The sequence below is a fragment of the Schistocerca gregaria genome, chromosome 1 (genome assembly GCF_023897955.1).
Source record: "Schistocerca gregaria isolate iqSchGreg1 chromosome 1, iqSchGreg1.2, whole genome shotgun sequence".
In the NCBI taxonomy this organism is placed as follows: domain Eukaryota; kingdom Metazoa; phylum Arthropoda; class Insecta; order Orthoptera; family Acrididae; genus Schistocerca; species Schistocerca gregaria.
The window spans coordinates 903382682-903454770 of NC_064920.1; positions in this window are offsets into that span (position 1 = coordinate 903382682).

Genomic DNA, 72089 nt, shown 5'->3' on the forward strand with positions numbered 1-72089 from the left:
GAGGTCAAAAAACATTACACGATTTGGAATCACAAGATGTGAAGTTGTGCAGGCTTCTCTCTGTGCATCATAATTAGTAATTTTGCATAAAACTTCCGGAAAGTTGAGACTTCAAAGCAACAGTGAATCAACAACTTTTCGTTTACCCCGCCCGGAAGATCTTTTTGACAAACTTTGCCCGGGTAAATATTTTTCGAAGTTGGACCTAGCAGATGCGTACTAGCAAATACCGGTGGCCGAAGAATCCCAGCGCGTTTTGGTGGTTAACAAGCATCTTGGGTTTTATAAATTCAAACGACTGAAATTCGGGTGTGCATCCGCCTCTGCATTGTTTCAGCAATATCTACAAACTGTTTGTGCGTCGGTCCCTACTGCAGCAAATTATCTGGACGATATTGTGATCTCCGGAAAGACGGAAGAAAAACATTTGATCAATCTTCGAACATTATTTCAGGTCTTGCTACAAAATGGTCTTCGCTTGCGGAAGGACAAATGTGTGTTTTTTACTCGGGACTTGCCATACTTGGGACATGTACTCAATGCCCAAGGCGTATATCCCAGTCCCAAGCACCTTCGTGCCATACAAGACTTGCCGTCGCCGCAGAATTTGAAGCAGCTACAGAGTGTCTAAACGTTCATGATGGTGTCTATTTGTTCTATTTGTTCTATATCGTGCCTCCCTACCACTTTCACGCAACGACGCTCTGAGCGTGTTTTTTAGGGAATTGATTAGTTGGAACCTGGGACCTGTTGCTGGTAAGGAGACGCCAGACCACACATGACATGTAGAATTCAGAAGAGTTCAGTGAGACTAGCAATGATATAACCAAATACTAAATGATCTCAGCGTCAGCTCCACTGCACTCCCTGTAAAAGAATCTTAATACTAACTAAATTTAGTGGAAGGGGTTCAAGGCTTTCCTGTTTTTAGTTAACTGGTAAAGTAACGTCGAGAAAGCAGTTAAGTTTACCATTGGAAATTTTATTCTACTCACAAAACATTGTTTATAAATCGCACTATTGATAAAAGGAAGTGTTTTAATACATGATGGTAAAAACCAACCGCGTCAACAAAAATGTGAACGAATATTCCCTGAATGGGTTTCCAAGTTCTACAATGGATCGAAGGATGACCTATGCCATATCACATCTATAATCTAGGTTTAAAGAGAAAACTATCAAAATGGTCTACAGTGACCCTCAATTATCTTTAATAACTTATCTAACTTGTCGTAAATTACTGTGGCTGATGTGGCTTCTCAATAACTATATAACAGAAAAATCATCGCGTTTCAGATTTTTACTTCAAGTGGCAAATGTGAACACCATGAGCTTTAATTGACGATCGACACTAGTATTACGAAAAAAGGAGGTGTAACAGATGAGACTTCTGCAGTTCTGAGTGAAGCTTTATGCGCTGTTATGCGGCATCGCGTGCATTCATTACCTTGTCGGTGTTCGTCAGGGGGGCGGCGGCCGGCGCAGCACCGTCCAGCTCGCCCTCTCGGAAACAACTCTTCTCCTGACTACAATTTACCGAAGTTGGTTTAAAAAAATCTATCTGGTTGTGTTTTCATCTAACCACTCAGGGTCTCAATGTTAATAAGCTCCACCTACAAAAATTCTGTCCATCCAATGAGAAACGTTATACTTTTCGTGTTGGGGCAATGTTTTTAAAATTTGCAACGTAATAGAGACGCGAAAAAGTCTCACGCTAAAACCTGCAACTGGTGTGGCCCTTTTAGCGTTATCGTAAGATCTATACTGTTCTTCTGGAGGGCTCTAGCTTTTAACATGGGCTGGGGGGTGGTTCTTGACGTAACAGAGACGCGAAAATGTCTCACGCTAAAACTTGCGGGTGGTAGTGGCCCTTTTTGTGTTATCGTAAGATCTATACTGTTTTTCTGGAGGGCTCTATGCTAAAACGTGCGGGTGGTGTGGCCCTAGTGGTTAGCTCGCGACGTGGGTGTCCAGCCCGTCCCTTATCGTATGGCCTTCTAGCTTAACACGGTTCTGCTCTCGGCTTCTGTCCTCGTTTCTCCCCTCGGAACTGCGTCTGTCTCACGGTTGGAAGGTACGACATGCATTTAGGCATTCTTATGCTAGTCTGTGGTATTCCATTTGCTCACTCGTTACTCGTATTACTTCGGTTAATTTAATGTCACGATTTATTCGGAGCTATGTGACATACTACTGGATTTGCTTATCATGTCAGAGTTTTCATGGAAGGTGTTGGATTTGCCTGACACCTTACATATCACCACCCTTCGAACTTAATTTTTGCACTGAATTTAGGCAATGTTTGAATCGTTGTCTAAGTCAGTCAAAAATTTTCTAATTTATCTAAATTTTTTTGCGTACTGTTCAGCCACGTTATTCTGTTCCATGCTAGTTTGTATTACTAATTTATATTTTTATATTCATCCACATTATAATTAAAAATGACAAGAGAAGATTATTTTTATGCTATTATTAATTTTTAATTATTTTCTTTCTTTGTTTAAGTGTGAAGTTTGTTTTTTTTAAGAAGTTTGTTATCTTAGAAATATTGTTTGTATAAATGTAATAATTAAGTAAAATCTATTCCTAACACATTTTCTTAATATCATGTACAAGTAAAATGTTTTTGTTTCTAGACACTCATTTCAACATTGTTACAGTAACAAATAAGAATTATTTCCAAGAATTCCTTTGACAAAGATATATACATACTCAAGTATTGAGATATTGTCCTAATAAATGGTACAAATGTTAAAAGAAGGGAAAACATCCAACAAGATAATTTTTTATTCTTTGTTTTTATAAGGAGAAAATAAGTAAATATAGTTATTCTTTTATTTTAATGAGTAGAAAATAAGTGGCATATTGTTTCTTTATATACTGTCCATTTCAGAACTAATGAGTTACTTTTATCGATAGTCTATTTTTTACTTAAGTCCATAGTCAGTGACTGTTATTTTGTAGTTTATTAGCTGTCTGGTGTGCTTAACTTATTTATATTTTCACACATTTCTTTTGCACAATTCCTACATCCGATAATTTGATTTCACACATTCACACAATCCTATGAATGTTGAAGCATGAGGTTGGCGAATGTTTTTGCATGAAGGTGATGGACTTGAGCGAGATGAATGTGGGCAAGTATTTGATGTACAGCTTCGTTCGTCGTTCCTTGTTAGCTTTGCAAGTGTGTGTTGCTGTTGTGGAGGTCCCATACTGGAATGGAGCTGTGAGTGCAGAATCTCGTGGGTTACTGGCTTTGTATGCGTGAAAGTCATCGTTATGTGTCGCTGAAAGCGTTCGTTTTTCGTTGTAATACTTCGCAGACGACTATTTTACAATAGGATAGAGATTTGGGAATCTATTCTTCATCCATCTTCTTTCTTGGTCTCAGTCTTGCGAATCTTCAACTTCTGTTCTTTCTGCTTTTTCTCTGCTTCTTACTTGCTTTTTGGTTCTTCTCTGGGCATGATATGGAAATATTTATTGATAACTAGTAGCTTTGAAGTTCTTCTCCTAGTAACAGTTTGACAAATCGTTTGGGCGCGTCATTTTTTTATTTGTGGAAGTTTTTCTTCAGTTTTGTGCATCAGCGTGCTGTTTAATAGCAGTAGTGTGACTTTTACACATATTTTTTGCCAGCGGTGGCTTGCCGAAGCGGTCTTCTCGTCGGGCCGTTTTTTGCTCGCTCCACTGATTGGGGGGCGCCCCGGTGTTTACGAGCGGCAAAAGTCGGGTATCTGCTTGTCTGTCGGTGCACCAGTCACTACTGACATTCGGCGTCCCGTCGTTCGGCGTCCTGTCGCTGCAGGGTTCCGGCACTCTATGGTTCCGCTTACCAGATATACAGCAGCCCATTTCAGCTACAAGGGCCTTCTGTTGGTCTCGCTGTCATCGTGTCTTGCTAATTACATCCTTTTCTTTCTTGATATTTCTCGTGTTGCAACTTGTGGATCGTTGCATCTCTTCCTTGCTGGAGTTTTTACAATGGTTCTTACAAAAAGTTTTTACTCATAATCATCTAACATAGGTCTAGTACATACATTCTTTTGTGCCTTCTTAAAAAGCTTTACAAATTTCGGCGCCCCTTCCATGTTACAATTCTAAGATATTTGGAGTCTTAACGTCTACTCAAGAATCCTCAAATTCGTTTTTTATTTTTGTGTAGTGTCGTGGTGTATAGCATTTTAGTATTTCATGCTCTTAGACTATCTACGCTTTATCCGTTCACCTTCATCTATGGTACTATTGCTGTTATTATTGAAATTACTTTCTTTTTCCCACCTTCCTCTCTCTTCATTCTTCTTTCTCCTGACGATCTTATCTGCAACATAATCTTGAAATATTGTGCTGATTATTTACCAGTAATAAAATTAATCTTCAAACTTTTTGATATGGCTCACATGGTGAAGTCCTAAGGTTTTGCCTGTTTTTGGGTTAATTAGTTCCACAGCATTATCATGAGCAATTTGGCTAATTATGACAGGTCCTTTCATGCAGTGTATAACTTATGTATTTTGTGTTTTTGTTTGCTGGAGAGATGGTGTGTTTTTACAAATACTTTCTGGCCTACTGAGAATGTTCTTTTAATTGCTGTTCTATCTTCTCTTTCTTTTCTTTTAATGGCTGCGTTTCTGATGTTGGAGAGTGCTGTTGCTATGACTTGTTTGTGCTGTCTACGTGGTACAATAGGAAATCTAACATTTTCTCTGGTTATGTTTGGGGGGTTCAATATTTTTAAGTACAGTAACTCGAGGTAGTAGTGTAGTGCTATGTGGCATTTCATTTATTACTTCTTGAAAATCTTTAAGGTATATATCCAAAGTGTTGTGTCTTTTGCCTGCATATAATCGGCATAAAGTGCCTATGTCCTTCAGAGATCGTTCTGCTGGATTTTCTCCAAGTTTGTACTTAGATATATAGATGGGTTTTATTTTGTGTTGTTTTAACGTGTCCTGCCATTGCACTGATTTTATTGTGGGCCATTATCAGAAGTTATTCGTTCAACTCGACCTACTTGTCTGAGAAAATCTTGTCTAAATGCTTTACTTATAGCAAGGCCTGTTGCCCGTTTTCATGGTGTCAAGGTAACATATTTAGAAGTAAGTTCCAAAACGACAAATATGAAAATATATCCATTTTTTGTGCGTGGGAGGGGCCCCATCAAATCTGTTGCAGCTATTTGTTTTAATCTTTTAGGGATTATTGGAAACATAGGTGGTTTGGTTTGGAGAGTGACGTGTTTAGCCCTCATACATTTTTTGCATTTGACTAATACTGTTCTAATTCGTCTTTCCATACAAGGAAAATGGCTAGTTTATTTTATTTTTAAAAAGCATTTCTTTGGTTCAAAGTGGCCATTACTTAAATGTGTATACCATATGTACTTATTAATTAGTTCATCTGGGATATAAATTAACCATTCATTCGTAACAACATTTCGTCTAAAAAATTAAACATTTTTTTTTTTACGAGATAGTGCTGTCGAATGTCTGGAAAATCCTTACTTCTCCACTTGTGTTTGATTCCTAGTATTTCGGGATTCTTTCCCGTTCTTTGCCTATGTTTTTCAATGCTGTCGTAATGTAGTTTTCTAAAGGTACTTGTTTCATATAGTACATTGTAAACTGGTCTTCTGGTGCTTCCAAACCTATGTTAATGGATGCACCCTGTGGACATCGTGATAAAGCATCTGCTAATACATTTGCTGGTCCTGGTATGTGTGTAATAGTGAAGTCAAATTCTTGTAGTATTAACATCCATCTGGCTAACCTTCCATGAGTTAGTTTGGCGGATAACAGAAATTCTAATGCTTTGTGGTCAGTATATACTTTTGTTTTCCTTCCGAATAGGAAGTATCCAAAACGTTGGAAGCCCCATACAATGGCCAATGCTTCCAGCTCCGTGACTGAATTGTTTTTCTCGCTTTTTGTGAGTACCCGACTGGCAAAGGCAATTGTCCTATATGATCTTAGCCCTGCCTGTTCGTATTCTTGGAATAAAACAACTCCTAAACCTGTTTTCGAGCTATCAGTGGCCATACAAAAATTTTGTGTTCGATCAGGATGTGCTAAAATCGGTGCTGTTGTTAGTGCGTTTTTCACTTTTAAAAATTCTTCATTGGCTTGTTGATCCCATACCCATGGCGTGTTTTTTCCAGCCAATGCACATCGGCGTGGTGTTGCGAGAGAGTCGATCCAAATAAATTTTTTATAGAATCCAGTGAGACCTAGAAATCCTCTGAGAGTTTTCTTATTATATGGAGTACAGAATTCTTTGATTGCCGTTAGTTTTTCTGGGTCGGGCATTACCTCTTTCTCGGAAATTATGTGTCCTAGAAATTTGACCTCCCGCCTTCCAAATTTGGATTTTGTTATATTTACTGTGACCCCATGCTCTTTCATGATCTGTAAAAACCGAATTTTGTGTCGTTGTGATGTTCCCAAGAGGGTTCTTCTATAATCACATCATCAACGGGACTGAGTATAGTCTTAAATCCCCTAATAAACGCTGCTGATGATATGTTTAAACCAAATGGCAATCGTTTAAACTGGTAACATCTACCGAATACGATAAATGCTGTAAATTTTCTACATTCTGGGGCCAATTCTGTTTGCCAGAAACTACTCCGTAAATCAGCTGATGAAAATATCTTAGCACCGTGGAAGTTTTGTATCAATTCCTCTAATTTTTCTGTAGCTTAATGGGATTGTATAGGGTGGCACTCTAAATGGTTTGTGCTGTTTTACTTCAACTTGTACTGAAAGTGTTTAATACTGCCAGTCTTAGGTAAAAATACCTCTGCTTTATCTCGTAAAATACCCTCTAATTCTCTTTTACTGTGTTCCGAAATACCTTTAACTTCTTAGTTTTTCGTCGATTTCTTTATGGACTTCTAACATGAGTTGAGGCGATTCCCCCTTTTGTGCATACCATTCTAATTCTTCATCCTCTTTATCTCGTATCATTCTTAATTGTTTGTTTATAACTGGTATTTCTTCTAATTTTTAGCTTTTGCTCAAAGAGAAGTGTGACATTCCCGAATGTTACGCTATCTTTCCCCATATCTATTATCGCTCGTCTCTCATTTAAAACATCTGCACCTATAATCAAATCTACAGTTAGTTTATGTACACTCCTGGAAATTGAAATAAGAACACCGTGAATTCATTGTCCCAGGAAGGGGAAACTTTATTGACACATTCCTGGGGTCAGATACATCACATGATCACACTGACAGAACCACAGGCACATAGGCACAGGCAACAGAGCGTGCACAATGTCGGCACTAGTACAGTGTATATCCACCTTTCGCAGCAATGCAGGCTGCTATTCTCCTATGGAGACGATCGTAGAGATGATGGATGTAGTCCTGTGGAACGGCTTGCCATGCCATTTCCACCTGGCGCCTCAGTTGGACCAGCGTTCGTGATGGACGTGCAGACCGCGTGAGACGACGCTTCATCCAGTCCCAAACATGCTCAATGGGGGACAGATACGGAGATCTTGCTGGCCAGGGTAGTTGACTTACACCTTCTAGAGCACGTTGGGTGGCACGGGATACATGCGGACGTGCATTGTCCTGTTGGAACAGCAAGTTCCCTTGCCGGTCTAGGAATGGTAGAACGATGGGTTCGATGACGGTTGAGATGTACCGTGCACTATTCAGTGTCCCCTCGACGATCACCAGAGGTGTACGGCCAGTGTAGGAGATCGCTCCCCACACCATGATGCCGGGTGTTGGCCCTGTGTGCCTCGGTCGTATGCAGTCCTGATTGTGGCGCTCAACTGCACGGCGCCAAACACGCATACGACCATCATTGGCACCAAGGCAGAAGCGACTCTCATCGCTGAAGACGACACGTCTCCATTCGTCCCTCCATTCACGCCTGTCGCGACACCACTGGAGGCGGGCTGCACGATGTTGGGGCGTGAGCGGAAGACGGCCTAACGGTGTGCGGGACCGTAGCCCAGCTTCATGGAGACGGTTGCGAATGGTCCTCGCCGATACCCCAGGAGCAACAGTGTCCCTAATTTGCTGGGAAGTGGCGGTGCGGTCCCCTACGGCACTGCGTACGATCCTACGGTCTTGGCGTGCATCCGTGCGTCGCTGCGGTCCGGTCCCAGGTCGACGGGCACGTGCACCTTCCGCCGACCACTGGCGAAAACATCGATGTACTGTGGAGACCTCATGCCCCTCGTGTTGAGCAATTCGGCGGTACATCCACCCGGCCTCCCGCATGCCCACTATACGCCCTCGCTCAAAGTCCGTCAACTGCACATACGGTTCACGTCCACGCTCTCGCGGCATGCTACCAGTGTTAAAGACTGCGATGGAGCTCCGTATGCCACGGCAAACTGGCTGACACTGACGGCGGCGGTGCACAAATGCTGCGCATCTAGCGCCATTCGACGGCCAACACCGCGGTTCCTGGTGTGTCCGCTGTGCCGTGCATGTGATCATTGCTTGTACAGCCCTCTCGCAGTGTCCGGAGCAAGTATGGTGGGTCTGACACACCGGTGTCAATGTGTTCTTTTTTTCATTTCCAGGAGTGTATAATCACGTAGTAGGCTTCGATCTTTTGACCTTGCCACGAAAGAGTTAAGCTTGTTTGTCTCGTAACTTCCGCAGCATTGTTTGTAATAGGACCTCTTACTTTAATCTTACGTGTTTTCAGAACTGGCAATTCCTCATTGGCATTACACTGCATGAATAAATTTTCTGAGATCGTAGTCAGTTCACTTCCGCTATCAATTATAATATTTACTGGGATATGCTTTACCATGACCTTCACAATTGGTTGAATTTGATTGGGTTGGTTCTGTTCTTCTTCTTCTTGCATCAACGAATCCTCCACTGAATCATACATGAGTCTTTTTAGGAATTTCCCTTGTGAATTCGAACTTTCTGTAGGATAAGCTTCGACTGCTACTTCTCTCTTTTATTTCCTCTTCTCTATTTCTTCCTTCATTTACGCTTTCTTCTACATCCTCTACTTCTTTCTCATCCTCATCTATCTTCTCCTTCTTCGTCGCTACTTCCACATAATCGCATCTAAATGCTCTAATTAGCGCTTCATAACTTCCTTCATTATATACGTTGGGTTGTGTGCCCACTCGTAACTTATTTTCAACTTCTGTCGACTGCCCATTATCCTCATTGAATTCGCTTTTCCTGGTTTCCATCTCAAATAGCTCTGCAATACTCATTACTTCGTCCTTTCCTCCTACATTCGTTGTGCATGCCTCTGGTAATTCATCTTCCTCGTCAGTATTCTCCCAATTAATTTCGTCCCAACACGATATTGTTATTTTCTTGTCTTCGTTTTCATCTGGTCCCTGCGGATTTGTTTCTTCCTTCTTCTCTTCTTGCGATACGATTTTTACTTCTCTGTTCAAGGTGCTGCAATTGTCCTGGGTCGGTGAATCATTTTCTTTGGCATGGGCGCTTAGCTGTCAACTCGAACGTTTATTGGGGTTTGGTGGTCTTACCTCCACGTCTTCTATCTGTATTCGCTTTTCTTGTTTAGCTTGTTGATAGTGGTTCCTTTGTTGATAATTTGTCGGTCTATTGGTTCTCCAGTACCCGTTCCGGTTGTCGTTATTCCCTCTGTAATAGTTGTTGCCATTCTTGGATGAATTATAATTATTGCCATATTCTCTTCTAAATCCATAACCGGTACTTGGTTGAAATCTATTGTCGTTTCTTGGTGCGAAGTTATCGCGTGGTTCGTAATTATTGTTTCTTCGTACTGTGTCTTGTGGATTCCACTGCTTTTTGCTTTCATTTTCACGTGCGCTTCGTCTTTTTCTTGCGTCATCTTCCGAAAATATGAACTCTAGTTCCCTTAGAATACCTTTAAATACTTCGACGTCATTGCCTCCGCGACCTACTAATGATTTCTGGTATTTCAGTGGTAGCTTCATCGCGCATAATTTAATCAACTCTCCGTCACTGTATGGTACATCTAAGCAGTGATTTTTCTTTGCCATTACTTCGAAAAATTTCACGGGACTCTTCTCTCCTGAATTTTCAAAATATGGGTTCTGTAATAATTCGTACTTCTCTGTTCTGTGCTTCGCTGGACCAATATCGTGAGAGAAACTTCTCTCTGAAGTCTTCGTACGATCGGCATGTCGCTGCAGTATTCTGCATGATTTCTGCGACTGTTCCTGACATGTGTGTACATATAAAGTCTAATTTGTGTGCTAGCGTCCAGTGTTCTGGTAATCGTACTCGGAATTGATCAATAAACGTTCGTGGATGTAATGAGTTTCCTTCTCGAAAGTGTTGATATTTTCTGACTGGGAGGAAATGATCGTTGTCGTACTTCGTCATACTACCATATGAAATTCGCGATTCTTCGCCACTTTTATTTCTGATCATTTCTCCCGTCGTTCTTTCCGGTTGTGGTAGATCCATTGGATATTGTCCACTGTAACTTTCGCCTACCCTTGCGTAGTATCGTTGGAGTGGTACGCAATAATTTTCTTTCATCGGTTGTGAACGTGTAGCTGAATGCATTGCACTGTACTCTTCGCGACCTGGCTTTCCATTGTCACGCATTGGTTGGGTATCTAGTCTGTCTAACCTTGCTGCTTCATTGCACGATACAGACTGTCTTGAAACATACATTTGTGGTTCCGCATGTCTTTGTGATGACGTTTGTTCATCAAGAATTTCGAAACGTGTTTGTTGCTCTGCAGGCTGTCTGATTTCACGTATGTTACTTTTCGCCTGTGATTGGAATCGCAAATGCGTAATATCTTCGTTCATTGTTTGTTTTTCCGGTGCTGTTACAGATACCGATGTGGTTGTAGACTCTGTGCTTGTTCGATCCTGTTCACTACGCTCTTAAATGGTTTGCAACAACTCTGTTCGCAATTTCTGAAATTGTCGCTTCGTTTGCGCTTCTATTTTGACTATGCGGTTATCATATCTTTTCAGCGCTGCTTTTGTGATACGTTTGTATAACACACTGCTTTCAACAATTTCACGCGCTGTACCTGCTGCATATCTAGTAATTACGTTTATCTGTTTCTTTAGTTTCTTGACTTCTCGGTGGGTGTTGTTACGTAATGTTTTGATCTCGTCCTGAATGTCATTACGCAATGTTTGAACGTCCACTTGTACCTTGTCAATGTCTGTTCTCAATTGATTGTAACCTGTTATTAAGTTTCCTATCACTTCTCGAGATTCCTTTGCCTCGTCTTCAATATGGCTTACATGTAACTGAATTTTTTTTGTTTTGTTTTTTAATCTCACGCATTTGTCTTGTGGTTTCTGAATTCTGATTTTGAATTTGGTTCGCTATGTCTTTATTTTGCCTTGTCATGACTTCCGTAATTTGTTGTAATAATTCTGCCAGATTGGTGGGTCCTATTGCGTTTTCTTCCGACGTCCTACGCTCTGTGTTTTCGCCCAAGTGTTGGTTTGCAACTGATTGCATTGAACTGTACTGTGACACTTTTCTTCTCGCATTCTTTGTACTCTGTGGTGAGGGAGCTCTGATTACTTGTACTATGGGTTCTACGTATTCAAGACGCAAGTTAGAATCCTCATCGCCTGTCTCACTACTTTCCTGCTCCTCTGTCGTATGCTGACCTAGGTTTTCTGTGCCTTGGCGTACATTATCCTCGTTATTGTGCGTTATATGTCCTAGTTCTCGCGATACTGCATCGTCTGTTGTACTGTCCTCTATTCTCTGTCCATTTTCATGCTGAGTCTCTACCTCAATTCGGTAAAGGTCTCGATCTGCCATTACTAATCTTTCTGAATCCCTTATTTTCTGTTTTAAAAGCAATTCACGCGCCCTACTTCGCGTCAAAATGCGCTCATTCGATCTCACGCGTTTCATAAACTTTTTGTTCACACGACTTAACAAACCATTCACTTACTCGTTGGGTCAGAACCAAATTGTCTACGATGTGCGCTTGCATTGGAGAGAAAATTTAATTTTAACAATATTAAAATTCATAACTCAATTCTGCTACTGTCTCTGCCAGACTCATTTCTATTGAATACTTTTACTATCTATTGCTGCAACTACTGTTTTCGACTATGTATAACTTTAGAAAAATTTTTTTTTTACTACGAAAATTTTTCAGCATGTATTTTTCTGACCTAGTTAGGCATGTGGTTGACCTTCAATCATGATATTTTACCATCCTGGCAGGGTCGCCATTTTCTAAACGTTCATGGTTGTGTCTGTTTGTTCTATATCATGTCTCCGTACCACTTTCGCGCAACGACGCTCTGAGCGTGTTTTTTAGGGAATTGATTAGTTGGAACCTGGGACCTGTTGCTGGTAAGGAGACGCCAGACCACACATGACATGTAGAATTCAGAAGAGTTCAGTGAGACTAGCAATGATATAACCAAATACTAAATGATCTCAGCGTCAGCTCCACTGCACTCCCTGTAAAAGAATCTTAATACTAACTAAATTTAGTGGAAGGGGTTCAAGGCTTTCCTGTTTTTAGTTAACTGGTAAAGTAACGTCGAGAAAGCAGTTAAGTTTACCATTGGAAATTTTATTCTACTCACAAAACATTGTTTATAAATCGCACTATTGATAAAAGGAAGTGTTTTAATACAGGATGGTAAAAACCAACCGCGTCAACAAAAATGTGAACGAATATTCCCTGAATGGGTTTCCAAGTTCTACAATGGATCGAAGGATGACCTATGCCATATCACATCTATAATCTAGGTTTAAAGAGAAAACTATCAAAATGGTCTACAGTGACCCTCAATTATCTTTAATAACTTATCTAACTTGTCGTAAATTACTGTGGCTGATGTGGCTTCTCAATAACTATATAACAGAAAAATCATCGCGTTTCAGATTTTTACTTCAAGTGGCAAATGTGAACACCATGAGCTTTAATTGACGATCGACACTAGTATTACGAAAAAAGGAGGTGTAACAGATGAGACTTCTGCAGTTCTGAGTGAAGCTTTATGCGCTGTTATGCGGCATCGCGTGCATTCATTACCTTGTCGGTGTTCGTCAGGGGGGCGGCGGCCGGCGCAGCACCGTCCAGCTCGCCCTCTCGGAAACAACTCTTCTCCTGACTACAATTTACCGAAGTTGGTTTAAAAAAATCTATCTGGTTGTGTTTTCATCTAACCACTCAGGGTCTCAATGTTAATAAGCTCCACCTACAAAAATTCTGTCCATCCAATGAGAAACGTTATACTTTTCGTGTTGGGGCAATGTTTTTAAAGTTTGCAACGTAATAGAGACGCGAAAAAGTCTCACGCTAAAACCTGCAACTGGTGTGGCCCTTTTAGCGTTATCGTAAGATCTATACTGTTCTTCTGGAGGGCTCTAGCTTTTAACATGGGCTGGGGGGTGGTTCTTGACGTAACAGAGACGCGAAAAAGTCTATGCTAAAATTTGCGGGTGGTGTGGCCCTAGTGGTTAGCTGGTAACGTGGGTGTCCAGCCTGTCCCTTATCGTATGGCCTTCTAGCATAACACTGTTCTGCTCTCAGCTTCTGTCCTCGTTTCTCCCCTCGGAACTGCGTCTGTCTCACGGTGGGAAGGTACGACATGCATTTAGGCATTCTTGTGTTAGTCTGTGGTATTCCATTTGCTCACTCGTTACTCGTATTACTTCGGTTAATTTAATGTCACGATTCATTCGGAGCTATGTGACATATTACTGGATTTGCCTGTCACCTTACAAGTGTGCTGGGAAAAATCAACTGTTGTCATAAATATGTGCCGCATGCCTCCTCCATTTCAGCTCCGCTTCATCGCTTACGCCGTAAGGGTGTTCCGTTCGTCTGGACGACGGAATGCGAACGCGCCTTTCGCCAGATGAAATCGGCGTTGCTTTCCAATACTTGCCTTCGCCATTCGATCCCAGAAGCACCTCTTGTTGATGGTGGATGCATCGGATTTCGGGATCGGTGCTGTGCTTGCGCACACAGAGGGATCGCACGATCGCCCTATTGCCTTTGCGTCCTAATTGCTGTCGTCTGCTCAAAGAAATTATTCACAGATCGAGAAAGAAGCATTGGCTCTCGTATTTGGTGGTACAAAGTTTCAGGATTTCTTGTATGGTCGTCACTTTACCATAATCACAGACCACAAACCTTTGACATCGCTTTTTCATCCGACCAAGCCTGTACCTCCACGTACAGCGCAGAAATTCATTCGCTTGTCTATTTTCCTCTCGCAGTACCACTACGATATCTTGCATTTGTCCACTGCTAAGCACGGAAACGCCGATGCGTTGTCCCGCTTGCCTGTTGCTGAGGATAGGGCATTCTATTCCTCCGAACTTGCTTGCATGTTCATTGATGCGGAAACCGATGACGTGGTCGAATCGTTTCCGATTGATTTTCGTCGTGAAGCTACAGCCACAGCTGCCGACCCTGTCCTTGCTCCCGTTCTGCGTTTTGTTGCGACGCAATGGCCCTTGTCAAAGTCACGGATCGGGGACCCGTTGGTTCGCCGATTTTTTTGCTCACAAGAAGAGACTTTTTTTTTCGACGTGGTGTTTTGCTGTTGCGTTCTGATAATGATCAGTCCAGGGTGGTGGTACTACGTTCGTTACAGTCCTCTGTCTTGCAGCTTCTCCACCAAGGACATTGGGTTATAGTGAGAACGAAACAACTTGCTCATCAGCACTGTACTTGGTTCGGAATCGATGCCTCGATTACGAATATGTGCTCTTCTTGCATGGTGTGTGCCGAACAACAATCAGCACCACCGCGGAAATTCTTTGCATGGCCAAAAGCCACTTCCCCTTGGCAACGCTTACACATCGATTTTGCTGGTCCATTCTGGAATACTGGTTCTGGTAGATTCATTCAGTAATTTCCCTTTTGTTGTCCGGATGTCTTCTACGACGTCATCTGCCACCATCAAAGCGTTATCCGCTGTCTTTTGCATTGAAGGTCTTCCACAGACTATTGTTTCCGACAATGGCCCACAATTCATGTCCGCAGAATTTCAGTCACTCTGCAAGGCCAATGGTATTTAACATCTGACGTCCGCGCCGATTTCGCCACAGTCAAACGCTGCCGCTGAATGATTGGTCAGGACTTTCAAGTCAAAGACGTTGAAGTTGAGAGTCGCATTCTCGGGACTACTAGTTATTGGTCTTTTTGTCTTCATATCGCTCTCAGCCCCGAGATGGTCGCTCACCGGCTGAGTTGCTCCACGGTCGTCGTCATCGCACCTTGATGTCTTTGCTACATCCGCCGCATCAGGTTCCTGTGCAGCGGCAGACACTTGCTTTTGCTCCAGGCGACGTTGTCTACTATCGCCACTCTCGAGGTTCACGGCGTTGGCTCGAAGGGCGCATTCTTCGCTGCCGCGGCAGCGCTATGTATCTGGTTTTGGGGGCCTCTGGTGAGGTGCGTCGGCATCTCTATCAACTGCGCCTCTGTCGTCGCACAGGATCTGCCGCTCGCCGTCTGCTTTCAACGACGGTGCCGTCCGGTCAGCGCCCCGGGGATCCATCTGCTGGTTCGCCTCAGCCCCAGGTGTTACCGACGCTGCATTCAATTTAGCCCCATGGCGACGCGCCGCCGCCGCTACCGCCGCCGCCGCCTGTTCTCCCGCCGGCGACGCCCGCAGTGGACACGTCAATGCAACTACCGGGCGCCTCCCTGGGTTACGCGCCGCCGATCGCTTCCCGTGACCAGTTGTCCTCCGACATGGAACTCTTTCCCGCTCCGGACCATATGTCGTCTTCGCCCGTCGGGTGCCCCGGCCCGATGGAGGTCGACCCTTCGGCCCCTCTTGTCTCTCTACGGGCGCATACACCGCATGTTGGCGTGCACCCTGGAGCAGATTTTCAGGCGTTTCCTAGCTCCCCGCGGTCCGAATGGCAGGGTGCGGGTGGCACAGCCTCGCCTGTTGTTAGGCTCCCCACCTCGTCGCGTACGCCAACATGGGGTCCTCCCCACGGCGGGCGGAAGCCTTATGCCACAACCGTACGCCGATTTGCGGGGGAGGAATATGGTGACACCGCCAGACACCACACTTGCTAGGTGCTAGCCTTTAAATCGGCCGCGGTCCGGTAGTATACATCGGACCCGCGTGTCGCCACTATCAGTGATTTCAGACAGAGCGCCGCCACACGGCAGGTCTAGAGAGACTTACTAGCACTCGCCCCAGTTGTACAGCCGACTTAGCTAGCGATGGTTCACTGACTTCTACGCTCTCATTTGTCGAGACGATAGTTAGCATAGCCTTCAGCTACGTTATTTGCTACGACCTAGCAAGGCGCCATTATCAGTTACTACTGATATGGTGAACTTTGTACCGTCAAAACCGATGTTCGTCATTAAAACGCGTGCCTTTCGGCCTCCTCTAGTAAGACGGTGTTCGCTCTCCTGCCAACCACAACACGGCTCACCAAGAATGATAGTGGCCTCCCGCTCTCAACTGTCGTCCCACCATCAGCAATATTAGCGCTTAACTGAACTCTTTTTCTTTGAACACTTTTATTTTTAACACGGCGAAGGATAAATGATATCAAGTTCCTATAATGTTTCATACAACCAGAGCCGTAAATCAGTGACTCATTCGGTACAGCTTATTTCTAAATATTTCATAGGATGACTAAGCAGTTGTCAGTGCATCTCGAGTGCTACCTACAACTACTTCTCAGAAAAGTAAGCTAACTGTCCACATTGATGATATGCCTCATTATACAACATGCTTCCTCTGCACCATACCTCTTCCTATCGACACTTCATTCACCCACACCCTGCACCCTCATTTCAAATAATCGAAATTAAATTACTGTTTGCAAAACGATTCACTGCTGGAATCCTTGCATCTGAAATGGCAGATAGGTGAACATTTCAAGTTACCAGAGCCACTGGTACTATAGTAATAATAATATTGTGTAGACCCGACAGCAGTGTTGCTATTATTACATCGCTACTACCGTGTTGCATTGTCAGTCAGTTCATTCATCATTGCCATTTGTGGTCTGTTGCGGAATGGATCTATAACTTGGGGAAAGTATTTACGTGAGATATTTAAGTGTATGTGACGCAGATACCACAGTTTTACTGTCATAGATGCATGGTACAAGGTACAAAATATGTGTGTATTGGGTAGATTATGTGATGCAGATGAGGTTCATACATTCGTTTCACAAGCTGTAAACTCCCTCACATAGGAACACGCATTAATCCTAGTATTTGAAAAAATATAAATATTGGTAACTTATGCAAACAATATTACAAACTAATCGCAACAGTAAAGATCTTTCAAGAATAATTTAGTTTCGTGACGGAAACACAACTGAAATCTTTAAGTTTTACCTCTCAGAAAATTTAATTTTACCCCTGAAGACATTAATTACCTACAAGTTGTGAGCGACTGCTCTAGTAACTTGGTTGTAGTGACAGACATGATAATGAGTAAACAGACTATCCTTAAGCAATGTGATTCCGTAATTGTTTCTCATGTGTCGTCCGAACAAGACACAACCAGGGCAAAAACACCACAGGCGCAAAGATGCGAGCTGATGCCAGTTCCATAGAGATTCGCCTCTTCTACATCTACATCTACATACATACTCCGCAATCCACCATCAGGTGGTACCTCGTACCACAACTAGCATCTTCTCTCCCTGTTCCACTCCCAAACAGAACGAGGGAAAACTGACTGCCTATATGCCTCTGTACAAGCCCTAATCTCTCTTATCTTATCTTTGTGGTCTTTCCGCGAAATATACGTTGGCGGCAGTAAAATTGTAGTGCAGTCAGCCTCAAATGCTGGCTCTGTAAATTTCCTCAGTAGCGATTCACGAAAAGGACGCCTCCTTTCCTCCAGAGACTCCCACCCGAGTTCCTGAAGCGTTTCCGTAATACTCGCGTGATGATCAAACTTACCACTAACAAATCTAGCAGCCGGCCTCTGAATTGCTTCTATGTCCTCTCTCAATCCGACTCGATAGCGATCCCAAACTCTCGAGCAGTACTCAAGAATAGGTGGTATTAGTATTTTATAAGCGGTCACCTTTACAGATGAACCACATCTTCCCAAAATTCCAACAGCGCCACGGGCGGCGCTGAGGATGAAGATATGGACTTCGCCTCGGAAAACTGCCGGCAGAGTACAATTCGTCAATGATCGGACAACGGACGGAAGCCTACTCGAAAGATAGAAGAGCAGCTCTCGCCCACTTGGTTATAGATGATCGTCCGGGGCTGACTTGGAACAGACAGTTGTAAAATTGCATTTGCTATATATTGTGAAGTTTACCTACGATTATTTGCACATAGCCATTGAGGGCCTTTTTTTGTTGTGTTACAAGCAGTATTGCAGAGTTCATTGTCCAACCAGTCACAAAGATAAGTAAGCCTTTTAACTCAATTGTATGACTTTATTACTGATTTTCTGGAGTGTTGTAGAACCTTCGTTATCCTATCTTGTTACCTGACCCTGGGGCATAGCTGTCTAATAGTTGTTGTTGTTGTGGTCTTCAGTCCTGAGATTGGTTTGATGCAGCTCTGCATGCTACTCTATCCTGTGCAAGCTTCTTCATCTCCCAGTACCCATTGCAGCCTACATTCCTCTGAATCGGCTTAGTGTATTCATCTCTCGGTCTCCCTCTACGATTTTTACCTTCCACGTTGCCCTCCAACACTAAATAGATGATCCCTCGATGTCTCAGAACATGTCCTACCAACCGACCCCTTCTTCTAGTCAAGTTGTGCCACAAGCTCCTCTTCTCCCCAATTCTATTCAATACCTTCTCATTAGTTATGTGATCTACACGTCTAATCTTCAGCATTCTTCTGTAGCACCACATTTAGAAAGCTTCTATTCTCTTCTTGTTCAAACTATTTATCATTCATGTTTCACTTACATACATGGCTACACTCCATAGAAATACTTTCAGAAATGACTTCCTAACACTTAAATCTATACTCCATGCTAACTAATTTCTCTTCTTCAGAAACGCTTTCCTTGCCATTGCCAGTCAATATTTTATATCCTCTCTACTTCGACCATCATCAGTTCTTTTGCTCCCCAAATAGCAAAACGCATCTACTACTTTAAGTGTCACATTTCCTAATGTAATTCCCTCAGCATCAACCGACTTAATTCGACTACATTCCATTATCCTCGTTTTGCTTTTGATGTTCATCTTATACCCTCCTTTCAAGACACTGTCCATTCCTTTCAACTGCTCTTCCAAGTCCTTTGCTATCTCTGACAGAATTACAATGTCATCGGCGAACCTCAAAGTTTTAATTTCTTCTCAATGGATTATAATACCTACTCCGAACTTTTATTTTGTTTCCTTTAATTGTTTCCTCTAATAGTGGCAGGGAGAAAATTATCTTAGCCGTGTGTTGTACCAGAAGCCTTTTCACTAACTCACAAACTCGGCCTACTGTAACATTGGCATCTCGGTCTCCACAGCAGCAGCGACGAGGCCTTAACAAAACTGGCGACGAGGCTTATAAAAGTTTCGACCACTGAAGGTAGAAGAGGTCGTCTCTTACTCCAACAGCTGGTTTAACTGCGCCCTCCGCCGGGGTGGATGGTACGAAAGCCTCCAAAAGCGCAGCGCTGAATCGCTTTCAGTGTGTGCTTCCGCTGCTGACAGGCGCCGCAGCTGTACGTGTCGGCAGCATTTAAACGCGTTACGGGGGTCGGCGCCGCCCACCCTACCGCCCAGCCACCGGATCCCCGCCGCGCGGTCCCATCGATCAGAGAGACGGATGATAAATCCATTGTTGTTAGGGCGCGCGGTGCGTAAGCGATCGCGACGGGCGCCCGCTCGTTCGATGGCTGATTAATTACACCTTAGCACGCGGGCCGGAGGAGCGGGCCGAGATTTGTTGCGAGTCGCCGCGGCCCAGATGGGATTCCGCGGCGGGAGGTCCGGATTTATCGGCCCGCCGACAGCCCCGCGACAAAGGGATGAAGAATTGCCGCCGCCGCCGCCGATGCTATAGGCCGCTCTCCGCGCGATACGTATGCATTTATGCGTCGCGATGCTCGCACAAACTTCATACATATGCAAACGGGGTCTACGCGGAATCATTTCACGCACGCCATTGTTGACGCACATCAATATTTTGATCGAATGTTTGTTATTAATTACATCGGAGTTCAAAAGGTCTTCTGCTGTTCTCATAGAACTGCCCTCCTTCTCAACCCACCCCACTCCTGTTTTCCTTTCAGAATTCCTAAGAAAATAGTATTTTCTTTAAACGATGAGCTCAATGCTCTTATTATACTTTTGTGATTAAAACTATGTGCCGGAACGATACTCGAACTAGGGACCTTTGCATGTCGCGGGCAAGTCCTCTACTCACGTCCCGTCCTCACAGCTTTACTTCTGCCAGTACCTCAGCTTCCAAACTTTACAGAAGCTCTCCTGCGAACCTTGCAGAACTAGCACTCCTGAAAGAAAGGATACTGCGTAGACATGGCTTAGCCACAGCCTGCGGGATGTTTCCAGAATGAGATTTTCAAAAAAATGGTTCAAATGGCTCTAAGCACTATGGGACTTAACATCTGAGGCCATCAGTCCCCTAGAACTTAGAACTAATTAAACCTAACTAACCTAAGGACATCACACACATCCATGCCCGAGGCAGGATTCGAACCTGCGACCGCGGCAGCCGCATGGTTCCGGACTGAAGCGCCTAGAACCGCTCCTGGCAGATTAAAACTGTGTGCCGGACCGAGACTCGAACTTGGGACCTTTGCCTCTCGCAGGAAAGTGCTCTAACATGTGAGCTACCCAGACACGACTCACGCCCCGTCCTCACAGCCATACTTCTACCAGTACCTCGACTCCTACTTTCCAAACTTTACAGAAACTCTCCTGCGAACTTTGCAGAACTAGCACTTATGAAAGAAAGGATATTGCGGAGACAAGGCTTAGCCACAGCCTGGGGGATATTTCCAAAATAAGATTTTCGCTCTGCAGCGGAGTGTGCGCTGATATGAAACTTCCTGGCAGATTAAAACTGTGTGCCCGACCGAGCCTCGAGCTCGGGACCTTTGCCTTTCACGGGCAAGTGCTCTTAAATGCATGATGTTTTGATGGAACTACGGAAGAGGGTTCAGGTATGCATTTCGATGTTACAAGCAGAAGATGAAGAGATAGTGATACGTGCGTTCCGAAAATGTAGCGACGGTATTGTGGCCAGGGGGTGTACCTCGCAGGTATGCTTCTGGCAATGTCTCTTTGGTTTGGTCGGGATGTTAAATGAGTGCCATCGTAGAGTTGAGTGGAGAATCTGCAGAGCGAGCTGGTGGACAGCCGGTGGTCCCGAGCGACACAGAGAGCGCAGTGCAGGCAGCTGGTCGAACGGCCGCCAGTCTGAAGGAGCGGTACGCTGTGGCTACACGCCTGCGCCGTCTGCAGCTCATACAAAGCAATGCTCCATGATACACACGCATCGCGGACCTTCACCAGGAATACCGACTTGAGACTCTCACGGAGGTAATCCACAAACTCACCACTATACAGAAACTCCAGATATTCGCAGAACCCGTTTATCCTGAATCTGGGGAACTACGACCACAACCATAGATGGAAACATAAAAGACCAAAAGACATACTTGTAAGGACCTAACGTCTATGGCCTAGCACACGCAAACACAACGGTTCTGGTGAGCCCCTGTAAATCAGACGCCATTACTGGATATCCAGCTGGAACACACTGCCGAATAACTGGCACGAGCCAGGGAAGCCGTACACTGCATGTAGGCAAGCTCCACACATCCCCCACACAGTGAGATGATCTATGGCCGATCTCCGACTACTATATAACGATTGTTCCAGGAATGTAGCGGCTGCAACAACTGGGATACACCGCCATCGCTTGCTACGGTAATGATCCAGGATACCCACACTAACAGATCCAAACTTGCGTGAACTATCGCAGTTAGTAAGCCACTACTACTCTTACTACCCTTCAAACTGTCACAGTGGTTTTTTTCCCAAGACACGAGCCTTGACCTTTTTTCCCTCTGCTCTTCAAATCGCTACAGTCACTCGCGTTTCGTCCACTATCTGTCACCTGATGGACCGTGTTAATGCGTAGTCTTACTCAGACGCACGGATAACATCACAGCCCAGCATCCTGTGATTCACCTACTAGATAACTAACATGTTGACGGAGGTGACAGTAGAACTTTTGGTTTGGTCACCACGTTGGTGCGGGCGTGGAGGGGCACCATCTCTAAAAACGCCGTGACTGAGTGCCGCGGGAAGGGGAGCGCGCGGGCGGGAGTGGTGAGTTTGGAACGGCTAGTAGCGAAACTCGTAACGCATTACAGAAGCTCCACGTGGTATGGCGGAAGTGTGAATGTGGAACAATCGGCACTCCGGACAACATCGCCTGAATGTGGCATTAGACTAGGTGTTACGGACCAGGACAGGAACGTCATACGTAATACAACAGTCTATAACTTGGAATGAGTAACTGTGGCATAAGCCGAATTTTCTTACGGCTAAAATATCAGATCATGAACTGTGAGCCTACATCAGTCAGGATATATTGTACAATGTGTAAAATGTCAGTTGGTACCCACATGAATAGGTGCTTAAATGAGGATATGGATTTCAATTAACATACCAGAACACTAAGTCGGGTATTGTCAAGGCATTAGCTGAAGAGGTGTGTATCTGAACAGCACACTTACGTCAACTAATAAAGGTGTAGACATGTGAAAACGAAGACCCGTCATGTACCATCACAACACTGTAAGGAGGGAAAAATTCGTTACATTAACACCATAATTCCAACAATGCAGTGTAGGAACCATCATTGTTACACGTCGATGAATGAAAGTTAGCAAGTGCGTACGTCAAGGAAACGTTAACTTTCGTCATATAGGACTTGTGAAAAACTAGAAAGGTACTAAAATCTAAAAACATCTATGCTGTCTCATGAACGGTAACTGTGCGATTGTAGTTCAGCCTAGAAGAAATGAAGTTAAAAACCAGGTATGAAATATGTCTGAAGTAACATTTCTGTACATACTGAAACCAGCAAAACAATATCATGAACACGCCTAGTGTACGATATTGCTGGCGAGAAGTACGACAATCAAAGCCTACAATTACGTATTCCTCGTAAATTGGTATCCCATGTACACTGTACTGAGTATAACCTGGAAACTATGTTAATATATTCTAACATACAGGCAAACACTGTTGTAAAATAGAACCTCATTCAACGAACTAAGTGATAAGAAACATAAAACTTAATTTTGTTTTACGTTAACCTACAAATGTACTTGGTTCAAATGGGTCTAAGCACTATGGGACTTAACATCTGAGGTCATCAGCCCCTAAACCTAACTAACCTAAGGACATCACACACATCCTTGCCAGAGGAAGGATTCGAACCTGCGACTGTAGCAGCAGCGCGGTTCCGGACTGAAGTGCCTAGAACCTCTCGGTCACAAGGGCCGGCCCATATACTTGGGAACCACAGCCTGTGTACTGTTTGCAGATCAATTTTAAAAGAAAGAAGCATGTTATACAAGCCACCAACAGTGGTCATTGTATGAAAACACTTTATATGAATGAACGCTTAACGCACTGACACGAACCAAAAAAGGGGTCAAGGATCAGAAATGAAAGTGCATCCGTATCAGATTGAGAACACTGCTTGTTGACCTAGCTTTTCTCGTCTAGACGACAATGCATACATAAGTCTCATGACTTTGGTTTTACCTTTTCATATTGCAACGGTTTCTTTATTGTTATTGTTTTCTAACAAGGTTATTCTGTTTGTACGTGTTGTTCTCAATCTGATTGACTTGGTCTACTCATGTACGAGGGAGTTGAAGCTGAAAATTTCGCCACAGAACTGAACAGGGACAAATAAACTTACACAAATCTTCATACAAAAATTTTTATACGCAATACAAAAAAGTCTTCACACACAGTATCAAATTACAAAAATCTCAGTAATATCCCCCAAAATACAGGCATATGTAAAACATTAATACACAACAAAATTTTTGCCTGTGACATATTATCATATGCTTCAGGTGCTGGTTCAAGCACACAACAGTGTAAAATGGGACGGAATGGGTGGCATAACTTTTTGTACCACGAGAGGCATTTCACTGTGCTGTGCTAACTGCAGGAAATTCAAAGGAACCAAAATTAAAGTCCTGACAGACTCACCATTAACATTCCCAGTCTCCATTAACATTCCCAGTCTTCTGGTTAAACTCCGCTTGGAGGGAACAACTCTGTGCTGTTTGCCAATGTGACAAACAAGAATTGTTGCTAGATTAATGAAAAAGCAAGGGAAATCACACATAACTTCCCTCCTTTTGTGTGTAAGATGCACATTTTTGAACAAAATGTGGGTACGAGGTTTTTTCCCTTTATTATTATTACATGCCCCCGTACCTCATATGGGTGTGGGCTGTCAGTCAAGAGTCCTCATAAAGAGGACAAAAGTGATACAAAAATACATATGTGAAGACTTATTGTTTGTAAGTTAAAAAGATTAAAGGGGGACAGCTAAAAGGACGAATAATATATACAATTTAGAAACACAGTTGTGATGAGTTGAAATTCTTCAGTAAAAAAAAACACTGGAGCACTGCACTTTCACTGAGCATCTGAAAGATCTGCAGAGGGTGAAAAACTATTCTGGATGAGAGAATATGTTGAATATAGGTTCGGGGGTTGGGGGGGGGGGGGCGGTGGTTAAGGAGATAGGGATCTGCTAGGTAAGGAATCTATTGAGATGACAGGTAGGAGACGAAGCAGATAGTGGAAATATAACAATTGGGAAGGACAGAGGGGGAGGAGGAGTAATTGTGGGTGGGGAGGATAATGGCACAAGAAAAAATGGATAGGTGTTAGTGTAGAGGGAAAAGGAAAGAGATGCCCTGATGTGGAGGTAGATTGGTGGGGAAGGTTCAAAGTTGGTAGAAGGGATAAATATCAGGGCGGATATGAGGGAGTTGGTGGGAGATGCATTGCGATAGGATTTGGAGTGTGTGGAGGTGTAGTGACAGAGGGACGTGTTGGTGAAGGTGTGGCAGCATACCAGGGTTGTCGATCAGGTAGGAGACGATGAGGTTACTCGAGACTAGTTTGCAGACTGTGTAAGAGGTGCGTACGTGTTCGATGTGGGTAAGGAAGGGTGGGAACTTGATGAGGTGTTGAATGTGGATAAGGAAGGGTGGGAACTTGATGAGATAGTAGAGGATCCAGATGGAGGAAGGTAAAAGAATGCAAAAAGTGAGACGGAGCTCATGGCATATAAAGATTTTGAGGGATTGATAGGAATTTTGTGGGCTTTCTGTAGATAGTTTAGTAGGTGGGGATTCCACATTAGTTTCCAGTCGAGAAAATTTTATTGTGTTAGTTTGCTGGATAGGACGGCTGTAAACGACAATGTAGAAGTCACACAGCTGGAGGGTGAGGATGGTTCGTCCTATATTATTGCCTGGGTTTTGGAGGGGTTAGTCTTGAAAAGCCATTCGGTACAGCAGGAGGTAAGTATATCGTTAGTATTTCTGGAGTGGACTTCTGACGGTGGTTTGGGCATATCAGCTGTGTCGAGGAGACAAAGCAGAGGAGAGAGGACAGAACCTTGGGGCACTCCTGAAGTGGGATGGAAGGTATGGGAAATGGTATTGTTAATAATGAAAAATAATGGGCGATTAGATAGGAAGGATGCAATAGGGCAGATTTAATTCGAAGTGCGGATATTTGGAGTTTGAAAAGGAAACTGGAATACCATGCAGAGTCGTGGGCTTTCTCTAGGTCAAGGGAGACAAAAATAATTACTGGAGCTGAGTTGGTGGGATAGGGTGGTTGGGGTGTAGGAGCTGGCCATCAGAGAAGAAATTGGGATGGAAGACGTACTAGGGAATAGAAGAAGGTGTTGTTGGTTCAAGTGTTGATGGATGCGCTGGGAGTGGATGAATTTGAATACCTTTCTATACACTGAGATGTGGGAGATGGAGCGGTAGGAGGAGGTATCTGTAGGAGTTTGAGACAAGTAGGATTTTAGATATTTTTCATTGTTGAGGATAGTAACCTGTGGAGAGGATAGTGATGTAATGGGTTGCAAGAGAGATGAGAAAGGAGAGGCCGCATTCTTTGAGGTAGGTACTGGGCCAAAGAATTATCTTCAAAATTGGTCAGTCATGTATACCAAGAACACTGTCAAGAGCAATGTAATTCTATATGCTGAACCAAATTTTTTGAGCAAACTTAACTGACTCCCCGCAGAACCATAGCACCCTTCCTTTATATTTTGCGCTGGGCGTGTGTTGGCTCTTCTCTTTGGCTTGTGGTTGCTGTGGCGTGATTGGCTTTGCGAAGCTTTAATGGAGTGTGCTAGGATGGTCATGGGGATGGTCGGTTTTCAGGGGGGCTTGACAGTGAGTTACGGAGACGACCGGGGGAGGGCAGTAGGCCCGTGTACAGATAGTGGTGAGGCGTCTGTAGTCGGGGCTGGGAGCCAGCTGTGGAGCCTGGCGGGGTCGGTGTTGGCTTAGCGCGACGCAGAGGAGCGGCACTGCCGAGTGGCCCTGCGAGGCCTCCTTGACGTAGCGAAACCGGGGTTGGCAGCGTCCGCAGAGGAAGCCGTTACTGTCCGTGGGCTGCTGCTTCTGCTGCTGCTGCTAACTGCACCTTTTCTTGCAGGTGAGCTGTTTGTTGCTGCAGTACAGTGATGCTAGCTATTGTTTTCTGGTCATTTCCTGTTAGAAATCGTGCAGTAGTACCACGCTGTGATTGCAGTGTCTTACTGTTCTGGTTTAGCAGTGTCCGACTTCTGTCCCTTATATAGTGCTACGTATACTTAAACCGCTTGGTTGTGTCTGCTGATGAGGCCAGTATTAACGATTGTGCCTTTAAGTGGTTTGTCAGTCATTGTGGAAGACACGTGGTATTTAAAGTGTTCTTGTGTGAAGCCAGCAGAAGTTCTGACTATCAGTAATTCTAGCGTTTACTCTTAAACTTCGGTAGTACCATTATAATCAATGCAATATTTCAAAGCAGCCTACTCCACCTTAAAGCAAACTCATGTAACTTGGACTAGTCTCTTTCCTAATTGCCTGGTGCTGCCGTGACTTGTTCGTATGTAATTAAGTTCTTATCCGCTGATTGGTTTGGTTGTGGTTACGTAACAATGGCGGAGTAGTTGTCTCAGTAATTTTCACGTTCTTTTGGGTCAGTTTAAAGACGTAATTACATATGTTGGTCATATGAACACTTACAGCTGCCGGTGTTGAGATTTATTAAAAAAAATCCTCACTTTCAGTGGTTGGTTAATTGGAAGTTTTACTGTCTTATATCAATGGTTCATAAAGGTTGGTGGCTTGTGAAGTACCACCGCACTTGGCGACAAATTTGTTGTTCTTCCATATGTCGTAGAGTGGGACTTATTTTGTCTGTGTTGTCTCGATCGTTGCCTAAGGCGTTCTCGCCACCCAGTGCAGTCAGTTGGGCCTATATTCTCTGAAGGGTGCCATAGCGGAACGGCACCATAATTGATGTATTAACATGTTCTTAAGAAACCGCTTTCTCTTTAAACTGTAGTTTGTAAGTCATGCTATTTTAGGTGAAAGGAATCAAAGAATTCTCATTCTACTGGGCGCATCGGGCTGGAGGTTTGACAAGCTAAAGTGTTGCCTAAAAGATTTTTCCTCAGTAATTTGGAATAAATATTTTTTAAAATTTGTATTTTGCTTAAAATTCCTTTTCAGAGATGTTGATCGAATCATTTATATTTATTCTGCTTTTGTTTCATGTAATTGTTATTATGGACTTGCATTACAAATTTAGTTTTGAAATATTACTCTAACTGTGATGCCTCTCAGTTCACATTAAAAGGTATTGTAATGACACTGAATTTACGTTTTTATACAGTGTACGTTTCTAAAGATGTCTGTTTTTACCAGCCTGCAGCGATGTTATGTTCGGGTAAATAAAGAATATTGTTAATCAGTATCTTCCACTGCGTTCGGTCCTACCTTTCCAGCAGTCTTGTGGCCTGATATTACCTATAACCCACTCTGGTCAGAGGAATGGTGTTAGGGAATGCGAATGGCCGACTTCGGTTTGTTCAAATGGTTCAAATGGCTCTGAGCACTATGGGACTCAACTGCTGTGGTCATCAGTTCCCTAGAACTTATAACTACTTAAACCTAAGTAACTTAAGGACATCACACACATCCATGCCCGAGGCAGGATTCGAACCTGCGACCGTAGCAGTCGCACGGTTCCGGACTGCGCGCCTAGAACCGCGAGACCACCGCGGCCGGCTTCGGTTTATTGGGAGAATTTTAGGAGAGAGCGGTTCACCTGTAAAGGAGACTGCAAATAGGATGCTGGTGAAATCTATTCTTCAATACTATTCGTGTGTTTGGGAACCGTACCAGGTCGGATTGAAGGAAGGCATCGAAGCAATTCAGAGGCGCGCTGCTAGACTTGTTACCAGTAGGTTCCAACTGCGCATAAGTGTTACAGAGATGCTTCAGGAACCCAAATGGGAATCCCTGGAGGAAAGGCGACTTTCTGTTCATGAAACGCTGTTGAGAAAATTTAGGCAACCGGCATGTGAGGCTGACTGCCGAACGTTTCTACTGCCACCACCATTCATTGCGCGTGAGGACCACGGAGATAAGATACGAGAAATTAGGGCTCATAGGGAGAAATATAGAAAGTCGTTATTCCCTCGTTCTATTTGAGAGTGGAATAGGAAAGGAAACCAGTAGCGGTACAAGGTATCCTTCGTCACGCACCGTGCGGTGGCCCGCGGAGTATCTATGTAGACCTAGAAAATGCTGCAGAGTCTTGAACTTCGATGTTCTTTTAGAAATGCAAAACTTTCACGCTCAGTTATTCACTGTGTACTGCAAGGCAACCACTGGATTCACTGAGCACGGGAGAACGGGAGATGCAGGCATCAGGCTGGTTTTAAAAAACCAATGAGCTATTCGCTACATGACTAGCTCAAAGGAGGTACTCCCCACCTAACGAGATTAACAGACTGCCTTCTGACAGCAAAAGAATCCATAAAAACGTTTATGGTGATACACCAGCGTCGAGTGCAAGACGCTGTATTTCCTTCTACACAACATTCAGTACTCTCACCAAATAACCACGGAATAGTGGCAGAAAATGGATTAACATCGTGTAGCGATACGTGACTCTACAAAAGACAAATCAGGTATGAGGGTTTAGGTTAATGCCATGTTGTGATCAGAGTAGTAATTTCTACGTTATTGGTGTTTGCTTCCATTTTGGGCCAAACTACTGTAGATTTTTTATAGGGGGAGTAAAATGAAAATCAAACAAATAGAAAGTAATGGCTAAGTACGATTATGACTCGCAGGCTGAAGATTCCATCCCGAGAATCGAGAATTTTGACGATTTTTGGTTGTTATCGGTATCGATACTGGCAAGATATGGGTCCTGGGAATTTCAAGGCCATATCAAAATCTCTGAAGTAGTTCCTGCGACTGCCACGGATATACAGAAAGAAACGAGCACGGGACTACAGTTTATTTATTTAGAGACAGAACATTTAATAAAACATTTTTATTCAGTTACTAAACATGAGAACTTATATTTTATACTTGCATGCAGCAATATTTATCTATTACGCTTTTGTCGGAATATAAACGAAATTTAAGTCCTAATGGCAAAAGATATATTTAACAACTTTCGAACTTTCCCCTTACTTTTACTGTGAAAACTTACTTGTTGCCAAATTTCAAGACTCTGTAACGGGAAGTACCCTACAGGTTTTAATGAGAGAGTTTACGACTATCACAATATACACTCCTGGAAATGGAAAAAAGAACACATTTACACCGGTGTGTCAGACCCACCATACTTGCTCCGGACACTGCGACAGGGCTGTACAAGCAATGATCACACGCACGGCACAGCGGACACACCAGGAACCGCGGTGTTGGCCGTCGAATGACGCTAGATGCGCAGCATTTGTGCACCGCCGCCGTCAGTGTCAGCTAGTTTGCCGTGGCATACGGAGCTCCATCGCAGTCTTTAACACTGGTAGCATGCCGCGACAGCGTGGACGTGAACCGTATGTGCAGTTGACGGACTTTGAGCGAGGGCGTATAGTGGGCATGCGGGAGGCCGGGTGGACGTACCACCGAATTGCTCAACACGTGGGGCGTGAGGTCTCCACAGTACATCGATGTTGTCGCAGTGGTCGGCGGAAGGTGCACGTGGCCGTCGACCTGGGACCGGACCGCAGCGACGCCCGGATGCACGCCAAGACCGTAGGATCCTACGCAGTGCCGTAGGGGACCGCACCGCCACTTCCCAGCAAATTAGGGACATTGTTGCTCCTGTGGTATCGGCGAGGACCATTCGCAACCGTCTCCATGAAGCTGGGCTACGGTCCCGCACACCGTTAGGCCGTCTTCCGCTCACGCCCCAACATCGTGCAGCCCGCCTCCAGTGGTGTCGCGACAGGCGTGAATGGAGGGACGAATGGAGACGTGTCGTCTTCAGCGATGAGAGTCGCTTCTGCCTTGGTGCCAATGATGGTCTTATGCGTGTTTGGCGCCGTGCAGGTGAGCGCCACAATCAGGACTGCATACGACCGAGGCACACAGGGCCAACACCCGGCATCATGGTGTGGGGAGCGATCTCCTACACTGGCCGTACACCTCTGGTGATCGTCGAGGGGACACTGAATAGTGCACGGTACATCCAAACCGTCATCGAACCCATCGTTCTACCATTCCTAGACCGGCAAGGGAACTTGCTGTTCCAACAGGACAATGCACGTCCGCATGAATCCCGTGCCACCCAACGTGCTCTAGAAGGTGTAAGTCAACTACCCTGGCCAGCAAGATATCCGGATCTGTCCCCCATTGAGCATGTTTGGGCCTGGATGAAGCGTCGTCTCACGCGGTCTGCACGTCCAGCATGAAAGCTGGTCCAACTGAGACGCCAGGTGGAAATGGCATGGCAAGCCGTTCCACAGGACTACATCCAGCATCTCTACGATGGTCTCCATGGGAGAATAGCAGCCTGCATTGCTGCGAAAGGTGGATATACACTGTACTAGTGCCGACATTGTGCATGCTCTGTTGCCTGTGTCTATGTGCCTGTGGTTCTGTCAGTGTGATCATGTGATGTATCTGACCCCAGGAATGTGTCAATAAAGTTTCCCCTTCGTGGGACAATGAATTCACGGTGTTCTTATTTCAATTTCCAGGAGTGTATGATATATATGGCAGTGTCTGTTGACTGCACTGACTTAGAAGTTACACCATGTGTCTCACCAGTCCGTCGTCAGGGATATTTTCTCTGGTGTTTCAGTAGTTATTTTCAATTTCGTTCTTTCAACGTGTAGCTGGAGTCAGCCCAAATAAATCTTGCTCACAACGTCTTCCATAGACTCGCAGCGTTGGCGGAAAGCGTTGGTTTGTTTTCCATTAAAAAACTAAATGATTTTTGAATCTGAATTTTATGCGCATATCCGATAGTGGTCCCAAATTTGTCCGTTATTCTTTTTATCGATATGTATTAACAGGACAGTAAAACACGAAGAATAATCAGTACTCCAACAGCGACTGAGCAGCGCTTCTGCATGGTGGTAGGAGTCAGCGCGGGCCAGGGAGCACTGCTTATTCTTCGTATTTTACTGTTCCTGTTAATGCATAACGATAAAAGGAATAACGCACTAGACTAAAGTGGGTCGCTCTGTTTAATGGCCACGTAAAATTCCACTTTAAAAATAATTTTGTGTGTAAGAGGAAACAAACCTGCGCTTTCCGTTGGCGCTGGGCGTCATATGAAGGACATAATCAGCACGATTTGTTTGGGCTAACTCAACATCAACGTTGCAAAAAAGAAATTGCAGATATCTGCTGAAATACCAGAGAAATTATGCCTGGCGACTGTTAGGAGAGACACGCATATTTTACACCGCCAAGGGACCGTAAACCTTAGTAAGTGGCACGAGTTTCAACTTGATAAATATATCCGTTCCTGAGAAAAAAAGGTTTTTATTAACAGTCGGACAGGCAGACAGACAGACAAACAACAAAGCCATCCTATGAGGGTTATTGAGCTACGGAACCCTAAAAATTAAGTAAACTATTTCTTAATTCAATAGTAATCGCCGTCACTGTTAAAAATTTCTCCCACTGTGAGACAAGACGGTTAATACCTTCTGTAGAAATGTTTGCGGTTGCCCACGGAACTACGACCTGCGCCTCTTCGTCGGAACATATTGGCGACCACATGTATCTTTCTTCACTGCTGCAAAAATACGGAAATCGCATGGGAAGATATCGGGACTGTAGGGAGGATCTGTAAAACTTCAGCAGCGCAGTCGAAACAACCTTGTCAACACGTGAGCCTGCGTGGAGTGTCTTTAGTATCTGCTCACGGAACTGTGTACAAACTAAAACCTTACTTAGACGAGATGCTGTAGTCAGTTCTGCAAGGGGCTCTTCTAGTCTGAACACGAAGGATAGCCAGATCCTGAAATGCTCTTATTTCATGAAGATGCACAGCTGCGTTTATCGGGATATGTGAACTTACATAACAATCAACGTTGGAGTTTTGGAATTCCTGATCAGTTACGACAAGAACTACGAAAATCAGTTACAAGTTAAATACATTTCGGAACGGAATCTATTGGAAATTAACGAAATTGCCATTTCCTAGACAAATAACTGTTACAACGTTAAAGAAATTCATTTCATTTGCTAAAATGAAACGTGAAATGTGCTTATGGCATTACCTGGTGCAAATCTTCCACTACCTGCGCGTCGTTGATGATGATGAAATGATGATAACATGCACGCCCTGTCCAGAGCGCAGAAAATCGGCCGGAAATCGAACCCGGGGCCCTGTCATTGAATATCAGCGCTGCTAACCTCAAGACCGCGAAATGCGGACGGTTAATTTGCAACGTACTGCATTGTAAATGATCTTCCATTTCGAGGTTCAAGGTATTACACGACGAACGAAGTATGGCTTAACCATCCACGTGTCATACAATTAGTTTTAAAATATGTAGAATTTTACTCACCATTAAATTCCGTAAATGAAGATGGACAGTACTCCAACATAGCTATAATGTATTTATATCAGGTTGGTGCATAAATACGTAGCGTTTTCATTCTGCATGTTGGTATTCAGGTTGTTATGGGTTTATTTATCAATAGTCACTTTTTATTTCAGTTCAATGTTGCTATTTGAGTTTATATATTTTCGTTACGTCATTTGGAGACAGTGAGTGGAGCTGTGGATGCTAAATGGAGTAAGTTGGGAAACTGAACATTACAGACATATTCTTCTGTCTGAGTTCAAGAAGAGGGGTGACAGCAGCGGAGGCAACCAGTACATTTGCACTGTGTATGGGGATAATGCGATTGGACAAGCTCGGCAAGGAAATGGTTTTCTCGTTTTAAGGAGGATTGTTTGGACATTAGTGACTCTACACGTTAAGCAAGAATTTCGTGGTTGAAGATAGTTTAAATGCATTAATCCACAATGTTCCACATCAGCGTACTCAAGAACTTGCAAATGTGTTGAACTGTGATCATTCCAATTTCTTGAGCCATTTGCATGCAATGGGGAAGGTTAAAAATTTGAGTGAGTGGGATCACATGCTCCAAGCAAAATTCACAAAAATCTGCGGCTGATCATATGTGCACCTCTGCTTGGCCTCTGAATTGGCTCGTAAAAAACACCGACCATTCCTATCCCGTATCGTTACTGTTGACGAGAAATAGTGACTTTATGCTAACGTAAGGGACAAAAGGATTGTTTGAGTCCAAACAAAACAGCAACTCCCTGTACAAATACCTGAGCTTCCACTAAAGGTAATGTTATGAATCTGGTGGAACAGCGACTATGTGATGTAATATGAATTGCTTCCTTGAGGTGTAACCATCACTGTTGACATTTATTATCGGCAACTGAGACGGTTTGCAGACTTAGTCCAAGAACAACGACTAGTAAAACTGCGTGCATTGACGCTACTCCACGATAACGTTCGCCTACTTTCTGCTACACTGACAAAAAACACTAACAGGAGTTGGGTTGGGAAGTCATTCCTCACCGATCTTATTCACCTGATCTTGCACTCTGATTTTCCGGAAGAAAATGGGCTCCGAACATGTCTCGACGAGTTCTTCGCCTCTAAACCATGTGATTTCTACAGTCACAGAATCGAAAAATTACCCCAGCTTTGGGACACTGTTGTAAATAGTGAAGTCTCTGTTACGTGTTTCTGTCGTGTTTATTAACTTATGGAAAGACGTTACAAACTCACGCACAAACCTAACAGTAGTCAAAATATTTACAAATCCGCTCACAAAACAATCTCTTCTCCCATACAAGAAAAACAGTGCAAACGCCGGAAACCGCTTATACAAGTCTGTAGTGCACATTCCTTCATGTGATTCTAAGATCGGTCACTTGACTGAAACACCGACGAGAAGACATATGTTCCTAGGTACATTATTCTCAAGGGTTACCACTCTGTCTTACTGCAAAATGAAGTGATGAGTTTCACGTATGTATAACACAACGTAATTGAGGTAATGGTTTGCAGTTGTGAGATAGCTTAGAAACTGCGAGGCGAATTATGTACTTCCCTTGCACAGCATCGTTGAGTTCCAGTAAGTTATTATGCATTATCCCAAACTCTCTAACATTCGTGAGACATGCCGACCTAGCTTGAAAACTCCCATTCCATTCTCAGTCCAAAACGATTCATTTCCAGACAGAATGGTTCCACAGTATTCAATTAATACCCTCAACTTGCAGTCCTCCCCAAATTACGATAGAGAACTGTTGTCGAATGTGGAAAGACATTAACGACTAATAGAATCGGTATGCAGCGGAACAAAAAGTCATAGGATTTCGACTCCTTAAAGGTACTAATCCGGCCGACGTGAAATTCCGTTAATCCACCAAAACTACCTGCAGAAACTGTACAGCAGCTCAATATTGCGAGTTCCACAGTCTGTCCATTTGACAGACTTGACATTCAGTCACATCCTCTCACAGCGTCTCCGCTCAGAGCTGCCTCATTCACTAAGGTTTCTACACAATGCGTCTGTATACTACGGTGTTTAGTTTGTTAATGGTCCTAACATCATGGGATTAACTGTTTAAGGTGGTAACATTTTGCCACCACACATTTAATATTCTGTATATTATTTTCGATTTATATTTACGTTAGATAATTTATTATGATGCACAACTGGGTTATTAATCATTCCATGGGCCGATATAGGCTAGAAACACGTGCCAACAATTTCTGTAGTCCGGAAGTTAACTGGAGCTGAGCACTAACAGAATGGCAGATGTTGGCCACGTGTTTCTCAGAAGACTCTATCGGCTAAAGGAGGCCTGTGAAGATTCTTGTCATGTTCTGCAGAGGTGGAAATTTCTTCGCTGAAGGAGAACAGAGGGAGGAGGTGGAGGTCTACAATTATGCAATAAAACCAAATTGGAATAATAAAACCGAAGGTAATAAAATTAGTTCTGTCTGTAATATTTACGTTGTAGAAGCTGTGAATGGAATAACAGAAAATTTTAGAACGTGAATACAATTGTGGGTCATAGGTACTCTAACCCATGTGGCAGAAATTGAGAGAAAATTGTTGAAGGGATTAACGTCCTATTCATCACCGAATTTGATTAAAGATTGAGAAAGGAAAGCTGAACGAGGAAAACACTAAACACAACCGACGTGCTAAACATCAACGTTGAAGAACACCTGGTAGAGGAAGAAAAAACTTACGACGAAACAAAACTTATTTAAAATGCTTCATGCGGGTAGAAAGATGGAAGACATTAGAAGTTACGATGGAGGTAAAGGGCTTCATTTAAGGAAAGTATTATACCTTTATGAAATACTAACACAAAACTGATAGAGTATTTTTAACATGCACGTGAGCACAGGATTCGACGGAGGGGCGTCAGATAATGTGAGGTAAAAGAATGGAGGATACTGGAAGCGTCTGAAATAGTGTTAACCAAAGGATGGGACTAGGTCTGATATTAGCCAGATTAAGAGAGGATATTCAACGACGTACACAGGAACTACAACGTATAGGTACTACTACGGTCACTTAGGCAGGATTAATAAAGAATAAAAATTGTAGGAACAAATATTTATAAGTTGCACATAGAGTATTGGAAGTTTTTGGGTGCTATACGTATGCAGAGATGTAAGCGGAAGAACTGAATGAGTTCTCAATGCAAAGACTGTAAAAAAAAAATTTAACTTTTTTAATACTGAGTTGAACAGTTTCTGACATTGTTATATATTGGAATAAAATGGGAAGTTTGCTAGTTTAGACACATATTACAAATTAGATTTAAAAGGCACATTACATTAGTTCTGTAAGTAGGCTGTTTAGGTTTTTATGTCGGTAACGCCACGTAGTGCTCTGTATGAAAATGGCTGACGGCGCTGTGTGTAATCTGTGGCTGGTTGGACTCATTGTTGGATTATTCGCTAGTGTAGTGTTGGGCAGTTGGAGGTGAGCCGCCAGCAGTGGTGGATGTGGGGAGAGAGATGACAGAGTTTTTGAGAGCGGACGATCTGGACTTGTGTCCATCAGAAAAAGGAAATTTGTAAGACTGAATGTCATGAACTGATATATAGACTTTTTAACGCTATTAATGTAAATACATTGTTTGTTCTCTATCGAAAACTTTTGTTTGATAAGTATGCCTATCAGTAGTTAGTGCCTTCTGTAGTAAGAATCTTTTATTTAGCTGGTAGTAGTGGCGCTCGCTGTATTGCAGTAGTTCAAGTAACGAAGATTTTTGTGAGGTAAGTGATTCATGAAAGGTATAGATTGTTAGTCAGGGCCATCCTTTTCTAGGAATTATTGAAAGTCAGATTCGTTGCGCTAAAATATTGTGTGTCACTTTCGTGATGATCAGAATAAGTACAGAGAGGACTGTCTGAGTACGTTCAGTTATAATCAGCTGTTTCAGTATCAAATAACGTTGAAGTTTACCAGCGCAGTCATTCTAAATTTTTCTTAGGGGCAGAAGTTTCAGTTAATTTGAAAAACAACCAGTAGGTTTTTTACGAACTGCGTTAACCTTGTCAAGGGCAAGTTAGTAAAAGTTGACAGGAACAGCAAGTATGAACAAAACTGAGCAAGAAATCATCTGGAGATTTCTAAGCACTACTCCTCTAACAACGATGCGGAATGGGAATACCATTATCTCTTTTTCCAGATTGTGACACAGGCAGAATTTCCTCTGTGTCACGTCGTTGAGTAAGAGTCCGCCATCGCCCTTCAGTTTTGCTATAGCGAAAGAAGAGCAGCTCTAAGAAGTTTCTAGATGGATATTCCAGCTGATATATGGTGAAACACCACTTCGTAAGCGCTGAATGCGACGGAGCGGCACTCAAAAGTAGCCGTGGAAACAGCTACCCAGTCTCAAACTTTTTATATGTCGACCTACACCAACCGTAAATCTATGCATTTCCCTCTGCAGTAAGGTTGTAAGATAAAGAGCACTCACTATATTTTGAGGAGAATAGCAGGAGGATATAAAACATGTCCGCACTAAAGCACCCAGCAAGAAGTAAGCTTGCGTGATTTAAGGAACTCACAACAAACTGTTTCACGAAAGATGAAGCTGAACCTCACGGCTACGAGCAAAGCCTTTAACCATTCCATCGCTTCGGTGGCTCAATGTTAGCCATAACGAGAGGATAATAAATCGCCGAAATTACCGTCGTCACCCAAAAGCACTCCGATTAGTAGACATTAACCTTGGCAATATAATCTTATCATTGCCTTGTAAACAAAAACATTATATGCAAAGCATATTTCTAAAGGCACTTGACGTGGAGAATTTTGTGAACTGTTCATTTTACAGCGTTTTTTTGTGATGTATGTATCCATCCTCCCAGAAATGTAGAAGGAAAATGAGATGACTTCACAAAATGTACGGTAAGTGAATATCAGCTTTTCATTTTATACACGGCCTTTCTCCTAACAGTCGTCAGTCACATTTTCACGGATGTTTCGGCAGGTACTTGTAGTTTCGCTTTTGCAACATGTAGTTGTAATCAGCCCAAACAAATACCACTCATCACGTCTATCATACGACTTCCAGCGTCGACGGAAAGCGTCGGTTTGTTTCCCACAAACAGAATGATTTTTGAAGCAAAATTTACGTGCCCATTCGACAGAACGGTCCCACGTTTGTCTAGTGCGCTGTCCGTTTTATCGACGTCTGTTAACAGGGACAGCAAAACTCTAAGAATAATAATCAGAGACAGCACTGCTCCGCCCCGTCCCAAGCTGCCTGCTGGCGCCAAGCAGAGGCGCAGCTCAGTCGCTGCTGGAATACTATTGTCCTTCGTGTTTATTGTTCCCGCTAATACATATCGATAAAACGAACAACGCGCTAGATTAATTTGTCACCACTATCGAACAGGCGCATAATTTTGTTTGTACCGGTAAACAAACCAACGCTTTCCGTCGACGCTATGCGTCTTCTGAAAGACGTGATAAACAAGGTTTGTTTGAGGGTGATTTCAGCTACACTTTGCAAAAACAAAATTGCAAATATCTGGAACACTGGAGAGAAAACACCTACAACCAGCAGCATGGTTCAATGGTTCAAATGGCTCTGAGCACTATGGGACTTAATGCTGTGGTCATCAGTCCCCTAGAACTTAGAACTACTTAAACCTAACTAACCTAAGGACATCACACACATCCATGCCCGAGGCAGGATTCGAACCATGCGACCGTAGCAGTCCCACGGTTCCGGACTGAGCGCCTAGAACCGCGAGACCACCGCGGCCAACCAGCAGGAGAGACACCCCGTATATTGTCAGTTGTGGCATGTTACTATATTTTTCTTCATTACTACGAGGCGGAATCCAAAATTTTCTGGAGTGGTGCTGCCATCTGGAAAGTAGTAGTAGATCTTTGCAACGCTAGGTGGCGAGAGCTGCATATCTGATGAGTCAGTGTGAGGATTGACATTCATCTGGGAGGATTTGTTGCGTGTCCGCAGTGATTTCCGTAATTGTGTTTCGTGTGTGGAGATCTTGACTGCCGATCATAAGGCACAGCGTGTTGAAGTGTGCGCGGATCTTCGTCAGACCGCACCTTATGATCCCACCTTCTTTTCGCGCGTTATCACTTGCGACGAGAGGTGGATTTATGGTTATGACCGAGAGATAAAGTAACAATCGTCCCAGTAGAAGAGCCCGGGCTCTCCAAGATCCAAAAATGCGAGACAGGTGAAGAGCATGATCATAGTTTCCTTTGATACCAAGGCAATAGTGCACAAAGAATTCGTCCCACCCAACACAACAGTGAATTCCGCGTACTACTGTGACGTTTTGCGACGGCTCTGTGAAGACGTGCGGCGAAGACAGCCCGGACTTTGGCGTCAAGGGAACTGGCTGCTGCATCACGACAACGTGCTCTGTCACACTCCCTCGCTCACCAGGACCCTTTGGCAAAAAACAACACGGCGTTTGTACCCCAACCACCGTGATCGCCAGATTTGGCACCTTGCTACTTCGCGCTATTCCCAAAACTGAAACTCAAGTTGAAAGGCCGTCGGTTCGACACTCTAGAGAGGATTCAAGAAGCATCGCTGGCGGTGATGAACACTCTCAAAGAACAGGACTTCCAGAAAACTTTTGACCAGTGGCAGACGCGGTGGGACCGCTGTGAACGTGCGGATGGGAACTACTTCGAGGGTGATCATGACCATTAGTCCAAAGGTAAGGTTTTCAACAGATGGCAGCACCAGTCCCGAAAATGTTGGATAGCACCACGTACAGTCATCCACACAGCGTATATACTGGTGGTAAATACTCAAATGTTCTTACGCAGTGCGCCGGCCGGGGTGGCCCAGCGGTTCTAGGCGCTACAGTCTGGAACCGCGCTACCACTACGGTCGCAGGTTCGAATCCTGTCTCGGGCCAGGATGTGTGTGATGTCCTTAGGTTAGTTAGGTTTAAGTAGTTCTAAGTTCTAGGGGACTGATAATCTCAGAAGTTAAATCTCATAGTGCTCAGAGCCATTTGAACCATTTCTTTCTTACGCAATGCAGGATTCGATGACGCCCTGCTGACGAACGTAATACTACAGTAAAGCAAGGGTAGCTATCTGAAGATTGGCATGAGAGCCGGTAACCGACAGTGGCAAAAAAGCCTTTTTAAACATATAGCTACATTACATGTGGCTAGTAGCGATCTCTATAAAGAATCCGTAATTGAATAAATGCCATGGAGTTCAGTAACATCCTGCATTGATGGCATAACATTTTACATTCGGAGGAGGGGGGGGGATCAATAGTGAACACTTCTTAGACTTGTAATAAAAGTAATCATCAATAGCGGACGACTACTCCCACTAGAAAAAATCGACCTGATTCTGCCAAAGGTATTGTCAAAGAGTGTCTTAGGTATGAGAAAAGGCCTATGGAGATGAGACAGTGTTCGGCGGCATGAGAATGCTGAAAGAAATATAAAAAACTAAGGCACGTAATATGTATCCATAGGAAATGTAGCCTGGAAAGTGCCATGTTGCTGTTTCTGTTGGCGGAAAATTCCCTACTAGACCCCTGTTCGTATCTCCAGAAAAAACTGGCAAGAGAGAGATGGTAATGAGAGAAACACTGAAAACTAGTCGAAATAGTAACATTCTACGAGTAGGAATATGGAATGTCGGAATTATGAATCTGGTATCGAAGCTAGAAAATATGAAAAAAAAATTAAATGCACAATGTAGGTATAATAGAAATAAATGACGTGAAGCGGAAAGAAGATACGGATTTCTGGGGAGAGTAGAATATCAACGATAACAAACATTTGTAGAGCGGTAGCAGGATTCGCTAGGAATAGGCTGATAGGAGAACGTTTCAGTTACTGTGAACAGTTCAGAGACAGCATCATACTCTTGACAACCGACAGCATACCACTGTAAGAAAAAAAAGGCGTTTCAGATACACACACTAACGCCGCAAAAAGCAAATAAAATAGTGAGAGTAGGAGAAAGGGTTGTACCTGTAAGATAATGTTCCTGGGAGCCCATGATGTCTCCTGGTTGGTATTTCTATTTACGGATCAGTTTTAGACTCACATGAAGGAACGCACAGTAGAGTATGCCATAAGCAGTTTCTAACATTTCCTGCCATTTTTGTTGTGAAAAGCGGCTGGTCCCGGCGGAGGCTGGAGTCCTCCCTCGGGCATGTGTGTGTGTGTGTGTGTGTGTGTGTGTGTGTGTGTGTGTGTGTGTGCTTAGGATAATTTAGGTTTAGTAGTGTGTAAGCTGATGACCTTATCAGTTAACTCCCATAAGACCTCACACACATTTGAACATTTTATTGTGAAACTTGAGGTTCTATTTCGCGTAGCGGTTGTAAATAGTAAGACTCCTACATATTTAAATGCTATGTTGTTGTTGTTGTCTTCAGTGCTGAGATTGGTTTGATGCAGCTCTCCATGCTACTCTATCCTGTGCAAGCTGCTTCATCTCCCAGTACCTACTGCAACCTACATCCTTCTGAATCTGCTTAGTGTACTCATCACTCGGTCTCCCTCTACGATTTTTACCCTCCACGCTGCCCTCCAACGCTAAATTTGTGATCCCTTGATGCCTCAAAACATGTCCTACCAACCGATCCCTTCTTCTAGTCAAGTTGTGCCACAAACTTCTCTTCTCCCCAATCCTATTCAATACCTCCTCATTAGTTACGTGATCTATCCACCTTATCTTCAGTATTCTCCTGTAGCACCACATTTCGAAAGCTTCTATTCTCTTCTTGTCCAAACTAGTTATCGCCCATGTTTCACTTCCATACATGGCTACACTCCAAACAAATACTTTCAGAAACGACTTCCTGATACATAAATCTATATTCGATGTTAACAAATTTCTCTTCTTCAGAAACGCTTTCCTTGCCATTGCCAGTCTACATTTTATATCCTCTCTACTTCGACCATCATCAGTTATTTTACTTCCTAAATAGCAAAACTCCTTTACTACTTGAAGTGTATCATTTCCTAATCTAATTCCCTCAGCATCACCCGATTTAATTTGATTCCATTATCCTCGTTTTGCTTTTGTTGATGTTCATCTTATATCCTCCTTTCGAGACAATGTCCATTCCGTTCAACTGCTCTTCCAAGTCCTTTGCCGTCTCTGACAGAATTACAATGTCATGGGCGAACCTCAAAGTTTTTACTTCGTCTCCATGAATTTTAATACCTACTCCAAATTTTTCTTTTGTTTCCTTTACTGCTTGCTCAATATACAGATTGAATAACATCGGGGAGAGGCTACAACCCTGTCTCACTCCTTTCCCAACCACTGCTTCCCTTTCATGCCCCTCGACTTTTATGACTGCCATCTGGTTTCTGTACAAATTGTAAATAGCCTTTCGCTCCCTGTATTTTACCACTGCCACCTTTAGAATTTGAAAAAGAGTATTCCAGTTAACATTGTCAAAAGCTTCCTCTAAGTCTACAAATGCTAGAAACGTAGGTTTGCCTTTTCTTAATCTTTCTTCTAAGATAAGTCGTAAGGTCAGTATTGCCTCACGTGTTCCAACATTTCGACGGAATCCAAACTGATCCTCCCCGAGGACCGCATCTACCAGTTTTTCCATTCGTCTGTAAAGAATTCGCGTTAGTATTTTGCAGCTGTGACTTATTAAACTGATAGTTCGGTAATTTTCACATCTGTCAGCACCTGCTTTCTTTGGGATTGGAATTATTATATTCTTCTTGAAGTCTGAGGGTATTTCGCCTGTCTCATACATCTTGCTCATCAGCTGGTAGAGTTTTGTCATGACTGGCTCTCCCAAGGCTGTCAGTAGTTCTAATGGAATGTTGTCTAATCCGGGGGCCTTGTTTCGACTCAGGTCTTTCAGTGCTCTGTCAAACTCTTCACGCAGTATCGTATCTCCCATTTCGTCTTCATCTAAATCCTCTTCCATTTCCATTATATTGTCCTCAAGTACATCACCCTTGTATAAGCCCTCTATATACTCCTTCCACCTTTCTGCCTTCCCTTCTTTGCTTAGAACTGGGTTGCCATCTGAGCTTTTGATATTCATACACGTGGTTCTCTTCTCTCCAAAGGTCTCTTTAATTTTCCTGTAGGCAGTATCTATCTTACCCCTAGTGAGATAAGCTGCTACATCCTTACATTTGTCCTCTAGCCATCCCTGTTTAGCCATTTTGCACTTCCTGTCGATCTCATTTTTGAGACGTCTGTATTCCTTTTTGCCTGCTTCATTTACTGCATTTTTATATTTTCTCCTTTCATCAATTAAATTCAATATTTCTTCTGTAACCCAAGGATTTCTAGCAGCCCTTGTCTTTTTACCTACTTTATCCTCTGCTGCCTTCACTACTTCATCCCTCAGAGCTACCCATTCTTCTTCTACTGTATTTCTTTCCCCTATTCCTGTCAATTGTCCCCTTATGCTCTCCCTGAAACTCTGTACAACCTCTGGTTCTTTCAGTTTATCCAGGTCCCATCTCCTTAATTTCCCACATTTTTGCAGTTTCTTCAGTTTTAATCTACAGGTCATAACCAATAGATTGTGCTCCGAGTCCACATCTGCCCCTGTAAATGTCTTACAACTTAAAACCTGGTTCCTAAATCTCTGTCTTACCATTATATAATCTATTTGATACCTTTTAATATCTCCAGGGTTCTTCCACGTATACAACCTTCTTTCATGATTCTTAAACCAAGTGTTAGCTATGATTAAGTTGTGCTCTGTGCAAAATTCTACTAGGCGGCTTCCTCTTTCATTTCTTAGCCCCAATCCATATTCACCTACTATGTTTCCTTCTCTCCCTTTTCCTACACTCGAATTCCAGTCACCCATTACTATTAAATTTTCGTCTCCCTTCACTATCTGAACAATTTCTTTTATTTCATCGTACATTTCTTCAATTTCTTCATCATCTGCCGAGCTAGTTGGCATATAAACTTGTACTACTGTAGTAGGTGTGGGCTTCGTATCTATCTTGGCCACAATAATGCGTTCACTATGCTGTTTGTAGTAGCTTACCCGCATTCCTATTTTCCTATTCATTATTAAACCTACTCCTGCTTTACCCCTATTTGATTTTGTGTTTATAACCCTGTAGTCACCTGACCAGAAGTCTTGTTCCTCCTGCCACCGAACTTCATTAATTCCCACTATATCTAACTTTAACCTATCCATTTGCCTTTTTAAATTTGCTAACCTACCTGCCCGATTAAGGGATCTGACATTCCACGCTCCGATCCGTAGAACGCCAGTTTTCTTCCTCCTGATAACGACATCCTCCTGAGTAGTCCCCGCCCGGAGATCCGAATGGGGGACTATTTTACCTCCGGAATATTTTACCCAAGAGGATGCCATCATCATTTAATCATACAGTAAAGCTGCATGTCCTCGGGAAAAATTACGTCTGTAGTTTCCCCTTGCTTTCAGCCGTTCGCAGTACCAGCACAGCAAGGCCGTTTTGGTTAATGTTGCAAGGCCAGATCAGTCAATCATCCAGACTGCTGCCCCTGCACCTACTGAAAAGGCTGCTGCCCCTCTTCAGGAACCACACGTTTGTCTGGCCTCTCAACAGATACCCATCCGTTGTGGTTGCACCTACGGTACGGCCATCTGTATCGCTGAGGCACGCAAGCCTCCCCACCAACGGCAAGGTCCATGGTTCATGGGGGGGGGAGGATTTAAATGCTATATATTAAACTATTTTGAGGATATTGTTAATTCTTCAGTTATAGTTTTACGGCAAGTAAAATTCTGTACATTTTTAGTACTAGTAAGAGAACGTGTTTACAGTTAAGCTATACTTTGACAGCCGTGCACTTATATCGTGAATCGGGAGCACTCTTACCCATAGTACACGTGATATTAGCAGATAAACTGAGTTTCTTTAATGGGTTAAGTTTTCCCTGTTTTGAAAATGGAAATTTGCGTCACTTGCCAATAGATTCAACTTCAAAATGTCTTTAACTTGTAAGTGGAGTTTGATAATACGTCTTCTTAATTTGATTTCACTTAGTGATTATTTGTCTGTATCCTATAGCTCGTGCGCCGACTAGAACACCACGTTCAGACTCACTTAAATCTTGATAGCCTGCCACTGTAGCAGCAGTAACCGATCTGACAACTGCACCAGACATTCATTGTCTTATATAAGCGTTGCCGACTCAGAAGTGGTTCAAATGGCTCTGAGCACTATGCGACTTAGCTTCTGAGGTCATTAGTCGCCTAGAACTCAGAACTAATTAAACCTAACTAGCCTAAGGACATCACACACATCCATGCCCGAGGCAGGATTCGAACCGGCGACTGTAGCGGTCGCTCGGCTCCAGACTGTAGAGCCTAGAAACGCACGACCACTCCGGCCGGCTTCCCGTTGCCGACTGCAGCGCCGTCTTCTACCTGTACACGTATCTCTGTATTTTGATACGTTGGCCTGCACCAATATGTTTGGCGTTTCACTGTATTTGCCAACTCGTGAAGATACACTGTTTGATCAAAAGTATCCGGACATCCCCCAAAAACACCCGTTTTTCATATTAATTGCATTATGCTGCCATCTACTGCCAGGTACTCCATATCAATGACCTCAGTAGCCATTAGACATCGTAAGAGAGCAGAATGAGACGCTCCGCGGAACTCAAGGACTTTGAACGTGGTCAGGTGATTGGGTGTCACTTGTCATTCGTCTGTAGGCGAGATTTCCACACTCCTAAACATCCCTAGATCTACAGGTTCGGATGTGATGGCAGGGTGTGGGTATGGCGAATGCCCGGTGAACGTCATCTGCCAGCTTGTGTAGAGCCAACAGTAAAATTTGAGGGCGGTGGTGTTACAGTGTGGTCGTGTTTTTCATGGAGGTGACTTGCACCTCTTGTTTTGCGTGGCACACTCACAGCACAGGCCTACAGTGATGTTTTAAACACCTTCTTGCTTCAAACTGTTGAAGAGTAATTCGAGGATGGCGATTGTATTTTCAACACGATAAAGCACCTGTCCATAATGTACGGCCCCTGGCGGAGTGGATACACGACAATACCATCCCTGTAATGGACTAGCCTGCACAGAGTCCTGACCTGAATCCTATAGAACAGTTTTGTAATGATTTGGAACGGCGACTTCATGCCACGCCTCACGGACCAACATCGATACCTATCCTCAGTGCAGCACTCCGTGCAGAATGGGCTGCCATTCCGCAAGAAAATGGTCCAAATGATTCTAAGCACTATGGGACTTAACATCTGAGGTCATCACTCCCCTAGACTTAGAACTACTTAAACCTAACTAACCTAAGGACATCACACACATCCATGCCCGATTCGAAACTGCGACCGTAGCAGCTGCGCGGTTCCGGACTGAAGCGGCTAGAACCGCACGACCACAGCGGCCGGCGTTCCCCAATAAACCTTACAGCACCTGATTGAAGGTATGCCTACGAGAATGGAAGCTGTCATCAAGGCTAAGGTTGGGCCATTACCATATTGAATTCCTACATTACCGATGAAGGGTGCCACGAACTTGTAATTAATTTTCAGCCAGGTGGCCGGATACCTTTGATCACATAGTGTATCACGTGGAGTACGTTATAGCGAGACAGAGTATGAAATCAGATATTGGATTTTAAGACGTATACAGCAGCTTATGTAGGCTCAGATTCCAATTTAGTGATAGATTAAAGTTCAAATGATTCGTCAGGATCTGTTTTTGAGTTTCTCTGAGGCTGAAATACTGCTGTAATGAATAACGCTGTGGGCAGTTCAGTTGAAAAGGAACAGACAACTGTAAAAAGGGCAGACAAAGAAGATAAGCAGACAAATGTAGGTACAAGGAGGGTAACTGAGAAGACAGGTTGGGCGACAAACTCCAAAGTGAAATGACTTCAGGGAAAATGTGAAGGATTAGAAAAGGAAATGTTATCGGGAGGACAGATTCAGCTTATAGAAATGTCAAATGGTTCAAACGGCTCTAAGCACTATGGGACTCAACATCTGAGGTCATCAGTCTCCTAAGCTTAGAACTAGTTAAACCTAACTGGCCTAAGGACATCACACACAGCCATGCCCAAGGCACGATTCGAACCTGCGACTGTAGCAGCAGCGCGGTTCCGGACTGAAGGGCCTAGAACAGCTCGGCCACAGCAGCCGACATATAAATGTCAAAATTTCATTGGGTGTAGTTGAAAGAAAGGGCTACAACATTATGTGTTCGTTGGGCATTCCACTACTAAGTGAATGAGAGAGCGTATAAGTGGAAGGAGTATATTGAGGGTCTCTACGAGAGCGAGGAAGTATTTGACGACGACGTATAAAAAGAAATGGATTACGGTTTGGAAGAGAAAGGGGATCCAGTATGAAAGTCAGAGATTGAAAGAGCTCTGGAAGACTTGGAAACAAATAAGTACGCGAGATAACATTCCTTCAAAAATTTTAAAATCATTCAGGGAAGGGAAGTTAAATTATAGAATCCGTAAGATTGAAAATGTATCATCGAACTTGTGGAAGAATATCATTAACACATTCCTGAAAATATCAAAGGCTGATCGTAAAAATAACTCGTGCTTAGAAGTTGTTGACGACAACAAAAACATACAAATGACTGGACAAAGAAACGGAGTATTACATAAGGATCAGTTCGGCTTTAGGAACGTTTAACGTTGCGCTTGATAGGGTTTGTCGACGTAGAGAAATCTTTCAGCGAAGCAAAATGGTGTTAAGATTCTTGAAATTTTAAGACAAATACGAATGAGAGTGGTATAACAAGGAAAGAATGGGAATGATTTTCTGGTGTGCTGACATCATCGATGGCGTCATGAGTTTTCCCTATAAAACCTGCAGCAATAGAATTCTGGGCCAGTATGCCAAACGTCTACCCTGTTCTAAGTAGCCTGACAGATCTGAGATGGAGCCTCTGCAAAGTAACTTTACGCATTCAGTTGCGGTGAAAAGAAAAATGATTCAGATGGCTCTGAGCACTATGGGACTTAACTTCTGAGGTCATCAGTCCCCTAGAACTTAGAGCTACTTAAACCTATCCAACCTAAGGACATCACACATACCCATGCCCGAGGAAGGATTCGAACTTGCGACCGTAGGAGTGGCGCGGTTCCCAACTGTAGCGCCCAGAACCGCTTGGCCACCCCGGCAGGCTCAGTTGTGGTGAACCTGTGTGACTTGTACTCTGGAATATCTATCGCTGTGGAGAGACTGTCTATGGAGGTTAAATCTAAAATACTCTTGGAACTTTTTATCAGGTATTGTTGGAACACAAATTTAGTGTTCCTGACATCTGGTCTCTGAAAAATACAGATGTACTGTGGTCTGATGACAGTTTTTCTTGTTGAAATTTTAATAAGAAGGAAACGGTCTACCATCAGGAGGATGAATGTATGTCTCTTGATTTTCTCGTCATGCACATTGAGAGAGCGAGAGATGATCGGTTTGTTGTCTTCTGCTGTTCCATGTGCAAATGGAGCAGTGGGAGAACGATAATGTGCATTTGTGAAGTAACTTTAAGCGTTCAGTTACGGCGAACCTGAGTGACTTATGCTCCGCAGTATTGATCTCTGTGGAGAGAATCAATCTATGGTGGACATATCATAAACTACTCTTCGATTATGTTGTCAAGTACTTGCTAGAACAGAGTTCCTGACTTCTGGTCGGCGTTGAATACATGGTGTGCTGTGGCCTGGTAACTGTTTTTCGTGTTGAAATGCACTGTGGTCTAGATCTGGTGACGTACTGAAATGTCATGGATAAGAAGGGAACAGACTATTACTTTCGTAAAACTTCGCTGTTTCGTCACATACGTTTACCATCGCTGACAATCCATTTCATAGGGGATGATGTGAACATACCACAATATACGAACTATAAACTGCTATGCATTTTGTAAACAGTTGCTGTTACATACCTAAGGGAATCTATCAATAATTATGTCGTAACTGATAAATATGGTATTGTGTGCCCAAAGGTAATAATTTCATCGTCTTAAAGTTTACGACCGTAGTGTGTGGAACTTGCTAGCTGGATGTACATTTAAGGACTGTTGGAAGGCATTAAATCATCATCAGAATTTTTGAATTGGGTGTGTTCTGCACTCACACCTTGCATGCATACGTCTGATTCTCAAGAAAGACAGAAAAATGGTCTACCAGTTCAAAATCACACCACTCATCAGAAATGTATATGAAACATTCAGCGTCCAAGTTGCGGTGTTTTCGGGTCTGTGATAGCATTGCTAATACCTTAAGGAAATAATCAAATAGATAGTACCACTATATGTCAGAACTACGTCTATTCTGAGAGTTTGCAGTCATAGTGGAAATGTAAAATGTGCTGTGCGAAGTATCATTTAGTTGATTCACATAATGAAAGGTATATACACTGCTAGCCATTAAAATTGGTACACCATAAAGATGACGTGCTACAGAAGCGAAATTTAATCGACATGAAGAAGATGCTATGATATGCAAATGATTAGCTTTTCAGAGCATTCACACAAGGTTGGAGTCGGTGACGAAACCTACAACGTGCTGACATGATGAAAAATTCCAACCGATTTCTCATACACAAACAGCAGTTGACCGGCGTTGCCTGGTGAAACGTTGTTGTGATGCCTCGTGTAAAGAGGAGAAATGCGTACCATCACGTTTCCGACTTTCATAAAGGTCGGATTGTAGCCTATCGCGGTTGCGCTTTATCGTATCGCGACATTGCTGCTAGCGTTGGTCGAGATCCAATGACTGTAAGCAGAATATGGAATCGGTGGGTTCAGGAGGGTAATACGGGTCGCCGTGCTGGATCCCAACGGCCTCGTATCACTAGCAGTCGAGATGACAGGCATCTTATCCGCATGGCTGTAACGGATCGTGCAGCCACGTCTCGATCCCTGAGTCAACAGATGGGGGCGTTTGCAAGACAACAACCATCTGCACGAACAGTTCGACGACGTTTGCAGCAGCATGGACTATCAGCTCGGAAACCATGGCTGCGGTTACCCTTGACGCTGCATCACAGACAGGAGCGCCTGCGATGGTGTACTCAACGACGAACCTGGGTGCACGAATGGCAAAACGTTATTTTTTAGGATGAATCCAGGTTCTGTTTACAACATCATGATGTTCGCATCCGTGTTTGGCGACATCGCGGTCAACGCACATTGGAAGCGTGTATTCGTCATCGCCATACTGGCGTATCACCCGGCGTGATGGTATGGGGTGCCATTGGTTACACGTCTCGGTCACCTTGTAAGTAGGCTGTTTAGGTTTTTATATTGGTAACGCCACGTAGCGCTCTGTATGAAAATCACTGGCTGTGCTGTGTGCAGTCTGTGGCTCGTCTGCATGGTTGTCTGCCATTGTAGTGTTGGGCAGTTGGCTGTTAGCGGCGCGTAGCGTTGCGCAGTTGGAGGTGAGCCGCCAGCAGTGTTGGACGTAGGGAGAGAGATGTCGGAGTTTTGAAATTTGTAGGACTGGATGTCATGCACTCCTATATATATATATTATGACTATTAAGGTAAATACATTGTTTGTTCTCTATTAAAATCTTTCATTTGCTAACTATGCCTATCAGTAGTTAGTGCCTTCCGTAGTTTGAATCTTTCATTTATGTCAGTTTAAGCACAGTCATGTATAATTGTACTAAGGGGACGTTTCAACCTCTTGTTCGCATTGACGGCGCTTTGAACAGTAGACGTTACATTTCAGATGTGTTACGACCCGTGGCTCTACCCTTCATTCGATGCCTGTGAAACCCTACATTTCAGCACGATAATGCACGACCGCTTATTGCAGGTCCTGTACGGGCCTTTCTGGATACAGAAAATGTTCTACTGCTGCCCTGACCAGCACATTCTCCAGATCTCTCACCAACTGAAAGCGTATGGTCAATGGTGACCGAGCAACTGGCTCGTCACAATACGCCAGTCACTACTCTTGATGAACTGTGGTATCGTGTTGAAGCTGCAAGGGGAGCTGTACCTATACACGCCATCCAAGCTCTGACTGTATGCCCAGGTGCATCAAGGCCGTTATTACAGCCAGAGCTGTTCTGGGTACTGATTTATCAGGATGTATGCACCCAAATTACATGAAAATGTAATCACATGTCAGTTCTAGTATAATATATTTATCCAATGAATACCCGTTTATCATCTGCATTTCTTCTTGGTGTAGCAATTTTAATGGCCAGTAGTGTATCTCTAGCGCTAGTCGGCTGTTCAGTTTTGGAGAACGTCTTATGCACTTCCTGGAGACAGAATAACAACAAAATGTACTCCTTCCCTTTCCGCCTATCAAGAACTTGTTTAATCGATGTAATACAGTATCGTCGCACTGAAATGTTGTGGATGAACACACCAAAATTCAGTGTTGAGTTCTGAGATGTTACAACATGAGAAAAATACGGAATGCTAATGCAGGAATTATGAATGAAGTGATGAATTTGTAGCAAACACCACCTTGTTCTTAAGTGTCGGGCTTATACTGTTCGTTCACGACCCTGGGTAGCGTTACTTTCGATATGTTATTCGTTAATTTCTTCCTAAAACTGACATGAAAATTCAATGACTTGCTGCATGTATGATTCCTGTTGCCATTCAGAAATACTATGGAGGCAGCTGAAGTTAAATAGTACCGTAAAAGTTCTATGAAATAGCGCAAAATTCGGGTGGCGTGTCACCTAGGCGCTGGTTGCCCTGCAGGTTGTTGGCCATCAGCGCTATTAGCACCCGGAAAGATGAATAAGTGTGCGTGAATCACTCGCACTGCTGTGCAGTAGCTAGAGCTTTCCACGTCATACTAATTAGCTTCTGCTCACATTCTCGCGGCATAGAGTTCATACTCTTTCCATTAGTTGGAGCTAGCAATCTATGCTTTGTCACTGGGCGATGTTAGTCATCTACCACCAGTGAACGCTGCACTCTGTTAGGAGTGCCACTTCAGTTTTTCGTCTTTAATGTGATGTACGAGTATGGTGCAGAACACTATTAGCGTATGAAGCGTCATACTTTACTGTCAAATGTAGGCGGTCGCGGTGGCCGAGCGGTTCTAGGCGCTTCAGTCCGGAACCGCGCGACTGCTACGGCCGCAGGTTCGAATTCTGCCTCGGGCATGAATGTGTGTGTGATGTCCTTAGGTTAGTTAGGTTTAAGTAGTTCTAAGTTCTAGGGGACTGATGACCTCAGACTTTAAGTCCCATAGTGCGCAGAGCGATTTCAACCATTTTGTCAAACGTATTTGTTAAGTTTTGGTGGGTATCATTAATTTGTAAATACGTGTAAGCGTGATCGAACAGTCCACGGGTGTACGGCCGGTTCACAGTGTCCAAGGGGCAATATATTTCGGCGATCAAACATGTCGCCATCGTCAGGTGCGCTGGCGAACTGAGTTCCTGAGTTTTATTAATTTTTCCCTTCGTCTCATTCTCGTCTCTTAGGGAGATGGGAGGACTGTTCGAAGGCTCGCATTTGCCCTATTCCGCCCTGTGGGTGAGGGATTCCTATCTGGATTTATTTATGTCATCTTTCTTGCTGTATATTCTGATATGCGTTAATTGGTTTTTGACTTCTTGGCCTTTATGGGGGGAAGAATATTTCAATTGAGTGTGCCTCTCGTGTTCTCGGCAACTATCTTCGACGGTGCACACACTGTCCAATATAAGTCTTTCCACATTGAAACGGAATCTTGTACACGCCGGTCTTACGCTAACAGAGGTCATCTTTGACCTTTCCCAATAATAATCGTGTTTTTTTGGACAGGTAAAAGGTGTCTGATTTTTCCCGATAGTACGTCAGTGTTTGGTACAAAGGTAGTTACTGCCTCATTCTCCGTCTCCACGGGTTGTACTGTTGTGGTGGGGCGGAGAGTGCGCCTAAACTGCCATTTCAAGTACCCGTTTTTCCGACACCGTTCTGAGGTGTTCCAGTTACTGGGGAAGACTCTCTGCGCCTGATAAGGTGGGCGACTAGTGTTTTTAATATATCATTCCCCTGCTAAGGGTGTGGCCGCTGTCTGCATGCAAATACAGGCCAGTGTGCGTTTTCTTCCGATATACACCGTGGCAGAGGCTGCCACCAGCTCTTCTCTTGACCAATGTTGGGATGTATGGAGTTGAAATGTGCTAGGAAATCTAGGAGTTTGTCCCTTCCATGGGGCAAGATGTCTAACGTGTCATCCACATAGCGAGAAGAAAACCGTGGTTTCCACTTGGGTGACACCAGGGCTTCCTCCTTGTCGTACTCCACAGACAAATTCGCGATCACAGGCGAGAATGGGCTGTCCATTCTCTATTAAACAGAAAATACGTGGTCAGGACATGCCTGCAAATGTTGGTGGTGTTCTCTTCAAGTGTATGACCAATAACCTCTAATGCCTCTAGTAGAGCCACCCTATAGGATAATAAACCAAAACTCACCAGGATATCTGAGTCGTTCACTCTGAAGTTGTCGAGGCATTCTACAAAATCGACAAACTAAGATATTCTAGTGAGTTTTGACATCATTTCGTTACTCTCTAGGGTGTCTCTGCGAGAGTGTCTAGAGATTATTGGTCAGACATTCGACGAGAAGGCCGCCAACCTTTCCAAGCATGTCTTGACCTCCACGTTCTTTCTGTTTAATAGAGAATACTACGAAGAAATGGAAGGAGTCACAATGGGCAGCCCACTCTCGCCTGTGATCCCGAATTAGTATATGGATTACTTTGAGGAGGAAGCTCTTTTGTCATCCAAATGGAAGTCTGCGTTTTTCTCCCGTTATGTGGATGGCACGTTAGTCATCTTGCCCCATGGAAGGGACAAACTCTTGGATTTCCATGCACATTTGAATTTCATACGTCCCAACATTAAATTCACTTTGGAGACCGAAGCAGAAGAAAGATTACCATTCCCGGACGTCATGGTCAAGCAAAAAGGTGATGGCGCCCTTTGCTATGGTGCATCACGTAGGAAAATGCACACTGGCCTGTACTTGCATGCAGACAGCTGCCACCACTCTTCGCAGTAGAATGGGACACTAGAATTACTATTACGTAGGGCGGCCACCACATCAGACGCAGAGAGTCTTCCTCAGCAGTTGGAAAACTTCAGATCTTTTCCGTAAAAACGAGTACCCAGAATGGCAGATTAGGCACGCTCTCCTCCCCACCACAACAGTACAATCCGTGCAGACGGAAGACGTCACGGAGGATGAGGCAGCCACTGCCTTTATACTGTACACTGGCGAGTATCGGGAAAATTAGATCAGTATCGAAACACAACCGTTTAAAACTGTTTTTTATCCGTCCAATAAAAAACGAGCATTATTGGAAAGCGTCAAAGATGATCTCGGTTTGCGGAAGGCCGGCGTATACCAAATTCCGTTTCAGTGCAAAAAGACAGACGGTGAGCACTGTCGAAGATAGTTGCCGAGAACACTAGAGTCACACTCGACTGGCGTATCCCAACCAGTCAGCAGTCGCAGAGCACTGCTTGTCCGAAAATTACGCCAAGGAGTACGAATGTACCCGGATCTTGGCACGGAATTCCAAATACTTGGATAGCGTCTTTAGAGACGCCATAGAAATTCGCACCAGGGACGATCTCATGAACCGAGATTGCGGCTATAATCTTAGCAGATCTTGGGAACCAGCACTGAGTTTAGTTAAGAAACGATCTGACGACCAGGCGGATAGAACACCTACATCAATGCTACTACAGACGCCGACGCTATCGTCTCCGCGGTCGCCGATGCGCGTCTCGCTGGGGGAGGGGGGGTAAGTCGGTGGCGCGCCCTCTGACGCCAGTTCGTCAGCGCACCTGGTGATGGTGACGTGTCTGATCTCCGAAATATTGTACCCGTCCGATACTATGAACCGGCAATACACCAGTGGACTGTTAGATCAAAAAATACGCCAGGAGAAACTGGATCACATCATGTTAAGCGTGCTTCATTCTCAAATTTCGATGCAACATGACTTCCACATATGCCTTCTTTAATTGATAACTCAGCGGCGGCTTGTTACGTTGCTAATGCTAGCCGTTCCACATACATTTATGTGATAAAATTTACAAGCATAGTAACAGAATCTATTCCTTTTTTCTTTTTTAGCTTCAGAGCCTATGCCCAAGTGTCCAGTGTCGGGAGGACGAATGTTCATTACTCGATTTTTCAGTTTCCATTAATAATGTATGTACGTATATATGTATGAGAGGGTTATGGATTACTGGTGCTTATCACTAGCCGTCCTTGCATCCCTCTCTCTTTCTGTACTGAGTAGACTTGGCTGAAGCTGTTCTCTAGTTGTTTCTCAATCCCAGCATTCCTCTCTGCTGTTACCCCTTACCTGTCACTTGGGTTAAAGTACAAGTATGTTCAATCTTCCAGTCATTTCTTAACTCAGGATCCTCTGGGCACACACGGCATTGCGCGCCCTGTGGCCGCCTTATGACGCCTGCAGTGCTGCGCGGTAACACGGCTCAGTGATCGTAGGTGGACTACTCGATAACGAACTTCGGTGGCGCAAAGGGGACCTCTCCATGGCTTGGTATTTGTTTGTTTAAACAAAGATGAACTGCCATTTTCCTATGCCCAGCAGAGTTATCCTTATTACAAGGGATGTGGCTACAGCGATATCCTTCACTCGCGTGAGGTAATTTAATCAACAGTATGGATGTGATGTCTCTGTGTGACTCCAGGACGAGATAAGGGAATTAGTGTTAGCCGAAGCGGTATGGAGGAATACTACAAGTAACCATATACCTCTGAGTGAGAGCCTTTCGCTTCCGGAGTGGTGTTGAAGATATAAAGTGGAAAGAACCAAACCTAGAGTGAAAGTTTACTTAATAAATAAAAATCTTCTCAAAGTAGTATCTTAGTGAATCCATCTCATTCAATGCATATTGACAATATTGCTTTTTTTAATAGTAATATTCCCCATCATATCAATAAAATAATTCCCAAGAGCACCGTGTTCTGCGTCCTTCCTGTACATGTTCACTGACAAGACACATCTCCTCACTATCAACATTTGACTCCTGCGCATTCTCCCAGATCAAAGATGATCTAACTGCTCTCCGGGCAGCACAGTGTCTCTGGTGAGATGAGCACGCACAACTCAACAATATAAATATTACATGCACATCCTAAGACACCCAAAAACAAGAAAATTATCTATCAAATTGTATACACACACTCCTTTCAAGAGGTAAGAGAAGCAGTGAGTGAATTGTAGATTAGGAAAACATGTAAAGTAGGTTAGCAGACAGGGAGGGACAAGCACAAATATCCTTTGTCTCAGACGGAGTGCTCGTATTTCGGAACTTGGATTCTGAAACTGTAGAGCCTGCCCAAGTAGTAAGAGTCTTGGATATCCTTCCTCAGTATTCCAGGCAGGCCATCTAGCATCTTCATCCTGTATTCCGATGTCCTAGCAAGCCTGAACCAGTTTTTCAAGTGCTGGATTCTGATATCATACAAAGACTGCAACAGAATTCCAGGATCGCCATGTTTTATCCAGATCGGCCATCTTGTATAGCCATTTTGTTTTCTGACATCATAGAAAGACTGCACCAGTATTCCAGATCTCACATACACTGTCTCAGTATTCCAAATCAACAGGCATGGCATACAACATTTAGACTTTCCCGCTAGTTTATACTTAGGACAACAACCCTATTTCATTCTAGCGCAACTGGGCTATTTTTTACATTTCCCACCAAAATTTGAATTCCCGCCATTTTATACATACGACAATTGGCCTTTCTCAAAAGGTTGTGGAGTTGTTGTTGGGGGTGGGGGTGAGTTTGGGGATGGGAGAGAAACCATGACATCGATGATGTTAGCAGGCCAGAAAATCACGCCTGTTCTCTCCTTGTTACACTAGTCATGAGCTATGTGAAAAGATGGCTAATACATAACATATACAAGAACCAAGAAAGAATAAGATGAATGGAAGACCAAGAATGAAGAGACTGGATTTAAAAAGTTGTAAGACAAAAATGCAGTACTTCTCCCCGAGTTCCACACTGTACGTCGGAGAATAACTGAAAAAATAAAACTACACTGCTTTAATTAAAATTAATGTTGAAAGTAACGCAATATTAAGGTAAGAAATTTGAGAGGTTTTAGTGTGACTAAACTGTAAAATACTTCTGGCATAACATTTAACTTTACTTCGATGAATATGGAGTAACCTTTACTGGTTTAGCCAACTGTGGCTATTTCTTGTATGAATTTGTATAAACGTACTTTCCATATGGCTATCAGTATTACTCTAAAGCAATCTAGCACCTTTCATCTTATCTATATATTTTTTAAATATAATTTTTTCTTTGTTGATTCTCGTTTCTTGTAAGATAGGTCCCTTCAGTGTCCGTGTGGTGCTGGAAACTTCATTATGTTCTTGTTGTGACGTAAAGTCTAGCTCAAGGAGTACCTCAAGCAAATAACACAATAGAAATGAATATCTGCATTAACATACCATATCCTGTGCAAAAACGCAGACCTGTGCGTTATTTCAAATACACCCTTTAGTACAGCATTAATGAGTGATACATAATTTATCCATTTCTATCAGTTTTGCTTCCGTGACTGTTTTACTCTCTAAAATAATTACAACAGCCTTCAATCACAATCATGATTTTATTTCAACCCACGATGCATTTCGAGCCCTGGGGGCTCATCTTCAGATACTTAAATAAAATCATGATTCTTACTGAAGGCGGTTGTTCTCTATTTTACGAAAGTCATACAGTCACGGGAGGAACACTGACAGGAATGGATAAAACTAAGTTATAGTTGCCTAGCCAGGCACTAAGAACAGTGTATTCGTATAAGCACCTGAAAATGAGCCCCCAGGGCTTGAAATGTATCATGTGCTGGAATAAATTCACGACCTGTAAGTGAAGGCGATTGTTGTTTACTTTACGAGAATAAACGATTCGATAACTCATTTACTTGTGATGACGACGATACAGAAAATTTCGCATTTCTTGCTTTAAGGGAAAACCACACATAAATTCTGTATCCCCAAAAATTCAAGTGTTGGATTGTAAGGAGTGCACAAAAGGAAATATAGACTCAGATCACAATCTACTGTGATGAAGAGATGAGTTACGTTCAAGAGAATAATCAGAAGAATCAGTGTATAAGATGAGAATGCAGCATTTCTGCCCCTTTGTTCAACCTGTAAATCGAAGAAACAGCGAAGTAAATTAAGGTACGTTTTAGCAGCTAGATTAAAATTCAGGGTGAATGGATATAATTGAAACGATTTACTGATGTCATTAGCATCTTTTGTGGAAAAGAGGAATTGTAACATGCCCTGTAAAATGGACTGAAAAATCCAATCAGCACAGACTGACAGTAAACCAGTGCGGAGTAGCAGAAACGAGATCAGCAAAAGAAAACATGACAAACGAAGCAAGGAGAATATCTGAAGCAGACTAGCACAGGTGCAGAGCGAATTCCTCGCTTATTGAGATCTACTGGTATCAAACCTCGCAACCTTTTATAGAAGTGTTACGTCGGCTGTCGGAAGCAGGACAGGAAGAGAATCTAAGTGTGGTACTAAAGAATGATGTTGAAAATTGAGTTGACTGATAAGCATGAGGAGGTTATGATATGCAATGTATACGGAATACAGAATACAGGACACTATGTTTGCTTGTTCTGTCTGTTGGTGTATGGCACAAAAAAAGATTAACTTTAGTTTAAGCAATTAGCTGTCCTTAATCTCTAAAAATTAGCAGGAAGTTGCATTTCGAATTCGCGCCGTAAGGTAAGTGAGGCATATACCATCTCAGTTTCTCAGCCTGCACGACAAGAACTTAATGCTTCACACGCTGTAGTATTCTATGCTTCCTGAAATATCTGTCTGAATAATGAAAATTATTTTAAATATTACGGATGAATATTGATGACCAAATGTTTAATTTAAATTATGAACATAGCCTTATTATCTCAACTAAGAATTTATTTATTGCAGAATACAACAGCAGTATCTTCTCATCATTAAGCGTCATGACGAAGAATAGACGGAAAGTGGGGACAGAAAATGGTTTTTATTAATTTTATCATTTCTTCACCTCAGCGACTAGAATAAAAACTTTCAAAGATTCCGCACGAATAGCACCTGGATGTTTACGTGAAAATTATCAGAGATTGCAAATTCTATTATGATACAATACACGGTTCTCAGTAGAAAAAGCTCAGTAACGAATATGAGAGAAACAGTGATTAGTAGAAAGGAAAGGATTATATGGCTTGTGCTCAGATATCAAGGAATAATCTCGATGGTACTAGAGCGAGACGCAAAGGGCAAAAATTATAATGGAAATTAGAGATTGGAATATATGCAGCAAATAATGAAGAGCTGTAGTGCCTGTAATGTGTTATCCTGGTCTTCTCTTTTAGAGACTCATGAGCCATTAGAATGGTTTGATGGGTCTCGTAAAGGCTCTTCCTCCTGTGCTCACCTCTTCATCTCAAAGTATGACTTCTCTCAGAACGTAACATCTAGCACAGCTATGGACATATTTCGTTGCTGACGCAGCTGACTTTCCACCGTATCACTGATGATCACATGTATCTTTAGCTGATCCAAGCGTTGCATTTCGAGTTGCACTGGTGTTGAAGTGAGAGCTAATGCTTGTTTCATATACGATACGAATGCTATTGAAACGATGTTCGCCATAGGGTCAAGTGTTACATCATGTTCTTGACGTACCCTAAGGTATTCAATGTCCCTAGTTTCCATAGGGTAGGGCAGGATGTTGTATGTTGTAACACTTTACACATTTTCACCTCTAGTGGGAAGTCTCTTGTAATAAAAGTTCAATATATTTTCTTATTACATTTTAAGTGGTACATTATCTTTTTGGTACGCTGAAGTCCATCACTGAAATTACAAAAATTATTCCGGCAAAGTAACGCTTTTCACAGTGAGAAAAAATGTAAATGATCCAATGTACGTGGTCACGTACCTAAGAACAAATATTAGGCTGAAATTTAAAAGCGTTGCAATTGAGAAAACTTTGTCAGTACTTTTTTAGTAGTCTAAGAAATAAATTATCGTTCTATTAAATGTTAATAATCATTAACAAATCAAACTAAGTAGAAGTACTATAAAAAACCAATTATAAGTTTACTTTAAAATAGAAACTGTTGAAAATGAACATAAATTTCCGTTTTTAAGACAGGTAAAATTGTTAAGAAATTCCATTTATTTGCAAGTATCACATCTATGATGGTAGAATACCTTGTTCTGACGCAAGATACGGGATGGAACATGACCGACGAAACACGGCTTAACCGTCTACACATTACATTCCTAGTTTTAGACATGCATAAAATGTTATTCAGCATGAAATTCTGTAACTGGAGAAATAACAATTTCTTACAGATGTATTTAATATATTCGACTGCACTTAAATTTGTAGTACAAATAGTTTGTATAGATGTAGCACAAACCACCTCATACCTCACAACAACAACAAAAACAGTGATTGTAAAGTCTTTGGTATTCTATCCTCGAGGTACAACACTCTAATAAGGAATCACATAATTGCAACAGTGACCAAAAGGAAGGAATTGAACAGTCAAAGGCTCAACGTGCTATCACTCAAATTCATGGATGTATATCTGAGTGCTATGTTAGTGATATTACGCCACTTCCATTTCTGTAGAGGTTGTATTTGGTCGTAAATTACAGATATTAATGTTAGAGGCACCCGAGAGAACAAAAGGTTCTTCATGTGTGTTCACGTAATTCTTCGTGCGCTTCCATTTAGGCATAACTCTGAAACAGTGTCATAGATTTTCAAAGTGAGGTACAAATTTATATAAACTTTTCAAGTCTAATAGTCCGCACAATTTACATCATAATATAGCCTTCACTCTGAAATAGCAAATATTTGTCATGATAGATGAGAATGATCTCTGCTCAACTGAAGGTATTTCTAAGGTGAAAAAGCACAGTAATGAAAGAATTCGTTTAGAAATTGTTGTTCCTCTCTAAGATTACTTTGCGGAAAGCTACACTTTAATTGAGAGGGAAAAAAACTGGAAATATTGAAGCACTTACTGATGGTATAACTATTCCTGTTGCCGAGAAAGACAAATGGAAGAAGTGAGTGGAGCCACCAAATTGGTTTCATCCTGCTTTTTGATAAATATATTCCCAGAATTCATCTCAGGCGAGTCAGAAAAACCATGAGAAATCAGCATCAGGATATCCGGAAAAAAATTGATATCTGCATCTCACGAATGCGAGTGAAACGCGAGTCGTGCAGGCTGAGTCATTGCCTCACATCTTTTATCAAGTGAAACAGCGGATCCTTACTAGGTCTATTCTCTTCAGAGCTGCTCCTTTTCTATACTTATCTGCTGCATTAATTCTTCTATCAACATACCGCACAAGATTTTAGTCTCATGGCATTTCATTAATAACACCATGGAGTCCTTTCTTCTCATATTACAATAAAAGTTACTGATGAGAAAAAATGTGTATAAATACGCCAAAATTTCTACCCGATTTGTGAAAAATTATATCAAATGCAGCAGATTTCCTGAATTACTCAGTTACTGTAAAATACCAGAAAAGAAGCATTGCAAGTTTTTTTTATTGTTTTGGCGAATATTAGGCAGCAAGATAAATCTTCTAGGTTGCGTGTAGCAGCTGCAAGTCGTTTTTGCCAGGCAGGGATTAGTCAAACACTAAAGATTAATATCAAAGCTACTGTTCATATGAAAAATCTGCATCCACAAAACAGAATAACAAACGTTCTTCTTTACCTGCTACGTCGGAATCCACTGAGCTATTTGGCGATTTGCAGACTTTTTATGTCAGTATAGTGGTATATGCAGTAAGAACATCGCCGCTGTTAGGAAAAATGTCAAAACGACGAACATTTTATCTATAAATGATACTGGCAAGAATTTCTGCACCCAATTCTCGTCTTTTCGTGAGTACTAACTTCGCCTATACTATTTTGCTTCCATTTCGTGTCGTCTCCGTCGAACACCACAGAGTGAAGAATGTTATGAAAGTCACTCCACTTTTATCGGCCCAGGCGAAAGCCACCTCTGAGTAAAAAAAAGGTAAGAGGTAAGAGGATGTGCGAACTTTTTCTGTGTTGCTTTCCACTTGCGAGCTACCGATCTCTCTGTGACGCATATCGGATGCCTTGTTTTTTTGCCGTAACTTGTCAGCTGGCTTAGCACACATTTTTTGTTCATTTTTTTTTTGTAGAGCTGCTGCTTGAAGTTTTTATTTCCGAAGCCGTGTGAATTTTTATTTTCTATAGGACTCTTATAACTTTAGCAATGAGTTCTCAAGCTCTTTTACAAGACCTAATGCATCAGGTTCATTCTCCCAGCGCAAAAATTATCGGTTTTCCTCTTCAGCTGATAAAGCCGTAGGAAGCTCCAGTGCTACGCCCTTCCCGCGTGTTGACCACCGTCTGAACGCTTTACTCCGTTTTGCTCCGTTTCTGTGTCTGGTCGGTACTTTTAAGTCATGTTAACTCTAGTAAGAAAAGTTCTTGTAAATACTGAAAATCTGAGATGGGTAACTCTTCACGTAAGTGTGGAAGTTGCTATATGCTTTATATGCGTCAAAAATGACCGATTATATCAGCTGACTCCTAATTAAAATGACATACTTCAAATCTCAGATTCAGTATTTTTATTTTTACAACCACTCTGAAACACAGTAGCCTGACTAATAGGATGCAGATCACTACGTAGTATAATGTTAGAGAATGTATGCTGCAAATTAACCAGAGAGTTGTTGCGAGTAATAGGCCAGCGATATTAGCATTCTCGTCTGGAGAGGTGATTTGTGTACGAGTTGTTTTTCGAAGACATTAGATGTTAACGGTACAGTCGTTCTTCACTAATAATATGTAGTTCTCCGATCAAAGCCTTTTTTTCGAAGACAAGGTATCTGCCCTAGCTAATCATCAGATAACTTTCTCAAAATTCTGTAACGCATGGCCAACCGCCTTAGCACAGTATTCGGTATGTGGATGGACCAAAGAAAGGCTAGTTCATCGACTTGTAAAACAAGGGAAGCAATACAGCTGATAAACTTCAAAACTGGTGAAATAATTTGCTATATTGGAAGTAAAATTGTATAAGATGTCAAAGGAAGTGAGTTAATAGGAGTGATGAAGACGAGAAAAGTTTGCTCCAAGAAAAGGACTACCTTTAAGCACTTGTTGATGGAAAATGTATTGGATAATAGACGGATGTGTGCATGTGAGAGAAAGAAACAGGTGCTGGAACTAAGAAACGTGTGTTTTCCACACAGGATCGTTCCAGAAAATCAAGGTATTGTTAATCATTGACTTGAATATGGTCGCTTAACTGAAACTAGTCGCCTGGAAACAAGAGTAGAACTGTTAAATGTTTTCATTGTCATTTTTCGCACAGAATTCGTTTTGAGTGCTGTTGTGTTCTTGTTACTCTGTTGCATGTCCCAAGACTTGTTCTAAAATGCAAGTCATGGAAAAAATGTTCGAAGTTTTATTACTTGGTGGCGCATGGTATTTGTGCCACGCAATATTTCCCTCTGGAGTTCCAGGTGCCATTTTTCCATTTAGGTGATACACTACTTGCTTGGTAAGTAGAGTGCATTTAAGCTTTCTTTAGTGTCAATAAAACAGCTTTGTAATAAAATCATATAATTTGAGTCTCGGAAGTAGTAAAAAAAGCTTGGAGAAGTGAATAGACGAAACATTGTTGTTAAGGGAGGCGTGTAATAAAGTACGATGCTTAAGAATCTCAGATAGCTATTCAGGTTCCGTGCTCTGAAACAGAACGAAAAATGTCGGTGTATTCAAAAATGGAAAGGCCATGGCTGATAAGTCATGTTGTACTTCATCTGAATGAGCAGCCATGTTTATCAGTTGCAAAACAGAAAAACTTGTTGATATTTCCATTTCTTCAACAACAGCGGGAGTTGTATAGTAAACTTTGCGACATTTGATCCGAAGAATGAAGTTGTGTAGGAAATAGAAGTCACTACAGAAATTTTTTCTTGAATTTAATTTTGTTATTCTCCCGTAAAAAATTTAAAAGATGTGAAAAATAATTTTTTGACTACAGTAGTTAAAATATTACTGCTGTATTTCTGTAAATGTCTTATCACAAGTAAAACGTAATGCGTGGGTATTAATAGCGTTGGAAACAAAGCATTCGTTGCTTCCCTACTGTGGCAGCTAGAATGTTCTTAATCATGGGATAGTGTGAGTATTAATAGCGTTAGAAACAAAGCATTCGCTGCTTCCCTACTGTGGCAGCTAGAATGTTCTTAATCATTTATTTTCATAATTGTCTCTTTTTTGCAGTTGATGAGATAAGCAGCATAATTCTGTAGCATCAGAAAAACCATTTTTCAGACACAAATAAGTTATGCACAAAAGGAAATAAGCTTTATTGTTCTCCTGACAAATATGAGACTTAGCATTCAAAACGTCTTTTCCACTATTCAGTTGTTCATTACATCAAGTTTTGATGTTTGTGTTATTCCATTCTTTAAGTATCTTAAAGCTATACAGCAACTGTTTACAGGAAATATTTGTATTATCGGTGGTAAGGTGTTTCGTGTTGACTTATTGTTCTGCAACGTCTGACATTTCACCAGTGGTGAACGCCAGCAAGAGTATTTTATGGCTGCCGAAAATTACCATCAAAACCTTCTGCCGTGTGAGCCAAAGGGGCTGGGATCTGATACACGTGTATTATTTAACGAAAATTCTTTGTCTCATATGAATAAGATTATTCGTCAACCAGATTTCAACGCCACTCTCCCAACAACTCGAGACAACTATGTGTCTCATAATCTTTCACTCGGCTGAGCAGTTCTCAGCCAACACATATTCCTACTGTGGATGCAGCCTTTTGTGGTTACGTTGCTCTTCAAGTCGGTTTCGAAAGTACGAATGATCTAGCCGAAATAAGGCCTTTACTCCGAGATGACGAAAGAAATCGGATAGCGATATGCACACACACAGATGTTGGTAGTATCACGAACACAAAGTATAAAAGGGCGGTGGATTCGTACTCAGGTGATTCATTTAAAATGATGTCCGACTTGATTATTGGAATTAAGACTTTGAACGTGGAATAGGTAATGGAGCTAGACGCATGAGACGTTCCGTTTCAGAAATCGTTGGGGAATTCAATTTTCCGAGATCTACTGTGTCAAGAGTGTGCCGATAGTATCACATTTCAGGCATTACCTCGCAGCACGCACAATTCAGTGGCCAACGGCTTTCGCTTAACGATCGAGAGCAGTGGCGCTTGTGCAGAGTTGTCAGTGCTAACGGGCAAGCTGCTCTGCGTGAAATAACCGTAGGAATCAAAGTGAACCGTACGACGAACGTATCCGCGAGGACAGTGCGGTGAAACGTGGCTGTGGTAGCTGAAGCTTTGGAAGATCAACTACTGCAGAAGGGAAAGAAAACATTCCATCGGGATTTCTAAAATCTTGGTGGGAAGTGGCAACAAACCTAATATTCACGTATTTTGTAGTATGTATGAGCCTGGAAATATAGCATTTTCGGGAAAACGTCAGTCACACAATTCCGAAGATTTCAATGCCCGACAAGTGCAAGAAAAATCGCAGGAACAACTCAACAGCTCGTTCATCCAAGTTGCTGACAAGAATAATATACAGGAGAATGGAAAAGAAAACTGAGGATCTGTTAGACGACGATTAGATTGGCTTTAGGAAAGGTAAAGGCACCAAAAAGGCAGTTTCGACATCGCAGTTGATAATGGAAGCTAGAGTGAAGAAAAATAAAGACAAGTTCATAGGATTCATCGACCTTTAAAATTCGTTCGAGAATGTAAAATGGTGCAAGACATCAGAAATTCCGAAAAAAGGAAGTCTAGAGCGAAAGACCGGTAATATACAATATGTACAAGAAGCGAGAGGCAGCACTAAGAGGGGTAGATCAAGAACGAAGTACTCGGATTAAAGAGTCCGTAAGACAGGGATAAAGTCTTTTCTCCCTACTGTACAGTCTATACATTAAAGAAGCAATGACGCAAATAATAGAAAGGTTCAAGAGTGTGATTAAAATTCAAAGGGAGAGGATATCAGTGATAAAATTCGGTAATGAATTGCTGTCCTTAGTGAAAGTGAAGAAGAATTACAGGATCTGTTCAGTGGAATGAAGCGTGTAATGAATGTAAAATATGGACTGAGGGTAAATCGAGGAAAGACGAAAGTGATGAAGTATCGGAAATGAGAAAACTGAGAAACTAAACATCGAAATTGATAATCACAAAGTAGGTGATCTTAAGGAATTCTGCTACTTAGGCAGCAGAATAACCCACGATGGACAGAGCAATGAGGAAATCAAAAATGGAATAGAACTCATATAAAGAGTATTTCTGGCCACGAGAGGTCTACTAGTATCATATGTAATTCGTTTGGAACAAAGTATTGTGTGGTACTGAAACATGGACTGTGGGAAAATCGGAACAGAAAAGAATCGAAGCTTTTGCGATGTGTTGCTAGAGAAGAATGTTGAAAAATATGTGGACTGATAAGTTAAGGAACGTGGAGGTTTTCCCCAGAGTCGATAAGGAACCGAACTTATGGAAAACGCTAACAAAAAGAAGGGACTGGATAATAGGATATCTGTTAAGAAACTAGAGATCAACACCCATGGTGCAGGAGGGAGCTTTAAATAAGTGAGGACTTAGGTTGAAAGTTCTGCTCTCAGATGAAAAGGTTGTAAATGTTGGCACAGGAGAGGAATTCGTGGCGGGCCGCATCAAATCAGACAGGAGACTGAGGGGAAAAAGCGTTCGCCTAGTTTTAATGATTATTCATACATTTATGTACTCTGGCAAGATTAGGCCCATCGGGCCCTCTCTTACATCGTGTTCTACATTTGTTCACATAACGATACGGATGCTATTAGAAGTCTTACACTTAATATGGGATACAACACTTAGAAATAACGGTAACATAAAAATTTGAAAACAGTAGCAGCTGTGTTAGAAAAACGAAGAGTTTAAATTAGAAGATGAAAGGTAGGACCACAAAGATAGATTACAGTTAGTTAGATTTCAAACTGAAGGCAGTGGCAGCAGTGGGTGTTAGGGAAGGGACATGGAGAGGGATGTGATCAAACGCACATAATGAGGGGGAAAACGGTCTTTTTGACTGAGAAACGAAAAGAGAAAGATGCGTAACTGGGAGACAGACAGACAGACAGAAACTCGTCATATATGCTAATTTTTATGGGAAGTAGTGGGGTAACAGGAGTCAATGCTTCAGTTTTTACTTAAATGCATCAGGATATTGAATTGTGCACAGAGTGCAAGGTACATTGTTCTAGAGACAGCCGGCAGCAGCTAATGATCACCGTTTGAGACATTTAATGATCACTTTAATCAGAGCTCATATGGAAAGAGTTTTAAAGGCCGACAGCGAAGAGTTGTGACTGGAAGTGCCTGACCATCAAAATGTTTGTCAAATAATTTTTAAAATCATTACAGTACCAAAACCATGAAACTGCACACATTTATTACCGTGTGGCTTAAGAGTAAATAGAAAAACGAATCACGCACCATTCTGACACTTAAAGGAGTGATGAACATAATTTAAAGGACCAACTGATTATACATTGCACTTGCAACATACAAAAGGCATTTCTCAGTAAACATGGAAATGAATAGAAAATACGCCGTAATGAAGAAAGAAAACAGGCTACCTAAATAAAACCTGTTCTTTAGAGCTCTGAATAAACATTAATAACGATCTGATAACATTAAGTGACAGGTCCATTGACGTTCAAGAATCGGTGATTAATGTTCATAGCAAAGTACAATCGCCTGTACACAAATACTGACGGAAAAAAATCGCAGGACCAAGGAGGAGTCGTGTGGCGTTAACAAAAGTTGGCAGGCGTGTTTCTACATCTAAAAGATGGCGTCCTTTCAGCTTTCGTGACAGCCGCATAAGGGTAGCGCTGGTTGCGCCACTACGAGGATATAAATCAGACTTGCTTTAAATATACGCTATAACGCCCAGAGGCGTTAGTTACCTTTAAGATTTGACTTGGTGAGTTGACGTTAGCCAATAATGCCTTTAAGGCGACAAAGACGCCATTACCAACACGTCGGTGAGTGTGAACGAGGTCCTTTAAGAGAGCTACGAGTAGCTGGATGTTCCTTCTGCGATACTGCATAAAGACTTGTTAGGTATGTAGCTACTGTACGAGTACATGATTGTTGACCGCTGTTGTCAGGAAAATGTGCAGTCGCAAGATAACCGGGCTCTGGACGGCCATGTGACACTCCGGTGAGGGACCACCACCGTGTTCGGTGTGGGGCTCTGGCGCACCACACTGCATCTACGGCAGCAATCTGAGAAGCAGCTGACACTACAGTGACACAACGAACAGTTACAAATCAGTTACTTCATTGATAGCTCCGAGTCAAACGCCCTGTGGAGCCCACTCCACTATATACATGGCGTGTGATGAGGGCCTCCCGTCGGATAGACCGCTCGCCTGGTCTCAGTCTTTGGATTTGACGCCACTTCGGCGACTTGCGCGCCGACGGGGATGAAATGATGACGATTAGGACAACACAACACCCAGTCCCTGAGCGGAGAAAATCTCCGACCCACCCGGCAATCGAACCCAGGCCCTTAGAATTGACAGTCCGTTGCGCTGACCACTCAGCTACCGGGGGCGGACGTGCACTCCACTGACCACAAATCACCGCCGTTTGTGACATCAGTGGTGTCAAACGAGAGCTCATTGAAGAGTAGGAGGGAGTCTGTTGTGTTTTATGATGAAAGTTGATACTGCATTGTTGCCAGTGAAGGCCTAGTATTGATTAGGAGCAGGCCAGTTGAGGGCGTGAAACCAACCTGTCTGCGCGCTATACATGTTGCACCTGCACCTGAAATTATGATCGGGGGTGCCATTTTATATGACACCAGGAGCACTCTCGTGGTCAACCTACCCAACCTGACTGCAAATTTGTACCTCAGTCTGGCGATTGTGCTGCCATTCACGAACAGCATTCCACGGGGTGTTTCCATACAGGATAACGATTGTCCACATATCGCTGTTGTAGCCCATGATGCTCCACAGAGTGTCGACATCTTGCCTTGTTCCTGCTCGATCACCATACATGGCTCCAGTCGTCACGTATGGGACATCATTGGAAGATAAGTGTAGCGTCGTCTACAAACAGTATTAATCTCCTCCTTATTGACCGACCAAGTGCAACAGGCATGGGACTCCATCCCAAAAACTGACATCCGGCACTTGTGCAGTCCTGCTGGCCATTGGTGACTGAGCGGTTCTAGGCGCTTCAGTCTGGAACCGCGCGACAGCTACGGTCGCAGGTTCGAATCTTGCCTCGGGCATAGATGTGTGTGTGATGTCCTTAGGTTAGTTAGGTTTAAGTAGTTCTAAGTCCTAGTGGACTGATGACCTGAGATGTTAAGTCTCATAGTGCTCACAGCCATTTGAACCATTTTTGAACTTGTGCAATCCAATACATGCAAGTTTACATGCTTGCATTCAACATTCCCGTGGTTACACCGGTTACTAGTGTACCAGTACTTCACAATTGCAATGCCACATCTCACGCCTACATTATCCTGTGATCTTGCAGTGTTATTCACTTAAATATATAATGGCTCTGAGCACTATGGGACTCAACTGCTGTGGTCATCAGTCCCCTAGAACTTAGAACTACTTAAACCTAACTAACCTAAGGACATCACACACATCCATGCCCGTGGCAGGATTCGAACCTGCGACCGTAGCGGTTCTCGGAGTTCCAAACTGTAGCGCCTAGAACCGTTAAATACACACTCCTCGAAATTGAAATTAGAACACCGTGAATTCATTGTCCCAGGAAGGGGAAACTTTATTGACACATTCCTTGGGTCAGATACATCACATGATAACACTGACAGAACCACAGGCACATAGACACAGTCAACAGAGCATGCACAATGTCGGCACTAGTACAGTGTATATCCACCCTTCGCAGCAATGCAGGCTGCTATTCTCCCATGGAGACGATCGTAGAGATGTTGGATGTAGTCCTGTGGAACGGCTTGCCATGCCATTTCCACCTGGCGCCTCAGTTGGAGCAGCGTTCGTGCTGGACGTGCAGATCGCGTAAGACGACGCTTCATCCAGTCCCAAACATGCTCAATGGGGGACAGATCCGGAGATCTTGCTGTCCAGGGTAGTTGACTTACACCTTCTGGAGCACGTTGGGTGGCACGGGATACATGCGGACGTGCATTGTCCTGTTGGAACAGCAAGTTCCCGTGCCGGTCTAGGAATGGTAGAACGATGGGTTCGATGACGGTTTGAATGTACCGTGCACTATTCAGTGTCCCCTCGACGATCACCAGAGGTGTACGGCCAGTGTAGGAGATCGCTCCCCACACCATGATGCCGGGTGTTGGCCCTGTGTGCCTCGGTCGTATGCAGTCCAGATTGTGGCGCTCACCTGCACGGCGCCAAACACGCATACGACCATCATTGGCACCAAGGCAGAAGCGACTCTCATTGCTGAAGACGACACGTCTCCATTCACGCCTGTCGCGACACCACTGGAGGCGGGCTGCACGATGTTGGGGCGTGAGCGGAAGACGGCCTAACGGTGTGCGGGACCGTAGCACAGCTTCATGGAGATGGTTGCGAATGGTCCTCGCCGATACCCCAGGAGCAACAGCGTCCCTAATTTGCTGGGAAGTGGCGGTGCGGTCCCCTACGGCACTGCGTAGGATCCTACGGTCTTGGCGTGCATCCGTGCATCGCTGCGGTCCGGTCCCAGGTCGACGGGCACGTGCTCCTTCCGCCGACCACTGGCGACAACATCGATGTACTGTGGAGACCTCACGCCCCACGTGTTGAGCAATTCGGTGGTACGTCCACCCGGCCTCCCGCATGCCCACTATACTCCCTCGCTCAAAGTCCGTCAACTGCACATACGGTTCACGTCCACGCTGTCGCGGCATGCTACCAGTGTTAAAGAATGCGATGGAGCTCCGTATGCCACGGCGAACTGGCTGACACTGACGGCGGCGGTGCACAAATGCTGCGCAGCTAGCGCCATTCGACGGCCAACACCGCGGTTCCTGGTGTGTCCGCTGTGCCGTGCGTGTGATCATTGCTTGTACAGCCCTCTCGCAGTGTCCGGAGCAAGTATGGTGGGTCTGACACACCGGTGTCAATGTGTTCTTTTTTCCATTTCCAGGAGTGTATTATCCAGACGAATGTATCCGTGAAATTTCACTACTATACATCAATTATTTTTTGGTGTTGCGATTTTTTCCGTCAGTGTATAAAGCTGTCCTAAAACGCTATGGCAGGAATTTACAGCCCCCCTTAAACATTCTCGCGGAAAGGTAGACATCAAGAGAACACAGCCAGAAACAGACAGCACAAAATGTAATGAAGCGGCCGGACAAGTTACATAATGGTTAACCTTCGTCATGTAATCAACGATGTACACACCCCGCTGGCTGTGATACACAGGCGACTACAAGCTTCTGGTGTACAAGGCTTCTCACCAGGTTGTCTTCGGTGCTCCTCTGCCGTTGCAGTGGAGGAAGTCGGCAACAGTTAGTTCGTAAGGTGCAGCTGACCTCTGTGTGTAACTAGCCTGATCCTTGACAATGCAGCACGTCTCCTCCAATGCCGTACACGGTGTTCGTCTCTTCCAACAGCCTGCCGCACCGGACGACTCTGCATTGGAGATCAAAAACGAAGCGATTAAGAATCGAATGTTGCGGGTTGCATTCTTCGCAAATTCAAGGCGCCTACGTTAAATCAGGCTAAAGGCTGTTCATTTTCACTGTAGTTGCACGAATATGACGAGTCTGAGAAATGTGGCGCTGCTGTCGCTTTATACTCGACGACTCCTTCTCTCTTAGTGAAGCATGCAGGAGCACAAGGCTAGTCGTGACTTCTTGTTACCATTGAATATGAGTACACGATTTTGTTGTTGTAAAGTAGCACTGACAAGCCGCAATGACCAATTGTCTGGGTCAGATAGCTTTTCATGTCGACGTGTTTTGTGAGA